This window comes from Lycium barbarum, chromosome 12, assembly GCF_019175385.1.
Source record: "Lycium barbarum isolate Lr01 chromosome 12, ASM1917538v2, whole genome shotgun sequence".
Lineage (NCBI taxonomy): Eukaryota > Viridiplantae > Streptophyta > Magnoliopsida > Solanales > Solanaceae > Lycium > Lycium barbarum.
In genome coordinates, this window is record NC_083348.1 from 45420305 (window position 1) to 45492393 (window position 72089).

General features: G+C 41.1%; 2 protein-coding genes across 4 annotated transcripts; both read left to right on the top strand.

Annotated features, from left to right (window-relative positions):
• Positions 1-29400: 29400 nt before the first annotated feature.
• On the top strand, positions 29401-40552 carry LOC132624241 (uncharacterized). Its single transcript, XM_060339047.1, has 3 exons — positions 29401-29661; positions 29868-30000; positions 40209-40552. The coding sequence occupies exons 1-3, from the start codon at positions 29401-29403 to the stop codon at positions 40550-40552; spliced, it is 738 nt and encodes a 245-aa protein (XP_060195030.1).
• Positions 40553-40951: 399 nt separating this feature from the next.
• On the top strand, positions 40952-51876 carry LOC132621445 (high mobility group B protein 14). 3 transcript variants are annotated; one of them, XM_060335717.1, is made up of 6 exons: positions 40987-41175; positions 41256-41369; positions 44419-44476; positions 44597-44641; positions 51404-51484; positions 51581-51876. In XM_060335717.1, the coding sequence occupies exons 2-6, from the start codon at positions 41260-41262 to the stop codon at positions 51629-51631; spliced, it is 345 nt and encodes a 114-aa protein (XP_060191700.1). In that variant the 5' UTR covers positions 40987-41175; positions 41256-41259; the 3' UTR covers positions 51632-51876. The 3 variants fall into 3 exon arrangements, with proteins under 3 accessions (XP_060191701.1, XP_060191702.1, XP_060191700.1); XM_060335718.1 differs by lacking the exons at positions 51404-51484; positions 51581-51876 and adding an exon at positions 50708-51345 and having other exon boundaries at positions 40952-41175; XM_060335719.1 differs by lacking the exon at positions 51581-51876 and having other exon boundaries at positions 40955-41175; positions 51352-51469.
• The last annotated feature ends 20213 nt before the right edge of the window (positions 51877-72089 follow it).

A 72089-nucleotide genomic window follows, 5' to 3' on the forward strand; every position in this document is an offset into this window, starting at 1 on the left:
TGGAGGTGCACTGGTCATAGAATAGCTCGAATATCTAGGGAAATGTTGCCAATGTCCGCTTCGGGACTCACTCATTGGGCCTGAAGATCTGGCCCTCTTGTTATGTCCCCGATCTTGCTCACGTTCACCTCTTCGCTGCTGTAGGCTTTCTTCTAAGTTCTGAGTATGTGCCTGAATGCGTGCAATGTCCATACCATCCTGAAGGGACGCAGTCAAGCATTTATCCACCAGATGGGGCCCTAGGCCCTTTACAAATCGGTGTACCCTGTCGCCCATATCTGCTACCATGGCCGAAGCATACCTGGCCAAGGAGTTAAAATGGAGGCTATACTCTAGGGCACTCATACTGCCTTGCCTCAAATTAAAGAATTTATCGACCCTAGCTCGCCGAACTTCTGGGGCATATAATGAAGGAGAAAAGCATCAACAAACTCTTGCCATACCGGGGGAGGTGCATTTGCTCCCCGTGAAGCCATCCATACCGTATACCACTGAACTGAGACATCTCTCAACCTATATGACGCTAACTCCACTGACTCAGTGTCCGAAGCATGTATCAATCGGAGCGTCCTTAGCATACCATTAATAAAATCCTGGGGATCCTCTTCCGGTTTTGACCCAAAGAATTCTGGAGGGTTCAAAGTAATGAAATCACGGGCCCTTGCACTAACAACCCTATCACCATACCCTGAACTGTGCCTCTGAGCCTGGGCCGCAACCAATTGAGTCAATAACGTAATGGCCTCTTTTACATCTTGGCCCGAAGCATTTGGTGGAGGAGCTGGGGGTGCTGGAGCTGGGGCTGAGGCTCCCTCACGCTCCTCAGAGACGGGCACTGTCTGGGAGGACAAAGATTGAGCCCCACCCTGGGACTCACTTTCCTCTACTACCGGTGGCAGTGCTTTCTTAGCCCGCTTCTCTGCCACCGTCTTGCCCTTTTGGGCTGCCGTAGTCTTTTCCTTTTTAGGCATCTCTGAAATACATAACACACAATTTAGGAGCAAGAAAATCCCACATCATAGCTCTATCGCACGATTCTTATGAAGAAAGAAGGTCATTTATTCTTAAAATGTCCGCAGCTTCTTATTTATAAGTGTGGCGCGCAACACACCCATAACCAAGACTCTACTAGACACGGCTCGTAGACACACCCTAGGACTGAACTGCTCTGATACCACTTTTGTCACGACCCGACTCGGGGCCGCGACGAGCACCCGGTGCTAGCCCACCCGGGCACCCTCTTAGCTTACTCTTATGCTTACATCTAGGTGAGCCACATAATTATACATGCATTTCCATTCATTCGTCAACTAGTCCCATTTGGACAACAGCACGTTTATATCATCATAGGCATCTATGCCACATCAATGTACATGGGCCAACGTGGCCGACAAAATGATATACAAAACATAGGCCGACAAGGCCAAACATATCTACCCACACACACACATGTCTACGAGCCTCTAAGAGTATAACATATCACATTAGCAGGACAGGACCCCGCTATGCCCATAATTATATACAAAAAAGAATGAGTACCCAAAAGATATGGCTCCGAAGGAAATGGAGCTCTCTATGTAATCTCCGAATAGGCAACTATGGATCAAGTTTGTCTCCCTGTGCACCTGCGGGCATGACGCAGCGTCCACAAACAAAAGGACGTCAGTACGAAGAATGTACTGAGTATGTAAAGCATGAGCAACATCAATAAATAAGCATCAGGAACAACATATGAAATAGCATAGGAGGGGGGAGACAATAATATCATCGTCATAGCACTTACCTGCCTTTCGTAGGACTTTCCATTTTTCATACGTATTTGTACACCTACGTCATCATCCGTATTCCATAATAGTACTCGTACCATACTTGTGCTCATATTCGTATACATGTCCTTATTCGTATTCTTATACATAGTCTTATCACATTCATATTCATATTATATACATAGTCATTTCATATACATAGCATTTACATAGCATACCCAACCTCATAGGATCGGTGTTTCATACATACTTGGCCAACCAAGGCTCAAGGTTACTCATACCTGGCCCTACCAAGGCTTCAGGGTTATCCGTACCATCTGCAGAGGTGTGCGCGCGTTTCGTAATCGTATACATACTTTATACATATTCATATACATATATCCTACCCGGCGTTATAAGCTCGGGGTGTCATTATAGCCCTTCATAGGCACATGTAAGTATAATAGCCCGTAGGCACCTTTAGCATCATTATTATTATCATCGTCATCACTATCATCATCATTTTCGCTACATCTATATCTTATGCTTACTCGTCATATGGGGTACATAGTACAATCGTAGCACATATCGAGGATCGTGAGCTTATGAGCTCGGAGTGTCAATCGTTTGAATACAACATACTCATATAGAGGATTTAAGAGTTTGGCCAAGGAACCATGCCTTATGAAAGAAGGGTTAGCCTTACATACCTTTTCGTCGGACTATTCTACATTTGCATGCTTCCTCCCAATGCTAGCGTCTATACCTTCATTAATATCATAACAATGGCCATTAGTCATTCACATTATCCACATTATCTAGATTCCTCAATTTGCCTCTAATTCACCCATATTCATGGTCATAACACTTCGTCCATTCGTCTAAAGTGTCTAGTTCATTATCTTAGTGCCATTTATAATACATTCATATCACAACACAACAACATTCATGATTCAATTCAAACTATTCCTCAAAATGTCACTATTCATCATTCATGACCTACTTGACCATATTTTCTACAATCCATGTATTTCAACTCTTCAATACCTTAAACATCATGTAAAAATCATGAATCTTACCTTATAAGTTGTAGGAACAAGCTTTGGTTAATAATACTCCACTTTGAGCAAAACCCTAGTTTTTCTCCATTTGGATTTCTTGACCTAGATGATCTTTGATGATGTTCTTACTCTTGATTCACCTTGTTTTATGTTGTTGATCCTCAAATATCCTTGAAAACTTGTATAATAAATGTAGAGAGAGGTTTTAGAGAGAAGTGGTGTAATGTTGTAATGAAATAAAACAAGTGTTGGTCCCTTTATTTAATGACTTGCAAAATCTGTGCTAAGGTGAACAGTGGTCGTCCATCATGGTTTACGGCCCGTATTGCAGTTTATGGACCGTCCCTCGCGATCGTCTTTAACCATTTCCAGAACCAGAAGCTTTGGCTGCTTGCATGGTGATTTACGACCATGGTTTTCGGGCCGTAAATCACTTTACGGTCCGTCCTCCAGGTCGTATTTTACCATTTCTCGGCTGGCAGAAAGTTGAAGCCTTGCATGGCAGTTTACGACCTGCTAGTTTACGGACCGTATACCAGTTTACAGTTCGTCCTAGCACTTTACGACCACTGGGCAGTTGCAATTCTGCACTTCCCATATTTCTTAGATTTCTCATTTTAATCACCCACGTCCATGCACATGCATTGCTTACCTTATATCTCATCTTAATTTAGCCAACTTTCTCATCTCACATCGGATACCTTCGAAATCTCGCCTAAGGTCATCAAACGTCGTTTCTTGCTAATGGACATCATGCACTCATACTTATCACTAGTTCGTTCACTTACGTACCAACGGAAAATAATTTCGAGGTGTAACAAAATGTTTTTGAATCTCGATTAGGATCATCAAATGCTATTTCTTACTTATCAAATCATCGTATACGTCGTGCTCTTCGCTAGCCTATTCACTGTACGTTAACGGGGAATTTTCCAAGGTGTAACAACAAGCCCACATTAAACGTATGTATATTGTATTACATATGTGTATACATGATTTTTCCCTTAATGACAAATGATTGGAATTGAAATATAAATCTTTAATCTTTGAATATGGATTATCCCATAAGGGATGCTTAAACTTGATTTCAAAAACCTTGGATATTTCATGTGGTTTGCCCTATGAACGGGTTTCATTGAATTGAAGTTGAATAATGATTTGAACTTTATTTCTAAATCAGTTAATAATATTGGTATAACCCTATTAACGGTATGATGAACATAATCCATAATGAATAATTTGCCTATCATGATATGATTTGAGATTTGGCTTCTATGCCATGATTTGTAATTTGGCTATTATCCCATGATTCTATTGTTTGTGTTTTGCCTAGCTACTCGGGAGGAAGCTTAGTCACTATGGATCCTATTGGGGTTAGCCTAGTCGTTCAGGAGGAAAAGTGGCCATTAAGGGTTCGTAACCACGGTGTGGTTTTTCCTAGCTATGCGGAAGAAAGGGTATCCATTGTAGGTTATAACCCTGATGTGGTGCTTCTATGTAATTTAGGGAACCTGAAATGGTCATCCCTTCGTTCGATTGATTTGGGACTGTGTTGGCATGTGATTTACTTTGGTTGTTTGTGAGTGGCTTGTGGATATTCTTGAGTTTACGATTTAAAAGAATTAAATGGGATAAACGGCATAATGAGTTAAAGTTGATTTACTTCATCTTCAATGATTTCCATAGATGGTTATTAAGTTTTGTGATTTATCCTATCTCTGAATTTAAAACTGCTTTAATTGACACTGTCTTACCTATTCTTATTATATTATTTTGTTATATTAACTATTGTCCTGGAGACATTCACTGAGTACCCATTACTCAGGCATACCATTATTATTTTTTATGGTGTATCAGGTTACGTAGAAGAGCAGATTCGTGATACAACTATGACTTAGGAAAACTTGTTGATTTCGAGACTATTCGGTGAGCCCACATGATTTTTCATAGGGCACAATTTTATCTTTATTTTATTAATTCAATTTTACGGGCTGTGACAAGATTGGTATCAGAGCCTAGGTTTAGATGTGTCCTAGGATTTGTCTGTGTCTGTGGAGCTGTGTCTAGTGGATCCTTCCTCGTGCAGCCTGAACACCTCCATGATCGAAAAAATACCTGGGAATTTATAGATGTTTCTTATTCTTCTTTATTCAAAAGACTACCAGGCATTTATAGGTGTTTCTTCTTTATTCTACATTGTGATATAGAGCTTGAACTTCCATTAGAATCATTCTGATGTGTTTGTTAATTCGTTGTTATGTCCCGTGTTTTCGTATAATTGGAAATCGTGAAATAATTACGACTTGTGGATTATAAGGACATATTTTGATTTTAGTGAATATGACTATGTTGGTTATGGAATTATTAATGTTAAGACCTCGGGGTAGGCCGAGGATAAATTTGGAATTTCGGAAATTAGTTTCGGGAATTACAAAACGGGGCATTTCAAGAATTGGGCCAAAGAAATTACAACTCAAATGAAGCCCAAAAAGAATAAAGGGGGCCGGCCATGTCTTTAGGCCCAAGCCATTTTAAAAGGGTCATGTGCTATGCACATGACCCCTAAAAGGATATATACTAGTGAACACTTAGAAATATCCAAGAAACAAATCATAAATCAAGAACACCCCAAAGAAGGGCTTCGGCCGAACCTAAAGAGGAAAAAAAAAAAATCCAAGCTTGTGTGTGATCCAAAAATCTTGGTTGCTACATATTTGTGAAGTACTCAAGACGCTCTCCGACGTGGTATAAATAGTTTGGCACGAGGACGACGTTTTCGACAAGTCGGGTTTTCAAGGAAAGGTAAGAATTTTGCCCCTTTTATGTTATAGAATTGATGTGAATGTGTTAAGCATTGGAAGTAGATGGAGATCCCGTAATTTTAACGTAAATAGAAAGTCGTGGGTGTGTGTGTGTAGTGTGTTTGGCCGTGAGTTATGGAAGGAAAGAAATGGTTTGAATTGATCTTGTTTAAGTTGGCATAATGTGTTGTTGTGACCCTTAGATCGTAATTGATTGATTGTTGAATTAAATTGGCGGTGGAAAACGAATTCGGATATTATCGGAAAGTGTATATCCTTGGTATTCTTATGTATATCAATGTATATTTTGGGGTGCTATAGACTTTAGATATGAATCTATATCGATGTTGACGAATTCGGATTGAAACGACGTTAGTTAGAATGTTCGTCGTGAATTTTAATGTCTTGAAGAATTATGGAACTAATGGATTTTGGTGCAATTTCGTGTATGGTTTGAATTGTAATGAGAATGTGGTTGTATAAGTTTGAATGTGGGAATGAATACAAATAGGTAGATATAGAATTGGAATTTTGAAAGTTTGAATGGAAAGTTGCCAACTTAAGAAATCATGTAGGACTTTGAAGCTAGAGTGAATTGATTGTTGTTTACATTGTTTGGTTGATGTGTGGGCTGTTGTGGTTGGTTAATTTGAGCCGAGCTACGCCTCGGGGATGTTAGATTTATAGGGGAAATGCTGCCGAAATTTCGGTAGGCAAATATGGAGTTAAAGGCATTTTTGAGCCTAAGAATCTCAATTGGTAACTTTGACCATTTGCAGATTTTTGACGAAACGGGACTGGACTTTTGGAAGAGCATACGACGTCTGTGAGGTATGTAAAGCTTCCCAATTCTTTATTTGGCATATCTTAGTGTGTTAGTTGAATATGAGACCTTCCGGAGCATTTCTGCTCCTCGAAACCCGATCCACAGGAAAGTTACTATTCATTCAATTCGATTGAAGCCTAAAGGCTCCCTTTTGGCTAGAATGCCATTATTCGTCCGAAACCTATCGAAATGTGGTCGGGTAACCTAGAAATGATTATGTATGACCCTTGGCATATTACTGCTCGTAAAAAAAATATGTTCGCCACCTCACTTCGACTCGAGGTGGGTCCGCTACCCCAAAATGCCCGATTTGCCCTTCGGGCCATCTTTGAGAATAGAGTTGAACGTACCACTTCTGATCTTTGGAACATCCTTCCACGGGGTATGTTTGGACTATTCGATGCACTAATCCAGGTTTTGAACTATATGGACCATTTTGGAATCGTTTTGCAAAATGAAACCTTATGTCGACTAAGTATTCGACTATTTTGTAATAGGATATGATTTATGAGTTTACTTTGTTTTGAAACACTATTTTGAAATACGATTTGCATTTGTTTGCTCACGACTCCGCTCGTGCCTTATTATGACTTCGTTCACCGGTTCCCGGGCCGGTTTTGATTCGTGCGCCTTATGACAATTCGGCCGTATGCTGTGTTACGGTTCCCGAGGCTTCGCCATAGGGCCGGGTTCCGTTTGGAGTTATGCTGTGATATGGCTCGTGATGCGATACGCTCACCGATGATTATGATTATGTTCGGGGATGTACGGAGATTTGAAACCTTCTGGTGTTATGCTGTGTGTGGCGCCAGCGTCGGAGTGGCGACCACGTTCTTAAGCGTTTGCATGATTTTGTTTGCATAAAATACATGTATATGATTTCGATACAGATTCTGACATACCAGTTTGTACCCCACTTTGACATTTGATTTGCTTTCGGTTTTGATCTATAATTCTGTACTCCGTGCTTTACATACTCAGTACATATTTCGTACTGACCCCCTCTCTCCGGGGGCTGCGTTTTATGCCCGCAGGTGCAGACATCGGTGATCCTCCGCAGTAGGCTTCACTTCTTGCTTTTCGGAGTACTCTTACTGGGTCCGGAGTCCACTCTTGGTACAGACTCCTCTACTCTGTATATACTTTGTATATTTGACAGTTTGGGTACGGCGGGGCCCTGTCTCGCCTTATGTTATGTTTTGAATTCGTAGAGGCCTGTAGTCATCTTTGTGGGGCGAGGGTCCTATGTGTTTATTGTCTGATTTTGCTTTCGGGTCTTAAAGCGGTCTGTTTGATATGATGGCCCCAAATGGCCCTTTTGTATATATTTGTATTTTGACCGGCGATGTCTATTCCGCCGCTTTGTTTGAGTTTGATTTGATACGACCGCTTAAGACATATTTTCGATATAAATTATGTTTGATATAACTTCTTGAAAATTCTGAAATAAGTTTGGATTCGGAAATGAATATGCGATTTGGTCTGGGTACCCAGGTAGGGTGCCAGTCGCGGCCCACGGGGCTGGGTCGTGACAAAAGTGGTATCAGAGCGGTTTGTCCTCGGAATGTCTACAGGCCGTGTCTCGTAGAGTCTTGTTTATCGATGTGTTGTGCACCACATCTATAAACGGGAAGCTACAGGGCATTTAGGATGTTACTTTCTTTGTAATCTTAGATCGTGCGATAGAGCTGTGCTATTAGGATGATTTTGATCTGACTCGCCTTCGTGTTTGCAGTGATGCCCTCGAAGAAGGCAACGGCGGCCCAGAAGGGCAAGGCGAGGATTGGAGAGACTAGCCAGGCACAGCGAGCTACCCGGGCTCGTGTCTATGATTTGCCTGAGGATGTGCCTCATTCTGAGGGGTCTGCTACACCCCCACTAGTACAGCCTGGAGCAGGACCTTCAGCAGCTCCAGAGGTCCGTATACCCGCACCTGAGACTCCAGCCCGTCAGCCAGGGGCGGAGGATAGGACCCTGAGGGAGGCTGTACAGCTGTTGACTACACTGGTAGCAGGACAGGCTCGCAGGCGCGGGCGGAGGGACGACGATGATGATGACAGGCGGGACAGCCTGAGAGTTCGGGAGTTTTTGCTATGTGGCCCTCCAGAGTTCTTCGGGTCTAAGCCCGACGAGGACCCCCACGACTTTATTCGGGGGATGCGACGCTCACTGGACTTGGTCAGGGCTTCAGAGACCGAGTCAGTTGAGCTGGCTTCGCACCGGCTTCGAGATGTGGCTACCCACTGGTACGAGACTTGGGAGCTGTCTAGAGGAGAGGGTGCCCCTCCAGCCACTTGGGATCAGTTTGTGACAGCATTCACCCGCCACTTTTTGCCCCCAGAGTTACGGCGGGCACGGGCTGATCGATTCTTACGTCTGCAGCAGAGGGGTCGGAGTGTTCGCGAGTATAACCTTGAGTTTGATTCTCTGGCCCGATATGCACCGGCCGTGGTAGCAGATATATGTCCGATCGGATGCACAGATATGTTATGGGATTGGACCGGTATTTGGTTGATAGTTGTATGGCAGTGTCATTGCAGGCAGACATGGACATTTCCCGGCTTCAGGCCTATGCGATGGGTATGGAGGACCGTCGCAGATCTGATCCTGCTGGCAGAGATCGAGACAGGAGGCTGCCCAAGAGGGCTAGATCCGTGGGTTATTCAGGGGATTCTCGAGGCGGACAGCCTCAGCAGCAGCAGTCTGACAGATATTTTCCTCCTTCCGGCCGGGGTACTCAGTCAGGTAGCCGGAGATTCGATAGTACAGGACCGTCTGGGGCCGGTCAGAGCTCCAGAGTGGCAGGTTCACAGGTACCCAGGGGTCCCAGCCAGGCCAGACCACCCAGGCCCCGTTGTCCTCATTGCGGGAAGTCACATCCCGGGGAGTGTTACCAAGCGACGGGAGCTTGTTTTTCTTGTGGCGGTCAGGGCCACTTTATGAGAGATTGTCCATTGGCTAGCGGTTCTGGTAGTGCTGCTCAGCAGACAGGGTCAGCCGCCGGTTCTTCTTCTGCTCCATCAGTTGCACGCCCTAGAGGGCGAGGTATTTCAGCACCGGCAGGACGCGGTCGAGGCCGCGGTGGCACTTCAGGTTCTAGCGGTCCCTCGAACCGCATATATGCTTTGGCCAGCCGCCAGGATCAGGAGGCTTCGCCAAATGTCGTCACAGGTACATTGCTGGTTTTCTCCAGATCTGTATATGCATTGATTGACCCTGGCTCTACTTTATCATATATTTCCCCGCTCGTTGCTAGTAAGATTGGGATAGTGTCTGAGCCTATAAAACCATTTGAGGTAGCTACGCCAGTTGGGGATTTTATTATAGCGAGGCAGATTTATAAGGATTGTTCTGTGACCATTTATGATCGTAGCACTAAGGCTGATTTGATAGAGTTAGACATGCTTGAGTTTGACGTCATTATGGGCATGGACTGGTTGTCTTCCTGTTATGCTAATGTCGACTGCCAGAAAAAGGTAGTCCGTTTTCAGTTTCCAGGAGAACCAGTCATAGAGTGGTTCGGATCTACAGCATCGCCGAGGGGTAAGTTTATTTCATACCTCAAGGCTAAGAAGATGATCCAGAAGGGGTATATCTATCATTTGGTTCGTGTGCACGATACTGCCGCGGAGGTACCTACCCTTCAGTCTGTTCCGGTCGTCAGCGAGTTTCCAGATGTTTTTCCTGACGAACTTCCTGGCCTTCCGCCTGAGCGGGAGATTGATTTTTCTATTGAGTTGATGCCGGATACGCAGCCTATATCTATTCCTCCGTACAGAATGGCACCAGCTGAGTTGAAGGAGTTGAAGGAGCAGCTGAAAGATTTGCTGGATAAGGGCTTTATTAGACCCAGCACATCACCCTGGGGAGCGCCGGTGCTGTTTGTCAGAAAGAAAGACGGGTCGTTGCGGATGTGTATCGACTACCGGCAGCTGAATAAGGTGACTGTTAAGAATAAATATCCCCTCCCCCGGATTGATGACTTGTTTGACCAGCTGCAGGGTGCTAGACACGTTTCAAAGATAGATCTGCGTTCTGGTTATCATCAGGTGCGAGTACGGGAGTCAGATATCCCGAAGACTGCTTTCAGGACTCGGTACGGGCATTATGAGTTCAGAGTTATGTCTTTCGGGCTGACTAATGCTCCAGCAGTATTTATGGATCTGATGAACCGGGTATTTCGGCCTTTCCTGGATATGTTTGTTATTGTGTTTATTGATGATATCCTGATTTACTCGCGATCAGTCGAGGAGCATTCAGATCATTTGAGGACGGTACTTGGCATCCTCCGTCAGCAGAAGTTATATGCTAAATTCTCTAAGTGTGAGTTCTGGTTGACTTCTGTGGCATTCTTGGGCCATATTGTCGGCGCAGATGGTATTCGGGTTGACACGCAGAAGATTGAGGCTGTGCAGAATTGGCCCAGGCCTACTACACCGACAGAGGTGCGTAGTTTTCTTGGATTGGCTGGGTATTACCGCAGGTTCGTGGAGGATTTCTCTTCTATTTCAGCACCACTGACGAGGCTTACCCAGAAAGCAGCAAAATTCCAGTGGACAGATGCTTGCGAGCGCAGCTTTCAGATGCTGAAGGAGAGATTGATTACAGCACCAGTTTTGGCTCTTCCAGAGGGATCTGACGGGTATGTTGCCTATTGTGACGCCTCTGGTATTGGGATAGGATGTGTATTGATGCAGCACGGTCGAGTCATAGCCTATGCTTCCCGGCAGCTCAGACCGCACGAGAAAAACTATCCCACTCATGATCTTGAGTTGGCCGCGGTGATTCATGCTCTGAAGATTTGGCGGCATTATTTATATGGGGTCCATGTTGATATCTATACGGACCATAAGAGTCTCCAGTATATTTTCAGACAGAAGGAACTAAATTTGCGGCAGCGGAGATGGCTTGAGTTACTAAAGGATTACGACGTTGATATTCTGTACCATCCGGGGAAAGCCAATGTGGTAGCTGATGCGCTTAGCCGCACGTCCGTGGGCAGTCTGGCTGATGTTCCATCTGATAAGAGAGATTTGGTTCGTGATATTCATCAGCTGGCCAGCCTCGGAGTTCGTTTGGTGGATTCTGGAGATTCTGGGATTTCTGTTCGTCCAGTTGCTGAGTCATCTATTATTCAGGAGGTAAAGCAGCGCCAGTTTGAGGATCCTCTTTTGATTCAGTACAGAGATGTGGCCCTTAGTAAATCAAAGACTCAGTTTGAGATCTCGCCTGACGGAGTATTATTATATGACGGCAGATTCTGTGTACCGGACGTTGCGGGCTTACGGCGGCAGATTATGGGCGAGGCCCATAATGCACGGTATTCTGTTCATCCTGGTTCCACTAAAATGTATCGGGACCTCAGGTGTTTGTATTGGTAGGACGGCATGAAGAATGATATTGCTGAGTTTGTTAGTCAGTGCCCGAACTGCCAGCAAGTTAAGATCGAGCATCAGAAGCCCGGTGGATTATTACAGGAGATGGAAATTCCAGCCTGGAAATGGGAGATGATTAATATGGATTTCGTTGTTGGACTACCGCGCACTCCACGCAGGTACGACTCTATCTGGGTTGTTGTTGACAGGCTAACGAAATCAGCCCATTTCCTTCCGGTTCGGACTACTTATTCGGCTGAGGACTATGCCAGATTGTATATCAGAGAGATAGTCAGACTTCACGGAGTCCCGATATCTATTATTACTGACCGAGGTACCCAGTTTACAGCAAATTTCTGGAGGTCATTTCAGGAGGGATTAGGGACTCAGGTGAGTCTCAGTACAGCTTTTCACCCTCAGTCCGACGGGCAGGCCGAGCGCACTATTCAGACGCTCGAAGATATGTTGCGGGCCTGCGTTATTGATTTCAGGGGCAGCTGGGATGATCATTTGCCGCTTATTGAGTTTGCCTATAATAACAGTTATCACTCCAGCATTCAGATGGCTCCGTACGAGGCCCTTTACGGCAGGAGATGCAGGTCTCCTATTGGCTGGTTCAACGTGGGCGAGACTAAGTTGATTGGGCCAGATGTGATCCAGGAGGCTGTAGATAAGGTAAAGCTTATTCGAGAACGATTATTGGCTGCTCAGAGTCGACAGAAAGCTTATGCAGATAGACGACGTCGACCGTTAAAGTTCCGGATTGGCGACTGGGTATTCCTGAAGGTGTCGCCCATGAAGGGTGTCATGAGATTCGGTAAAAAGGGTAAGTTGAGCCCCCGGTACATTGGACCGTATCAGATCGTGCGAAAGGTAGGCGAGGTCGCCTATGAGCTAGACTTACCATCCGACTTGGAGGCCGTACACCCGGTGTTTCATGTGTCTATGTTGCGGAAATGTATTGGTGATCCTGCCAGGATATTCCCAGTAGATGATCTCCAGGTGACGGAGCAGTTATCTTATGACGAGCAGCCTATATCTATTCTGGATCGACAGGTGCGGAGACTACGCACTAAAGAGGTGCCCTCCGTCAAAGTCCTGTGGCGCAACAATAATCGGGAGGAGATGACTTGGGAGGCGGAGGACGAGATGAAGAAGAAATATCCCCACTTGTTTCCGACATCCGCAGGTAATCTAATTTCTTTTTCAGTTTGTTGTGTTGATTGATAAAATGAATTATGTATGTCATCATTAAAAAGGGACACTCCTGCCTTGATCATAAGACCTTATAAGATTAATTTAACATTCGGGGACGAATGTTCTTAAGGGGGGGAGAATGTTATGTCCCGTGTTTTCGTATAATTGGAAATCGTGAAATAATTACGACTTGTGGATTATAAGGACATATTTTGATTTTAGTGAATATGACTATGTTGGTTATGGAATTATTAATGTTAAGACCTCGGGGTAGGCCGAGGATAAATTTGGAATTTCGGAAATTAGTTTCGGGAATTACAAAACGGGGCATTTCAAGAATTGGGCCAAGAAATTACAACTCAAATGAAGCCCAAAAAGAATAAAGGGGGCCGGCCATGTCTTTAGGCCCAAGCCATTTTAAAAGGGTCATGTGCTATGCACATGACCCCTAAAAGGATATATACTAGTGAACACTTAGAAATATCCAAGAAACAAATCATAAATCAAGAACACCCCAAAGAAGGGCTTCGGCCGAACCTAAAGAGGAAAAAAAAAAATCCAAGCTTGTGTGTGATCCAAAAATCTTGGTTGCTACATATTTGTGAAGTACTCAAGACGCTCTCCGACGTGGTATAAATAGTTTGGCACGAGGACGACGTTTTCGACAAGTCGGGTTTTCAAGGAAAGGTAAGAATTTTGCCCCTTTTATGTTATAGAATTGATGTGAATGTGTTAAGCATTGGAAGTAGATGGAGATCCCGTAATTTTAACGTAAATAGAAAGTCGTGGGTGTGTGTGTGTAGTGTGTTTGGCCGTGAGTTATGGAAGGAAAGAAATGGTTTGAATTGATCTTGTTTAAGTTGGCATAATGTGTTGTTGTGACCCTTAGATCGTAATTGATTGATTGTTGAATTAAATTGGCGGTGGAAAACGAATTCGGATATTATCGGAAAGTGTATATCCTTGGTATTCTTATGTATATCAATGTATATTTTGGGGTGCTATAGACTTTAGATATGAATCTATATCGATGTTGACGAATTCGGATTGAAACGACGTTAGTTAGAATGTTCGTCGTGAATTTTAATGTCTTGAAGAATTATGGAACTAATGGATTTTGGTGCAATTTCGTGTATGGTTTGAATTGTAATGAGAATGTGGTTGTATAAGTTTGAATGTGGGAATGAATACAAATAGGTAGATATAGAATTGGAATTTTGAAAGTTTGAATGGAAAGTTGCCAACTTAAGAAATCATGTAGGACTTTGAAGCTAGAGTGAATTGATTGTTGTTTACATTGTTTGGTTGATGTGTGGGCTGTTGTGGTTGGTTAATTTGAGCCGAGCTACGCCTCGGGGATGTTAGATTTATAGGGGAAATGCTGCCGAAATTTCGGTAGGCAAATATGGAGTTAAAGGCATTTTTGAGCCTAAGAATCTCAATTGGTAACTTTGACCATTTGCAGATTTTTGACGAAACGGGACTGGACTTTTGGAAGAGCATACGACGTCTGTGAGGTATGTAAAGCTTCCCAATTCTTTATTTGGCATATCTTAGTGTGTTAGTTGAATATGAGACCTTCCGGAGCATTTCTGCTCCTCGAAACCCGATCCACAGGAAAGTTACTATTCATTCAATTCGATTGAAGCCTAAAGGCTCCCTTTTGGCTAGAATGCCATTATTCGTCCGAAACCTATCGAAATGTGGTCAGGTAACCTAGAAATGATTATGTATGACCCTTGGCATATTACTGCTCGTAAAAAAAATATGTTCGCCACCTCACTTCGACTCGAGGTAGGTCCGCTACCCCAAAATGCCCGATTTGCCCTTCGGGCCATCTTTGAGAATAGAGTTGAACGTACCACTTCTGATCTTTGGAACATCCTTCCACGGGGTATGTTTGGACTATTCGATGCACTAATCCAGGTTTTGAACTATATGGACCATTTTGGAATCGTTTTGCAAAATGAAACCTTATGTCGACTAAGTATTCGACTATTTTGTAATAGGATATGATTTATGAGTTTACTTTGTTTTGAAACACTATTTTGAAATACGATTTGCATTTGTTTGCTCACGACTCCGCTCGTGCCTTATTATGACTTCGTTCACCGGTTCCCGGGCCGGTTTTGATTCGTGCGCCTTATGACAATTCGGCCGTATGCTGTGTTACGGTTCCCGAGGCTTCGCCATAGGGCCGGGTTCCGTTTGGAGTTATGCTGTGATATGGCTCGTGATGCGATACGCTCACCGATGATTATGATTATGTTCGGGGATGTACGGAGATTTGAAACCTTCTGGTGTTATGCTGTGTGTGGCGCCAGCGTCGGAGTGGCGACCACGTTCTTAAGCGTTTGCATGATTTTGTTTGCATAAAATACATGTATATGATTTCGATACAGATTCTGACATACCAGTTTGTACCCCACTTTGACATTTGATTTGCTTTCGGTTTTGATCTATAATTCTGTACTCCGTGCTTTACATACTCAGTACATATTTCGTACTGACCCCCTCTCTCCGGGGGCTGCGTTTTATGCCCGCAGGTGTAGACATCGGTGATCCTCCGCAGTAGGCTTCACTTCTTGCTTTTCGGAGTACTCTTACTGGGTCCGGAGTCCACTCTTGGTACAGACTCCTCTACTCTGTATATACTTTGTATATTTGACAGTTTGGGTACGGCGGGGCCCTGTCTCGCCTTATGTTATGTTTTGAATTCGTAGAGGCCTGTAGTCATCTTTGTGGGGCGAGGGTCCTATGTGTTTATTGTCTGATTTTGCTTTCGGGTCTTAAAGCGGTCTGTTTGATATGATGGCCCCAAATGGCCCTTTTGTATATATTTGTATTTTGACCGGCGATGTCTATTCCGCCGCTTTGTTTGAGTTTGATTTGATACGACCGCTTAAGACATATTTTCGATATAAATTATGTTTGATATAACTTCTTGAAAATTCTGAAATAAGTTTGGATTCGGAAATGAATATGCGATTTGGTCTGGGTACCCAGGTAGGGTGCCAGTCGCGGCCCACGGGGCTGGGTCGTGACATTCGTGCCTCACAGAAATAGCTTTAACTCATATGGGAGCTGCTAACCAAGGGAGTAATGGTGCTTCTGATTCATCATCTGGTGGATGAGACGATAGGATCACTAACCGCACCACTATTGGGACTGCTGCTGGGGCTAAAAGAGGTAATCGAGACCATGCACCACCGCCAGCACTGCCTACCCCCGCTACCCCTGCTGCAGGTGTGGCCAATATTGGGTCAATACAGAATGTGATCCAGATGCTTACCACCCTTGTGGCAGCCCAAAACCAACGTGTGGGGGAAGGCTTAAGAACTTTTTGGGGCTGAATCCACCCAAGTTCTTTGGTTCGCGGGAGGATTATGATCCCCAGTACTTTATGGATGAGACTTTCAAAGCTCTGAGGGCAATAGTTGCTTGTAGTTTTGAAGTTATGGAGTTCACAACATACAAATTGAAAGTTATTGCTCATGCTTGGTTCGAGTTGTGGGAGACTAAGCGGGATAATGATACTTCAGCTCCTACTTGGGCTGAATTCGAGAAGATGTTTATGGAGTGGTTTCTATCTGATGAGGAGCAATTTGTTATGGCTACTAAGTTTGAGAATATTGAGCAGGGCACTATGTTTGTTCGTGAGTATAGCTTAAAGCTTAACTACCTGGAGAAGTATGAAATGTATATGATTTCGACTGAAAAACACAAGTTGACTCAATTTGTGTGTGGTTTTGTGCGCGTATCAAGTCTGCGTGTGTTGTTGCTATTATGTCTCCTACTTGTATATTTTCATCTTTAGTTGGATTCACTAAACAACAAGAGAATTGGAAGGTTGAAAAGAGGTTAGAAAGGGATAAAAATGAGAAGCCCAAATCTATGGGTGGTTTCAATGGCTCACAAAATGGAGGGCAAAGGAAAGGGTATTCTGCACCTGCACAGTGTGGCGCTTATTCTAATGCCAGCATTCAGTCTGGTAGACAAGGTCAGAGAAATAATAATCAGAACAGATATTCACAAGGTAGAAACTGATAATCATCTGGATGGGAGGATCGTATTTGTCATCATTATGGTATAAAGGGTCATATCAAGAGAGAGTGTAGAAAATGGCTACGTGAAATGGCTAACTCTTCTAGCCAGAGAAATAATCCGTCTCCTCCACCTACTGCTAAGAATCCCCCTGTTGGTAATACTAACAACTTTCCTAATGGTCGTGGTAACAGGACAGGTAAAGTAATTACTATCACCGCCTATGGGGGACAAGCTCGACTTTATGGTTTGACTCGTAGAGAAGCAGCTGAAGCCTTAGATTTCGTAGTCACAGGTATTCTGTTACACCTCAAAACTTTGGGTTGCTGAGCGGTGAAGGGACTAACGTAAGTTAAGGTGAACATGATGTCCTTACAAGTAAGAAGGGATACTTAATAATTCTAATTAAGATTCCAAAGAAGTTAGAGGTGTCACACCCTAACCTTAATAGGGTGTGATGGCCACCCGACCCTTACCTAGAGCCGAGCGAACCCTCTGACTCTTATTACGCACATAATATCTTTGAGCTCTTAAATCAAATACAATAAAATACATAGTAAAACTTTTGGAAATATCCTTTTTCTTTGTTCCCAAATCAAACAAAATTTGTAATCATGTAGAACTTATATCATAACACAAAATGACACATCGGCTGATGGAGCCGCTTACAGAACTGACAACCAATACCCACGACGCTGTCTGCAAAGTCTCTAGCATTAATCAGACATCGTAGTACACATACTCTGACTCGGCAGCACTCCAGGAACAAGTGGAGCCTGCCAACTCCACTGGAACATCTTCTATAATAGCTTCAGCTCATCTGGGTATACCTGCGCGGCATGAAACGCAGCCCCCGAAGAAAGGGGGTCAGTATGGAATATGTACTGAGTATGTAAGGCATGAACAGTGAAATAAGGAAATAATGAAAAGAAAGACATCAATATGAAACGTCATAACCAAGCTGTCAAGTATAAGGAGAATAAGCCAAACTGCCTTACTCTTACTCATCTTCGTACCATATATGCAAAGTGTATAAGCTGCCCGTCCAAATAGGAACGGTGTATAAACTGCCCGTCCATATAGGATCGGTGTGTAAGCCCGCGTCCGGGCCTCCCGCGTCTGGGGTATAAGCTGCCCACTATAGTGGTGTATATAACTGCCCGCCCATACCGGTGCTGTGTAATACTATCATCATATGTTTAACATAGAACATGCAGAAAGACCCAAGGATGACAATACTTTATCGGGGTGACGTAAGGTCGGTAACCTCCGAATATATTATGGAAGACTCGATGGACAAGTATACTTATCGACACCTGAAGGCTCAGAAACAAGTTTCGGGTCAATCCGATTTAGTATAAGGAAGTTATGAGCGTTTGAAGTACAGAACCTTCTACGAACGTTTCAGAAGCTATTTTTGGAAAATCAAAGCAATAACCATATCAAGTACCTTTCGAATATCGCTATGAATCAAATCAACATAGAACTTTTGGAACCACATACTTGTATCAAGACATGAAAAAATAGTTCTTCGGAAGTCAAAAACATTAGTCATCCTAGTGGCTCTAAGAATAGGAATTTCTTTAAAATCATACATATACGTCATTTGCTCGTTTCATAAAGGTCATGCCAAAAGAAAGAAAGGGTAAGCCTTACATACCTGCTCCACGTCCTATTAGCTACGTTTATTTATCCAAGCTTGCTAGTCTACATTCAAAAGAGTTCACACAATTATTAGATTCGTCGTCATACACTTGCCTTAGTTTTCAAATAAATTTCACTTATGATCTGCCGAAATTTTGGCAGCATTTCCCCTGTAAATACGCCATCCCCGAGAATCTAACTCGGCCAATTTTTATCAACAACAATCCGAGAATTTAACTCGGCTAAACTATCAACAACAATACCAACAATCATACTAACAACTTCAACATTCAATCCAAAATATATTCTAACATTAGCAACCTTCGTCACACAATCCAAAATATATTCAAAACAACCCAATCAACATACTACTTCGCCCGAGACCTTCCAAATTCAACAAGAACAATAACAACACATTTCCTTCTTTCAAGTTCATAAACCATACCAACAATTTACACACTAACAACATCAATTTCCATGAATATAAGAAATGATTTTTAACATTACATTAGTTTCCAAACAACTCTCCAACACTTACAACTTTAACTAGAATCATTAAACTTTCATTCCCCTCATAGATTCCATTACAACAACAACCAAAATACTAAGAAAATTTGATTCATTTTCTTCCACACCAAACCATATCCACGGCCACATACCACATATACACGGCCACACATAGCATCCCTATTTTCAAGAATTTCATCCACTTTTACATACTACAACATACAAAATCATCCATAACATATAAGAAAAGAATTAAACCTTACCTTTTTCCTTAACTTCTCACTTGGCTAGAATTTGTAACTTGCAAGAATATGTGTTTTTCTTGCTCCAATGACCACTTCACTTTGTTAAGGACCCTTCAATGGATTGTTTAGCTAGCAGAAAATAATTTTTGATGAAAATTCTTCCAAGGTTCTTGTGGGGTATGGTATGGCCGAATGGCCCCCTTCACTTTGGCTTCTCTAAGTTTCTTGAAATTTCTAGGAATGAGATGAATAAGATGACTTATTTGGACTTATTTATTTTGGCCTCATATGGGCTTTGGCCCATTTACTATGGACGGCCAAATGCCCCTTTTAATTCCAAGCCCATTTTGTTTTTGTTTTGTTTTGTTTTGCACTTCATGAAAATTTATTTTTTTCCAAATTCAAAATTTGCCCTTAGCCTTCCTCCATATTTCCATGAGTCATATTGCGAATTTTCCTTTTTACCCCTAGCCTTTCTTAATATTTCCATACTAATAATACTCATAAATAATATTCATAACCAACTTGTACATTAAAATAATTTTGGAGAATGGTCTTGCCCTTAATTTCTCACAACTATCTCGAATTATCCGAACGTATGAAATACGGGCTATAACAAGAGGCAAGGGAGAAAAGTTCGTCAAATGAAACTCCAACGCAGTTCTGCAAAAGGGGGTTCGACGGTCGTTCTTTGTACCGTCGGACGAGTCGACGCTTCGTCGATTGTGCCGTAGAATTGAGCTAGATCGAAGACCATTCGATGATTAGGTCGACGCTCCGTCGATCAGTTCGACGGACCGTTCTTCTCACCGTAGAATGAAGGGAAACGACAGATTGCTCACTGGAAATTTAACAACCTCGACGGCCAGATCCACACTCCGTCGATCCAATCGACGCTCCGTCGATCCAATCGACGCTCCGTCGATCGCACCGTACATCTCGAACGGGACTGATTTCATGATTTAACATAAGGACCCTCCATCATTTTTATTTCATTTCATTTTCGTTCTCCACACACCAAAGAAACCTCCAGAACTTTATCCAGTATTCATCCACAAGAATTCAAGGGAAAACCATGGTTTCATTGATGAGATGTTGAGGACGTTGAGGATTGTCCACGCCTCCGAAACTGAATCCGTAGAGTTGGCATCCTATAGACTCCGGGATGTGGCAGTCTTATGGTATAATAACTGGGTATTATCAAGAGGAGAGAATGCGCCTCCTCCGGTTTGGCAAGAATTCGTAGATGCTTTCATTCGTCATTACTTGCCACCCGAGGTCCGCCGAGCTAGAGCGGATAGATTTCTAAATTTGAAGCTAGGAAGTATGAGTGCCCAGGAGTATAGCCTGCAATTTAATTCCTTGGCTAGATATGCCCTGACTATGGTGGCTGATATAGGAGATAGGGTGCACAGGTTTGTGAGTGGCTTGGGGCCACATTTGTTCAAGGATTGTTGGACGGCTTCGCTACAAGAAGGGATGGATATTTCCCGAATACAAGCCTATGCCCAGAACTTAGAGGGACGACAGCCACAACCAAGAGATGATCGTGGTGTTGATAGAAGGCAAAGCAAGAGGGTCAGATCTCTGAGGGCAGGCAGTGATTATATAGGGGGACCAATGCAGACATATGCTAGATTTTCAGGCCAGTCGGTGACTAGCGCACCTCCTCGATTTACGGGTAGGAGATTTGATCGCTCCTTTCGTTCAGGACAGGGTCAGAGATCGAGGGCCTCAGATTCTCAGTTAAGGGAAGATTATAGTCAGAGGAGACCCTCCATACCGCGATGCAGCCAATGCGGCAGACTACATTCTGAACCGTGTCGCCAAGGTTCGGATGCTTGCTATGCCTATGGCCAGGTTGGGTATATGATGCGAGATTGCCCGTCGACGAGCGGTAGAGTAAGGATTCAGCCCACAGGATCAACAGCGGGTTCATCTTCAGTGCGCCCAGTAGGGCAGACTCCCCAGATCCCAGTAGGTCGAGGTAGAGGCAGAAAGGGAGCATCTATTTCAGGTGCCACTCAGCCCCGTGTGTATGCTTTAGCGGGACGACAGGATCTCGAGTCCTCCCCAGATGTGGTTACAGGTACATTATCTGTATTTTCCCAAGATGTATACGCCTTGATAGATCTGAGTTCTACTTTTTCCTATATTACCCCGTATGTTGTTGGTCGTATTGGGGTGAAACCTGAGCCAATCAAACCTTTTGAGGTATCTACTCTGATTGGTGATCCCGTGATAGCTAGACAAGTGTTTAAAAACTGTATGCTTGTGATATGCAATTGCCAGACCAAAGTAGATCTAATTGAGCTAGAAATGCTAGATTTCGATGTGATTATAGGTATAAATTGGCTGGCTTCATGTTATGCTAACGTGGATTGCCGAAGGAAAATAGTTCGATTCCAATTTCCGGGAGAGCCCGTGCTTGAATGGAAGGGTAATACAGTATCTGCAAGAGGTAGGTTTATTTTCTACCTTAAGGCAAGAAAGATGATAGCTAAGGGCTATATTTATCACTTAGTCCGAGTACATGACATCGAAGCAAAGTCTCCAACATTCCATTCTGTTCCGGTAGCGAATGAATTTCCGGATGTATTTCCAGATGAACTTTCAGGTCTTCCTCCAGAAAGAGAAATTTATTTTGCTATTGATGTGTTGCCGGATACCAAGCCTATTTCTATTCCTCCTTATCGAATGGCTCCGGCCGAATTGAAAGAGCTAAAGGCACAGTTGAAAGATTTGCTTGAAAAAGGGTTTATTAGACCCAGTTCATCACCGTGGGGAGCACCAGTCTTGTTCGTGAGAAAGAAAGATGGTTCCCTACGAATGTGCATCGATTATAGGCAGTTGAACAAGGTGACGATAAAGAACAAATATCCTCTCCCAAGAATTGACGATTTATTTGATCAGCTGCAGGGTGCCAAGTGGTTTTATAAAGTAGACCTGAGGTCGGGTTATCATCAAGTGAGGGTTAGAGAAGAAGATATTCCTAAAACAGCCTTCAGAACGAGATATGGCCATTATGAGTTTCGGGTGATGTCGTTTGGGTTGACTAATGCTCTGGCTGTGTTTATGAATTTGATGAATAACATATTTAGACCACTCTTGGATTTATTTGTGATAGTATTCATTGATGATATTCTGGTGTATTCTCGCACAGAATCAGAGCATGCAGATCACTTGCGTACTGTTCTTGGGATTCTTCGAGCTCGCGAATTATATGCAAAATTTTCAAAGTGCTGAGTTTTGGCTGAATTCGGTAACATTTTTGGGCCATGTTATTTCAGATGATGGTATTCGAGTTGATACTCAGAAAATTGAAGCTGTGAAGACTTGGCTAAGGCCTACGACACCTACAGAAGTTCGTAGTATTCTGGGATTGGCAGGTTATTATAGAAGATTCGTAGAGGGCTTCTCATCTATTTCCGCCCCATTGACGAACTAACCCAGAAGTCAGCCAAATTTCAATGGAATGATGCTTGTGAACGCAGCTTCCAAGAGTTGAAGGACAGATTAACCTCAGCTCCAGTCTTAACACTTCCAGAAGGGTTCGATGGTTATGTAGTATACTGTGATGCTTCCGGTGTTGGATTAGGATGCGTGTTAATGCAGCACGGTAGAGTCATTGCTTATGCTTCGAGGCAGCTGCAGAAACATGAAAAGAACTATCCAACTCAAGACCTCGAATTAGCTGCAATCGTTCATGCATCAAAAATGTGGAGACATTACTTGTATGGGGTGCACGTCGATATTTATACAGACCACAAGAGCCTTCAATGCATTTTCAAGCAGAAGGAGTTAAACCTGCGGCAGAGGCGGTGGTTAGAATTGTTGAAAGATTATGATGTGAATATTTTATACCATCCTGGAAAAGAAAATGTAGTAGCCGATGTGCTTAGCCGCAGATCAATGGGCAGTTTATGTGAAGTTCCTCTGGAAAGGAAAGAAATGATTCACGAGCTCCATCAGCTAGCTAATCTTGGAGTGTGTGTAATTGATTCAGGTAGTGCAGGGATTGGTATTAATGATCCCACGATTTCGTCTCTGAATGTGGAAGTTAAAAAGCGATAGTATGAAGATCCTCAGTTGAGCCAGTATAGAGACGCACTTTCTGAAAAAGAGAGATCTCCATTTAAAACTTCGATGGATGAGATACTCAGATACCAAGGCAGGCTATGTGTTCCGAATGTTGTAGAATTGGACCGACGAATTCTAGAAGAAGCCCATTATTCTCGGTATTCTATTCACCCAGATGCAACAAAAATGTACCACGATCTCAAATTGATATATTGGTGGGATGGCATGAAGACACACATAGCATAATTTGTAGCCCAATGTCTAAATTGCCAACAAGTAAAGATCGAACATCAGAAGCCATGAGGGTTATTGCAAGCGATGGAAATTCCTACGTGGAAATGGGAAATTATCAATATGGATTTTATTATAGGATTACCCCGTTCCCGAGGCAAGTGTGATTCTATATAGGTAATCGTTGACAGATTAACAAAGGTATCTCATTTTCTTCCAGTCAGGACCACATACTCAGCAGGAGATTATGCGAGATTGTATCTCAAGGAAATTGTGTGACTTCATGGTGTTCCACTCTCCATTATTACAGATAGAGGAGCACAGTTTATAGCCAAGTTCTGGAAGTCCTTTCAAGAAGGTCTAGGTACCCAGGTGAAGCTTAGTACAGCATTCCATCCGCAAACTGATGGGCAAGCCGAAGTACTATTCAAACCTTGGAGGATATGCTCCGAGCATGTGTGTTGGATTTCGGTGGTAGCTGGGATGATCACTTACCCCTTATTGAGTTTGCTTACAACAATAGCTACCATTCCAGTATCCAAATGGCTCTGTATGAAGCCCTATATGGAAGGAAATGTAGGTCCCCAATTGGATGGTTTGAAATAGGAAAAGTATAGCTAATAGGCCCTGAATTGATTCAGCAAGCGATAGAAAAAGTCAAAGTGATCCGGGATCGATTGTTGACAGCCCAAAGCCGCCAAAAATCATATGCGGATAACCGCCGGCGAGACTTGAAATTTCAGGTCGATGATTGGGTATTTTTGAAGGTATCGCCAACGAAAGGGGTGATGAGATTTGGCAAGAAAGGGAAGTTAAGTCCTCGATACATCGGACCTTACAAAATCATCCGCAAGGTGGGTCATGTAGCCTATGAATTGGACTTACCTTCAGAGCTTGAATCAGGTCATCCAGTCTTTCACGTCTCAATGCTCCGTAAGTGCGTTGGAAATCCTAAGAGGATTGTTCCGATTGATGATGTCCAGGTGACAGAAAGGTTAGCATATGAAGAAGTACCCATTGCCATCTTAGATAGGCAAGTACGAAGACTTCGAAACAAGGAAGTGGCCGCAGTTAAGGTCTTATGGCGGAATAACAATAAAGAAGAGATGACTTGGGAAGCGGAAGAGAGAATGAAATCCAAGTATCCACACTTATTCCAACCCCCAAGAGAGGTTCAAGATGAAACACCAGCAATATAAGGTATGTATGCAGTAAATGAAGTGTAATAATTAGAGTATCTGAACACCCCTATTTCCATCATTACTCAGATATTATATATCCTATCTTCGGGAGCTTTCGTAAGTCTTTCTTAGAGTTTTACTGTGTTGTAGCCCTGTGAGGCAGATTATTATGGGTTGTTGTGACAGGATGGTAGCGCCATATTACAGGGGAAACTCTGGCGAAATTTTTGTAGAATTCCCGAGTACTTAACATTCGAGGACAAATGTTCCAAAAGGGGGGGACAATGTTACACCTCGGAACTTTGGGTTGCTGAGCGGTGAAGGGACTAACGTAAGTTAAGGTAAACATGATGTCCCTACAAGTAAGAAGGGATACTTAATAATTCTAATTAAGATTCCAAAGAAGTTAGAGGCAAAAGTTCGTCAAATGAAACTCCAACGCAGTTCTGCAAAAGGGGGTTCGACGGTCGTTCTTTGTACCGTCGGACGAGTCGACGCTTCGTCGATTGTGCCGTAGAATTGAGCTAGATCAAAGACCATTCGACGAATAGGTCGACGCTCCGTCGATCAGTTCGACGGACCGTTCTTCTCACCGTAGAATGAAGGGAAACGACAGATTGCTCACTGGAAATTTAACAACCTCGACGGCCAGATCGACGCTCCGTCGATCGCACCGTACATCTCGGACAGGACTGATTTCATGATTTAACATAAGGACCCTCCATCATTTTTATTTCATTTCATTTTCGTTCTCCACACACCAAAGCAACCTCTAGAACTTTATCCAGTATTCATCCACAAAAATTCAAGGGAAAACCATGGTCAACTACACCAAATCCATGAAATCAAATGTATGAATCTCATTAAAACGTCATCTAAGCCAAGAAAACTCAGAAGTGAGTTAGGGTTTTGGTGCAAGAAGAGGAGCTCCACTTAAGTGTTGTTCATCCATCATCTAAGGTGAGTCTTATGACTATTTTATATGGTTTGAGTGGTTAAAAGTTGAAACACTTGGATTGTGGAAATACATAGAAATTGGGTCATGAATGTGTGAATAGAGTCATTGTTGAATAGTGATTGGGATGAATCATGAATGTTGGTATGCTGTGATTGTGAATGTTGTTATTAACGTTTGGGAGTTGATATAGAATGTGGGAAATGTAGTATAAACAAAGGAAGTGCTGCCCAACTTTCCCTAGAAATGATAAAATGTTTTTATAGCCGAGTAACTAATGTTAATGCGATTCCTCTTGAAGGTAGAAACGTGGGCACCAAAGGAAACAAAACGAATGATAGATTAGTTAAGCGCAAAAGGTATGTGAGGGTAGTCCTTTCTTTCTATGGCATGAATCTTATAGTATGATTTTCCTTCTTCTTCATGAATCTCTTAAATTCCGGAAAACTATGAGCCTGTGTTCATGAATAGCTACACAAGGTAATGGGTTAAAGTATAGAAGTTCTAGATGTTCAGGATATGATGTTCCTAAAACGTTAAGGAGGTCATTTATTGCTTACACTCACCTCATATTCTATTCCCTTCAAGGTGAGGCAGAATGTTAATGAGTGCTCCATAAGGAAATCGGGAGATCACGACCTTACGTCACCCCAATAAAGTATAGTTGTCCTTGAATATTTATGCATGCACTATGATGAGCATATTATGATGATGATGATAAACACCGCGCCTATATGGCAGGGCAGTCACCGCTAAGGCGGGCAGCGTATACACCATGGCCAGATGGCATGGGCAGACACCACTAGTGGGCGGCATGAGACGATACCCCGGACACGGGAGGCCTGGACGCAGGCTAATGATCATTACACCGATCTGATATGGACGGGCAGTTTATATATTTATGCATATATGAGATGATGATGATTATGAGTAAGCCAACATGCATCATTTCCTTTATATTTGACAGTCAGATACAGATGCTCCTTATCGATGCTTCCTTTATTTCATTGACGTAATATCAATGTTTATGCCTCTCATACTCAGTACAATGTTCATACTGACGTCCGTTTTCTTTGGACGCTGTGTTCATGCCCACAGGTAGACAGGGAGGTGAGCTTGATCCAGACTCGTAGTAGCTGTCAGCTGGTTTGAGAGCACTCCATTGTTTCAGAGGTGCTTATGATTATTCTTTTGTGTACATACGTATATTTCGGGCATGACGGGGTCTTGTCCCATCCATATATTTAGCACTCCAGTAGAGGCTCGTAGATACGCAGTGTGGGTAGAATGGTCTCAAGAGGTTGCTACCATGTATATATGTATCTATATATTATCTCAATGACCAAAAGGCTTGTGCATATAAAAGTATTTATGTTTCCGAATGAAAGATGATTTTCTTATAATTTGAGTATGATTTTGATAAAAGAGCGTTTAATGAGCATGATAAGTAGTAGGACGAGTGGTGCTCGGTGGTTAGCCCCGGGTACCCGTCACGGCCCCTAGCCGGGTCGTCACATATTCACACTATTTGCTCTTTTGATGAATAATCATTGATTGATCCGGGTTCAAACCATTCTTATGTGACACCATATTTTTCTCTTAATTTTGAGGTGGAGCCCGAACTATTGTTAGAACCTCTCTCTGTGGATACACCTGCTGGTGTTCCTGTTATTGCTTCTTACAGTTTATAGAAAGTATGTAGTGGTAATTTAAGCTCGTGAGACTATAGCTGACTTTTTTGAACTAGAAATGGTAGATTTTGATGTGATTATGGGGATGGATTAGCAGTCTTAGTGTTATGAAAATGTGGATTTCCGGCATAAATTAGTTCGTTTGGAATTCCCTAATGAACCAATTATTGTGTGGAAAGTTTAAATTGCTAAGCCTCAAGGTAGGTTTATTTCTTATCTTAAGGCTCATAAAATGATCTCGAAAGGGTATATTTATCATCTCGTTGTTGTCAACGACACCCTAGCTGTAGTACCCGAATTCGCGTCTGTCCCTATAGTTAATGAATTTCCCGAAGTGTTTACAAAATATCTTCCGGGTATTCCACCTGATAGAGTTATTGATTTTGGGATTGATGTTATTCCCAATACCCAACCGATCTCTATTCCGCCGTATCGTATGGCTCCAGCAGAGCTACGTGAATTGAAAGACCAATTAAAGGACTTGTTGGATAAAGGTTTTATTCGACCAAGTACCTCTCCTTTGGGTGCTTCGATCCTATTCATTAGAAACAAGGATGGTTCTCTTAGAATGTGTGTTGATTATCGTCAGCTTAATAAGGTAACCATTAAGAATAAGTATCCTTGACCTAGGATAGGTGACTTGTTCGACCAACTTCAGGGTGTTAATTTCTTTTCAGAGATTAACTTAAGGTCTAGGTATCATCAGCTGGGATATTCAAAAATCAGCTTTTCGCACTTGTTATGGACATTTTGAACTTCTAGTGATTTCCTTTGATTAGACTAATGCCCTCGCTGCATATATGGATCTGACTTGATTGTTTCATTATTTTATTTACTGATGATATTCTGGTGTATTCGAAAAGTTATGAGGAGCATGCAGATCACTTGAGAATAACCTTGAAAACACTTGAGGAGAATAAGCTTTATGCAAAATTTTCTAAGTGTGAGTTCTGGCTTAACACTGTGGCTTTCTTAGGCCATGTGGTGTCTAGCGAAGGTATTAAGGTTGACTCTCAGAAAATTTCAGCAGTCAATGACTGGCCGAGGCCCACGAGTTCGATGGATATTCGTAGCTTCTAGGGTTTGGAAAGTTACTACCAAAATTTTGTGGAAGGTTTCTCATCTATAGCCGCACCACTGACGAAATTGACTCAGAAGACTGCTAAGTTCCAATGGTCTGAAGCCTGTGAAAAGAGCTTTCAAGAGCTTAAGGTGAGATTGACTTTGGCTCTTATTTTGACTCTACCTTCAGCGTCTGGTGGTTATGTAGTTTATTATGATGCTTCTATAATTGGGTTTGGATGTGTGTTGATGCATAATGATAAGGTGATCGCCTATGTTTCACGACAATTGAAGAAGCATGAAAAGAATTATCCGACTCATGATTTGGAAGTGGCTGTTGTGGTTTTCGCTCTAAATATTTGGTGTCACTACTTGTATGGTGAGCACTGTGATGTCTTCACAGATCACAAGAACTTGCAATATATTTTCAAGCAGCGAGAGTTGAATCTCAGATAGAGAAGATGGTTAGAGTTGTTGAAAGATTACGACTTGAACATCTTGTATCATCCTGGTAAGGCAAATGTTGCTGCTGCTGCTGATGCTTTCAGCTGAAAATCTATAGGCACGTTATCATATTTGAGTGCTCAGGAAATGCCGATGGGCAGGAACATTCGAAGACTTGCTAGTCTTGGAATCCAACTTGATGAAACTAAACATGGGGCGTTAGTGGGAATTACGCAAATGCGATCCGATATTGTGGAGAGAATTCAGTCCAAGAATAAGAAGATGGACTCCTGGTGAAGCTGCGAGATAGAATGGAAAAGGGTGAGTACACTTCATTCACCGTTGGTGCTTATGACGATGTCCTAAGGTTGCAAGGACGTTTATGTGTCCCTGATGTTGATGGTCTCCGACAAGAGTTAATGGTGGAAGCGCATAGTTCCAAATATTCTGTGCATCGGGGATCCACCAAGATGTATAAATATTTGAAGGCTAAACACAAAAGACCTTGTGGTTTGGCTCAGAATATTGAGATTCCCCTATGGAAGTGGGAGATGATTAACATGGACTTTGTCGTGGGTTTACCTCGCACAAAGGCCAAGTTCGATTCTATTTGGGGGATCATGATAGACTCACCAAGTCTGATTATTTTCTTCCTGTGAAAACATTGAAAACTGCGGCGCATTACACCAAGTTATATTTGAATCATATAGTCCTATTACATGGGATTCCGATATCCAACATATCTGACAGAAGTATGCAATTCATTGCTCATTTATAGAAATCGTTCCAAGAAGGTTTAGGAACCCGAGTGAACTTGTGTACTGCCTTCCATGCTCAGACAGATGCGCAGGCAGAGAGAACTATACAAATTCTGGAAGAGACGTTACAAGCGTATGCAGTTGATTTCGGAGGTAATTGGGATGAACATCTACCGCTTGTAGAGTTTGCATACAATAATAGTTATCAAGCAAGTATACAAATGGCTCCGTATGAAGCACTGTATAGGAGACGCTGTAGATCTCCAATTGGGTGGTTTGAACCTACTAAAGTAGAACTATTGGGTCCCGACGTAGTTCACGGAGCAATCTAAAAGGTGAACCTCATTGTGCAATAACTCAAGATAGCTTAGAGTCGACAGAAGACTTATACAGACATAAGGCGTCATGAGCTAGAGTTTTCTATTAGTGACAAGGTATTCTTGAAAATGCCTCCAATGAAGGGAGTAATGCGGTTTGAAAGAAAGGGAAAACTTAGTCCTCGTTTTATCGGCCCTTATGAGATTGTGAGAAGAATTGGGAAGGTGGCTTATGAGTTGACACTACCATCTGAGATGGCTATGGTACATCCTGTGCTACACATTTCAATGTTGGGGTTGTATAAACCTAATTCTTCTCATGTCTTAACTCATGAAGAGATTGAAATCAACGAATGGTTGTCTTATGAAGAGGAACACCGGTTCAGATCTTAGACTGACAAGTTAGAAGGTTGAGGACGAAAAATGTGGCTTCGGGAAAAGTCCTGTGGCGAAATCATAATACTGAAGAAGCAACTTGGGAAGCAGAGGAGGATATGAAGAAGAGATATCCTCACTTATTCCCTATTCCGGGTAAGTAGTGAACCTTCGGGTTATAGAATTCTAGCGAAAGTGTAGCCTAAAGGTGTGAATTTCTTATTTCATGTTCCGGTTTGTTGTGGTAGTTATGGGAGTCCCTACGAGGACCATATGGTTATTGTTAGGGTGTTAACAGAGTCGTATGATAGGATAGATTGCAATACCAAAGAACCCTAGAAATTCTGAAAAATTGAGGTCTAGTGAAAATCTTAGGCCCTCACTTTCATTCGGGGACGAATGATCCTGAGAGGCGAATAATACAACACTTTGTAAATCCGGGTTAGATGTGAATGTGTATAATGAGTATTTATGTGATATTTTAGCTATAATAATACATTCGGGATGAATTTGGGTGAAATATAGCCGTTTTGGAGTCAAACCAAATAGTGAAGTTCGTAAGAGTTCCTAAATTCGTCTAAGTCTGCGGTAGTTTTGAATTATTCCCATTTTTCGGGTAGTTACACTAGGAATCTGAGAAAACTCAAAGCATAAAAGTTTTAGATCTTTGAAATACCTTTCCTACCATATATTGTGGATCTCAAACGGATCTTGTGCTAGCAGTTATGCCCATTTTACTGTACGTTATAAGTTGTCGAAACACCTGCGCGACGCATGAAAAACCTGTCTCTGAATCTTAGATACAAGCGCGCTGAGTGGGCGACATGTGGCCATCGCCCAACCCAATCATGTACGATGGGAATTTTGACGAATGGCCAGCGCACGGGCTCGGTTTTTCTAGTTTTGAATTTTATAAGCTTATAACTTCATTATAACTTTCCCCACATTGTTTTGGCCAACTTTTGAAAGACAACAACCCTAGGGATTCCCCAAAACATCTAAGCTAAGTTCTTAAACAATTTCTATGATTATTACCTCAATCTAGTGAAGATTAACACTAGAAACCTCATATATTCCATAGATTGTGAGAATTAGATTCAAGACCCGTTGAAAAGGAGAATTGTTGGGAATTCGTCGTGAGATAAGTTCTTAAATTTCATAATAGTTATGGGGATTGTTTTGGGTTTATATATCATTTAGATATCATTAGAATTCATGAGTGAATTGCATAAATACGAAATTGGCTTAAAAAGCCTAGTATTAAAAAAGGGTGGGAATTCCAAAAAAAAGTGTAAAGTTCAAATCTTTCTCATCTAAATCGATTGTAGAGTGATTATTGAACCTCGAAATAACCTGTTTGCTAGCTTTTAGCATAAATTGAGGTATGTCTACTTTTTTTAAAACGTATTTGGATGTATGACCATTTTTGAAATCTTCTTGAAGTACGTTTATGTTGTGAAAGCATGATTGATGTTTGAGAATCCTACTTTGATTGCTGGTACAAGTTAAAACCCTAGTTTGGTAGTTGTTTCTTGTTGAACTTGTTTTCGAACTAAAAGATGACAACTGAACAAGGTCATGCGTTTAGGGTGAAGCCCGCATCGAACCTTATACGAATTATACTATTGTGATGAACATGTTCTCCTCTATTAAGGATGATTAAACTTATTTTTCAAAAGGTTGAAACTTTCAACATGTTTTTCCTTGAATGGGTTTCTCGAACTTGAATGTATGATTTGAACCTCAATTTCTAAATTGATTGTGACTTGAAATACCTCTATTGTGAGAAGATGACTTAAGAAGTGAATTCGGCTATAAGCCATGTTTGATGATTCGGTTGATATTCAATGAGATGTATTTGTTTGTGTTTGGGATTGTATGGGCATGCTGTGCTAGTCCAAATGACGATTAGCTTCTTAAAGTATCGCTTTTAAGCATTGTTGTGTTAGTCCAGAGGACGATTGACCTTCGAGGCGTGCAGCCCGGTGTATCTATTGTTGTACTAGTCCAGAGGACGATTAGCCCCTGTGGGTTAGCCCCGGTATATCTAATGATTACTCTCCCATGAGTTGGCACGTATTGATTCTTGGGTTATCCATAAGTCGGCTTGTTGATGTTTTCGGATTCGTAAGTGAACAAGTTGATATGGTAAATGGTAAATGAAATAAACGTGATATATTTTTGTTATTGGTTTCTCTGATGACTTTTATTAAGTTTAATGTCGTGCGCTGTCTCTGAACCTTTAAATTGTTTCATGGATACTACTTTACTCATTTTAACTATCTTATTTTGCTATATTAACTATTTACCCTTAGACACTCACTGAGTACCCAGTACTCAGGCATACCATTGTTGTTTTTTTATAGTGTGTCTGGTAATGTTGAGGAGCAAGTTGCTGATACTCGTTCGACTAGGAGAGCTTGCTACTTTCTGGACTATTTGGTGAGCCCACATGCTTGTTTGTGGGACACCACCCTATCTTTACCTACTTATTTCAGTTTTTAGGCTGCGTCCCGAAGTTAGATAGTCATTTGTTTATCTTATATTAAAAGCTCCATAGATAGTTGTCAAATTTTCGGTAGATGTTGAAAGTCTCGTATGACTTATTGAGGCTTTTTTCCACAATTTATGATTTAGTATCTATATTAGACTTCCGCAGATTTTAATGAGTTGAGCATGTTTACGTTTATCCATTTATGACATGTTTTAAATGAATGAGGAAAGAATGTTGAAAGAGAATAGAAATTACTGATTTTATAAGGTGCTTCTAGTGTTGTTCATAGTATTAGATACCTGTTACATCCAGGGTTGGTTTTGGTTCGTGCATGAATGAACCGAGTGAATGAGCCACACCAACTCTTACATGTTCCATCCTAGAGTTCAGATGTGCAAGGCTCTTGAAATAAGGAGATCTAGAGATACGGTGTTACACCTCGCACTTTCAGAGCAGGAGCACGCCACGTATTTCACCATTTTAATGGAGTATCGAAGACGTCCCGTGAAGTTTTTAAAGGGACAAGCCATGGGAAGTACGTAGCAATGAAGTAAAGGATGAATTATGATCTCGTAAGTCGTAACCGGTAAGGACAATCTTGGAACCAAAGGACATGATCATTATCAAGTATAATTAATGATAAATATCATGTATAGAGAGTTTCAGAAGATTTCGGGACCAAGCAAATCGAAGAAAATAAGTTTGTCGAAAATTTGAAAAATTTGGCAGAATTTTGGACAGAAATTCTGGGTCAACTTTAGAGGGGTATATCTCCTAGTATATCAAGAGTTTTGAAGTGAAACAAAATCCTAAATTGAAGTTCAGGAAGTCTAGTTTCCAATGCAACAAACCGTTCATCAAAACGACATCGGAGTAGGGAGTTATGGGCATTTTAAGATAAGCCTCCAAGCTGCCAAATGGCTCCCCGCGGGCCCCACTTGGAAAGTCGGTGGAACCGACTCTCAAGGGGTATAGATACCATATTATTCCACTTTTTTCAACATTTACACTTCTTGGTAGTTCTAGAAACATCCATACACTTCTCTCAAACACTTATAACCCCTTAAATCAAGAATTCAACAAGATTACACCAAACTAGTCCATGAAAAGTGATTGTTCTTGTTTCTAGTTGATGTTGTGGTGAGTTTGGTCTTGAAGAAAGTTGGTGTGGCTAAATTTCTTCAAATATAAGGCATGTTCTTCATCTTATATCTTATGTTGAGTTGATTTGAACGTTTAGCAAGTCTTAAAAGTGAAAATAGTTATAGAGGAAAGGTCATAAAGTGTTGTGTTGTAGTTGTTGAGTTTATGGACTGTTTTGAGCATGTTGTGGCTGTGTTGTTGGGATAATTTCCATGAATATGGATGGTATCTAATGTTGTTGGTGTGTTGATGAGATTATGCTCCTTGATTGTGTCACGACCCAACCGGAGGGCCATGACGGGCACCTGGAGCTAACCCACCGGGCACCTCTCATCGTACATTCACATTCATACCTAGGTGAGCCACATGGCCTATTAACAATTCTATGCCTCAATAATGCCATTTTCAACGGCTAAAAACACCTTTATATCAATGTCAACAACTATGCCCATACACATATGCACAAGCCGACAAGGCTAACAAAATAACATACCAAAACATGAGCCGACAAGGCAAAAGACATCTACTATACATGACTGTCTACGAGCCTCTAAGAAGAGTATGAATATCATCATAAGGACGGGATAGGGCCCCGCCATGCCCATACATATACACAAATGAATAGTACCAACAACTGCAACTCCAAATCAAATGGAGCTCCTCTATGCAGTCTCTGAAAAAGCAATCTATGGGTCAAGTCTATCTCTCTGTCCACCTGCGGGCATGACACAACGTCCACAAACAAAAGGACATCAGTACGAATAATGTACTGAGTATGTAAGGCATAATCAATAACATAATGGAAACATGAGAGATAACATAAGGTAGAAAATTCATGGGATGAAAGAGCCATTTATACCCTTTTCGACGTTCACCATATTTACTTACCCTCTTTCTAATAGGAAGCTTCCATTTCATACATTTATACATATAGTAGTATCATACCCGACCATAGAGGTTCGGTGACTCACATACCCGGCCATGAAAAGACTCGGTGTTATACATACCTGGCCCTACCAAGGGTCAGTGTTATCCGTACCCAACTGCAGTGGTGTGCACGCGATAGATATCATACCCGGCCATATAAGCTCGGTGTTCTTAGTAGTCATACTTTAATATATAAATATATATACATGGGAGTACATACATGTCCTCAACATCATCATCATCACCATAATTTTCACACGTCCTTCCTTAGAGGATCAACTATCATAGGATGGGGACCAATGGAATCATGAGAATATCAAGATCATGAGCTTTAGTGATTCTAGGAATGAAATCATCATGGAAGATACTATGGATTTCACATGATGTATACATCAATGGGATCATGCCTTAAGAAAGAATGGTTGGCCTTATATACCTCTTTGTCTTCTTAACTACTTAGCATTCACCGCCCAAGCTTGAGAAATCTACATTTAAAAGGATTCATACCATAGTTAAGTCTTAAAGACACTCTTGACTTCAAACTAGAGCAATTCATAAGCTAACGAAAATTGGGCAGAATTTCCCCTATTTCATCGGCTTCTACCATATTGTGAAACAACTCCCAAACAACTATAACAACATCCACAATATCATAATCAAGTAGTCATATTCCATTAAGTCTCAAAATTCATACTTGTGTTCAACTTATAATAACAACTTCACACCAACCCTTTGCACATTTTCATACAACACTTCCTCATTACCATTATTACCTCCTATAACAAGATTATATCCATATCATACTAAGAATCATGACTCAAGTTAGCTTACTACTCAAAACATCATGAAAACTACATTTAAACCTCATCTTCTACTTTCTCCTTTTACCCAAGTTGTTCAACAACTAAACATTCTTGATAACATGTAATAAGCATGAAAACTTACCTTTTATCTCATAAGAGTGAGCTTTGGAGCAAGTTATCAACTTATATGAGAACCCTAGCTTCAATACCTAAAGAATTCTTGAAGTTTACTAACCCTAGCAAGACGTCTAACACATGGATAACTTGATTTTTGCCTCTTGATCTTTAATTTCTCTTGGATTTTGGCTTGGATTAGTTTATGGAGTTAAAGAGAGGGTTTCTCGAGAGGTCTTGGATCTGATTTGGGAAAATAAAATGTCCAAATGAAGTAAAACGAAATATATAAAGCGTAACTTAAAATCCCGACGGGCAATCCTGCGCCCACTTTGACGGGCCGTCAAAATTCCTACCGGCCGTCAAAATGCTCTGTCAAACTGCCCAGCCAAACATGGATCATTGTGAATGTTTTACGCTGGGAAGATACAATTTGACGGGCCACAGAAATTTCTGCGGTCCGTCAAACAGGTCCATCAAAATGTTCTGCTCGAGCAGTCTGTCTTAAAACACCCATAACTTTTTACTTCGATGTCACATTGACGAACGGTTTGTTGCATTGGAAACTAGACTCAATGAACTTCAATTTGGATAAAAGAAACACACAAAAACTCCTCATATTCTAGGAGATATACCTCTTCCAAGTTGGGCTAAAATCCTATCCAAAATTTTGCCAAGTTTTCCCAAAGTTCCGACAAACTCAACTCCTTAATTTGCTTGTTCTCAAATCCTTCCATTGCTCATTTCATGAGCTTAAACCCCCATAACCATAATATAGGAACATATAATCTCATATATCCTAGAAGATAACTCCAGTTTCCACGATTAGGACAACTAACACCTAATGAATCTCAATGGACAAAACTACGAGGTGTAACAGATTGGGAAGAAAGGAAGTGTATATTGTTATTTTATGTTGAAAAACATCGTGTGGGATGTTTTATTGAGAATATTGATGTTGATGATGTTGTTGTTGATATTGGTGTTGCTATTGTTGTTGTTTTGTTGGTATTGTGATTTCGGGCTAGGGATATAAACAGGGGAGATGCTGCCTGAATTTCGACAGATTTTAAGGGGATTTAATTTGAAGACTTAAGATAAGTATATGACGATAAGCCTAACAGTAGTATGAATTATCTTGAATGTAGATTTACGAGCTTGGAAGGATAAGCGTTAAGTAGAAGGAGACCAAAAAAGTATGTTAAGGCTAATCCCTTTCTTTCTAAAGACATGATTCCTTCCGTATGAACCTATATATGTTTTCCATAACATTCTTATTCCCAAAAGTTAGAAGTTCATGATTCTTATAGTTTCTTTTCATGCTAAAGATCAGTATGTCCCATGATGATAATGATGATGATGATGATCCCATTCCTAGAAATTCCAAAGCTTATGGATTTGATGCTATTATGAGATTATTGATCTTATATCATGATTTTCTTGATTTTATTCATTGTTGTTGATCTCACCTTATGTTACTTGTTCCTTCAAGGTGAGATATAGCGATGATGATTGTTCCATAATATAAATCGGAGGTTTACCGATCTTACGTCACTTCGTTGAGTTTAGGAATGTGTACTTAAGCAATGTTTTGTAGGACATGAATAGAGAGGCTTATGGTGTCTCTCAGGATTTGATTAATGTTTAGTTAAGAGAGAAGAAGTTCTAACTGCCCAGAACTATGCTTATAAGTCTTATGTGATCATGAGAAGTACATAGAGATTACTCATGGAGGCCAGGTCATGATGTTGATTATTACCACCGAGCTACGGCCGGTTGGGCAGATATGTATTTACCACCATACTACGACTGGTTCCACCGAGCTACGGCCGGTTGGGCAGATATGTATTTACCACCATGCTACGGCTGGTTGGGCAGTTATTACCGCCGAGCTACGGCTGGTTGGGCAGATATATATATTTACCACCATGCTACAGCTGGTTGGGCAGTTAGCACCAGGACAATAAGTAAGTTATAGACACAGTATTGTACATAGATGTAGTTAAATAGATGAGAGTATAGAGAGATATGCATACTAGATTCTCATTGGTAAGTCAGAAGTGCTAGGTTGATTCTTATCCTTCTTCTTGCAGTATATGTTTATTACGTTACATTTGCTCCTAACATACTTGGTACACTATTCGTACTAACGTCCTTTTGCTTGTGGACGCTACGTTCATGCCCGCAGGTATAGACAAACGAGACGAGGACCTTCCACAGTAGGCTACCTCCAGGTACTAATCTTGATTGGTGGGCTCCACTTCTTCCTGGAGCATTGTCGAGTTTGGGTCCGTGTATGTATTCTTGTGTGTTACGGGTATGTCGGGGGCCCTGTCCCGACTTGTATACTTCAGTATGTTCATAGAAGCTTTGCAGACAGTTTCTTGTGTAAAACTTAGTTATGTCTTGTCAGTGGTTACGTCGGCATCGTGGGCCCATTATACATATACATATTCATGATCCTCTTTGGCCTTATTATGCCATTCGAGACATTAAAGACGCAAGTTACAATTTGGTTCGCTCGGCCCTAGTAAGGTGCCGGGTGCCAATCACGCCTTACTAAGGGTGGGGCGTGACATACAGACATAGCGGATAGGATCTAAGAGTACTTGGTAGAATTATCTGGGATAAACTTCAGACTCCCATCAAGCATATCAAGCCGTGTGATAGTAAAGAGGTTGCCTCCATCTCAAACACTCATGTCCTCAAAGTCCTATCCAAGAAAGTGTTTGTGGCCTATCGGTTTGCTGCTCACAAGTTGCTATATAGGCAAGTTTTATACTGAAGAAGGTTACACCCTTACATAAAGAATAAAAGCAGAAATCAAGCAAATCATCGAGAGCATATTTGAGAGACTTTTGATTGGCTTTTGAAGTGCTGCCTAATACGAAGGGCCAGATTGAAGAACCTGTTTCATAGTCTTATGCCTTACAGTGTTCAAGTCTAGTTATTTTGTATTCAGAGTGTTTATCGAGTTGTACCTGTTTACAACTTTCTTAGAAGCATTGTGTTAGGTAAAAACAATTGTTAGATTTAACTCCAAGTTGAGGACAACTCGGAGAGGACTCAAAAGTCTATGTAGATTGTTGTGTAAGGGATTAGAGTTAGTTCCTAAGTTGCAATTCTTGTAATATGAATTTGTTGAGGCTCACAGTGTTTAGTGAATTTTGGGACAAATCCTTCAGAGGTGTAGTTGTAGGGGTGGCAAATGGGCCATTTGGGCTAAAGTTGTGCGGGTCAAGATGGCCTGAACCTATAGATGGGCCAAAGCCTAACCTGCCCAAAGCTTGTTTGCGCTAAGATGGATTGGGTCAAGATGGGTTAAATGAAGGGTCATAACCCAACCTGCCCAACTTAACCCACCTTTTCAACATTTTGAGAAACTAAAAATATCGATATTCTTTGACCGTAAACATATTCTCTCGCTTATGCTTTTCTAAATAAACGGTGTTTTGAAAATCAAATTTAAATACTTTTTGGATATAAAAAGAAAAAACAAACTCAAAGATATGTTTTTACTCAAAATAATAAAGATATTCACTAGAAATATTTCCTCATAAGTTATCCTAATACATAAATTATATTCGAAATTATTCCGAAAAGTAAATCAAAAGAAAATTAAATGTTAATTGACGTAATGAATAGTGATTTTGTCAGATTCCTCTCTTTTACCCCTTTGTCTTATTTATATATTTTTATGGTTGTTTTGTACATAACTAAGAGTGACAAACGTATGTCGGATATCGGTGGGTCGAAGATAGGTTAAATAAAAACGGATAAGCATAGACCCTCAGGAAAAAAAATTAAAAACTTAAAATAAAAATTACTAGTAAAAACTTTTAATAAGGAAATAAAAAAAAATTCTAAAAAAAATTACAAAAAAAAAATTAAATAATAACTAAAAAAGAAGTTAATCATGTTTTGCAACTTTTATTCTTATGGCAATTGATAGGTCAGTTTGGGCTCATTTGATGAGCCAGTTTGGGATGATTTATGATGAGTCAACTTGGGCTAGCCCAAATCATCCCATCTTCAAAATCACTCTAGCCCAAACCCATTAAAGCTTGGGCGGGTTGGGCAGGTCAAATGGGCATACCATTGAAGTCTTGAGGCATGCCAAACCTTCTATATCTATCAACCCTGTTAAGTGGCAACCTCCTGATCATGAATACCTGAAGTTTAACACAGATGGTAGCTCGAGAGGTAATCCTGGACCTAGTGGTGGTGGAGGTATTCTTAGAAACTCACAGGGCCATATGATCTCTGCTTTTGCTGCTCCTTTTGGTCTTGTTTTTAATAACAATGGTGAGGCCTTAGCTATACTAATTGGCATTGAATGGTGTTTGAGTCATAATTACATGAACATTGTGGTTGAAAGTGACTCCCTTCTAGCTGTCTACTGGATAGTGGACATTGCTAAGCCTCCATGGGACCTGGCAGATACCATCAACAACATCAAGGCCATATCAAACTCTTTCGATTCTTTCAAGATCCAACATTGCTTCAGGGAAGGTAATAAAATAGTCGATTGACTAGCATGTTTTTATGTATTGTGCACCAACACCACGTGGTTTGATTTACCTGCTCAACTGCCTAGAGAAGCCAGGAGTGAACTCAACATGGATAGAGCTCAACTTCCCTCTTATAGAAGAAGAATCATCCACAATTCTTTAGCTCTAGATAGGAACATGGATTTGATGTATAATTTTGACGTTCCTTGATACCCTCTTCTTTAGTTTAGGGGTTGTTGTTTACCCCACTCTTGATTTAAAAAAAAAATGGTGTAGGTCATGATTTTTCATCCTTGTGAGGCTGGTGTTTTTCACGTAAAAATACTGTGCTGTTATTTATTATTCCGCAAGCTGTTCTTATGAACAAATAAAGTAACCTAATCTATCACTTAAGCGAAAATCAAGCATAACCCAGTTAAGCCCTCTTACGTTAATTGGGGGTGCAAAAGATCATTATTGGCTTGTAGAGAACGCATAGGGCAAACTGAAATTAGGCATTCTTTTTGTTTTCAATTTTATTTGACATAATATAATACTCTACTACATAATGGCTTTCCAAGTTCAAAACAAAGAGAGGGGGTTTGCCCTTAGGTTGGAAACTCTGCTTCTGCTTCAACTTCAGGTTTTAGCAAAAGCTCCAAAAGGTAAGAAGAACAAAAATCCTTCTTTTTAGGTTATATTTGGTCTTTGTTTTGTGGTGGTTACTCCCCATTATAAATTGCAGTGAAATGGTGCTGAGGGTAAAATCATCGGAGAAAGTGAAGAAGAAGAAGAAGAAGATTGCAAAAATAGATGCCATGAAGCCTAAGAAGCCCCCAACTGCTTTCTTTTATTTCTTGTATGTACCCAAATTCCTCTTTTACTCAAATTTCTTTTCTATTTACGCTTCTTTCTTTTATTTCATGTATTAGTATAGCCGCCTGCTTACTGCTAGCAGGTAAATTTGTTACTTTATTGATATATTGCCATAGGCTGTCTCCCAAACCCTGTTCTTTTTTCCTTTTGAAGTTCATCTAATTGTACTCAACTTTGGGGGCAGCGGTCTGTATAGGCATCTTTTTTAATATATTCTGAGATTTATAAAAGTTCTCCGAAGAACCATGTAGAATTTCAGCTATCATACATATAGACGTGACCACGCAATATAGCTTCAAAGATATGATGACCCTGCAAAGATAATTTCCCACATTGAAAACACCTTCAAATTGACGAAGTCTCATAATGGGGTGGGCCTCCTGTTTAGAAGAGAGGATATGGATATTTTAAGATGTCTTGCTACGGAAGGGTGAGATTGATTGGTTCACTGATTCTGGAGAATGACCAATATTGGGGACGGAAGATGCTACAGGAAGTTTTATTAGGAGTTTCTTGGGTGAGTGGTGCTGCTGAGAATACCATTAAAAGGGTGATGAATGTAATAGATAAAGGGTTGACGGGGAAGTTGAGATAGCCATCGGTATGATATTCTTCCTTGGAATGCTTTGCTATGGAGAAATAGTTACCAATTTTAAATAAAAATATTACTTATGAAATTTTTGTTGGACAAATTGACAAGCAATCAACACTGATGTACTCTAATCTTGCTATAAGTAATAGACTGACAGGTAACCTAAGTTATTGGTCACAATTGGGCAGTTTGGATTGGATGGATTTGCAAAGGTCGAAAATAGGTTGAGCAAACAAGGGAATGACTGATAAACCAATATAGGGAACAATTTTTTGATTCAATCAGCCAGCCAAAAATTTACCCCCTTTTAATACTCGATTTGAAGACAAAATTGAGCTGCGTACACTGATTTTTCTTGCTAAATGAAAAAGACGGAAGTACCAGTCTCAGTAGTATTTCATTTAAGAATTTCCCTTTTCCTTCTCAAAAAGAAAGTATTTCATTGAGGAATGTTGCTCATGTCAGGATGTCTGCAATCTTAGTTGCTTTTTTTTTTGGAGCAACGAACTACCACAGCCTGGCCCTTTGTACCCATTACGGGTCCTTATTGCATTGTAAAATTTCCCTTCTCCAATGTTCCTTTAGGACAAGTTGCTCCTCCACAGAATTAGAAAATTCTGTACTTTCTAGCTGCAGTGTCCAAAAAATTCTTACTGGATTTAAGCACACTAGCTTGGATATCTAGCTCTTCAATAAACCTCTCTACACTAATTAATTAACTCTGCACTGCTTTCTGTCGACCCAAATGCTTCCTCCTTTCTGTGAGTTTTTGCCAAGTGGCATCTTCACTGTTAGCTTTTGTCTCCAGCATATATCTCGATCAATCATACAGTTTTGTGTTTACTATGTGGCTGAAGAGTAACAATTTCCTGCTGAGTTTCCAGGCTTTCTTAGGAATAGGTTTTAGTCCTATGGCCAACTTCTGAACGGTAATTTTGGATACACTTCATACTCTGTGCCAATGGGATGAACAGTGGCTTACAACAGCCAGCTATAACTAGAACTGATGAAACTCCCTTCTATCTGTGGACACCTTTTTTTGACCCTTTTTTTTTAACATTTTTCGGCTTCGGCTTCCGTATTGGAAGGAATTGCTCTAGGTATATGGAGAGGGCTGGGGAGAAAAGTAGCTGAAACTAAGTGATTTCCTTTGGTCAAGCTTTTACTTAGCACTACTGTTGGCATATGGCTATATGCTAAAGCGAATGTTCTGGATTCACTAACTGACCATTTATCCAACTTAGGTTTGGGTCAGTTGTTTGCTCTGAATTGAGTGCATTAGAAGACGCATCTGTTGAGTCTAAGCTTTTTTATCTTTCGGTGCTAAAGTTCTTGGGAAAAAGGAGTTGGATGCATGCAGTTAGCTGGCTAAATAACACCTTGGTTTGGCAATTTTGATGAAATAGCTTAGAATTGCTATTCTAGGAGCATTACTTCGAATTCCCCAAGCCCTTAAGGGAAGATTACACGAAGTACAGAAGAAGTAGCAAGGCTTCTTTGAATACATACATGTCAATTCATAATTCTTAACTCATTGAATTGCATAGTGCTTAAACCTCAAGAAATTGCTGATGTTCCTCCTCCTTCAAGTAATATGATTAAGCAAGAAGTAACTGCTTTTGGTCCTCAGACAAGTAAGAGTTTTTAAGAAATGGAAGATACGAAAGCCAATTAAGATATACGAAACTTCAAATTAATCCAAGTAAATCTGAATCTTTTAGATTATTCCAAGTAAATGTGAATCTAGAAATGCAAATAGCGAAATTTATATTCCGGTGGCTTATGAAAATAGATCTAAGACATGAGTTTAAAAGCTAAAGACAATAAAGGTGCTTCAAATTACCAGTGAAAAAAAGGTGCTTCAGAGTGTTGCCTGTAAATTCAAGTTCAGGGAAAAATATCTAGGTTTTAAGCATTAAGCGATTGTTGTGTTATTCGATATGCTCCTACCAAAGTAATTTCAGGCCTTACAACGACCATGCACCCTTCTAAAAGATTTATTGAAATGTGTGACTGTCTCATCTAAAAGCTTAAGCTCTTAGAGAGGGCATGCCTTTTATTTACTTAATTATGTCTTCAACACGCCCCTTCACTGCGAGCCTGATTCTTTTTTTCCCCCATAACAAGGCATGTGGAAATTCTTTTTGATAATGGGGGACAGTGAAACACGAACCAAGGACCTCTATTTGCTCTGATAACATGTAAAGTATGTGACTGTGATCATCTCATCTAAAAGTTTAAGTTGTTAGAGGGAGCACCTCTTTTATTTACTGAATTAAGTCATCAATGAGATTGTCACAAGATTCTTTTGTTTTGTATCTAGTGTTTCTGGATGTCCCCGAGTAGACTCTTGTTGCATATAAATAGATTCGTTGAAGCTCAAAAAAAGGCCCATATCTTTAATGCATTCTGCTAACTAACTATTGCCTTCTATTTTCAGGGAGGACTTCCGTAAGGAATTCCAGGAGCAAAATCCAGATGTTAGATCAATGCGAGATGTGTGTCTCTTGAACCTAGATTCAGTCTAGTATATTTCCTTGGTTTTAACTATTTTGGATTTTTTATGGCATTTTTCTGTTATTTTTTCAGTGATGTTTTGCAATTCTATCATGCTGCAGATTGGGAAAGCTTGTGGAGAGAAATGGAAAACAATGACATATGAGGTTTGTGCTTTTGAGCTAGCCTTTTCAGGCTTTGTCTCTTCTAGTTTGCTCTCATTTGTCTATCAACAACAACATACCCAGTGTAATCCCACAAGTGGGTATGGGGAGGGTAGGATGTACGCAGACTTTACCTCTACCTTTGCGGGGTAGAGAGGCTGTTTCCGAATAAACCCTCGGCTCATTTGTCTATCAATGCATTAATTTTCAAGGTGAATCTTTCTGATACAGTATGCATTAAGCAAGCATTCTGAGGATGGTCTGTAAATGGTTGTCTATCTTTTATTACATGCATGAACATGCCTTCTTTTGTGTTCACGTATGTATGTCAAAGGGTTGTTATATGGGTACGGGTACTTCATATGAATTCTTCAAAATGAACTAAATATTAGTAAGAAACCGCACATTACCATACTGCATACTTGGACACAATTCATGTCGGGGAGGTACCCTTAAACGAGTCCATGTAACATTGGCTGTTACTAGTTTAGGCCCATTCGTTAAAGTTGGCCTCCATTTGCTGTTTTGTTGTCCAATATTCTGTGCATGCAGAGAAGTTAATTCAATCTTTGTCTCTTAGCTTTTCTGATCAAACAATTGACTTGTCATTTTAGTTATATACATAAGAAATGAATAAAGCATTTGCTGGTTGTACACTTGTTTCCTCCAATATGAACTTGACCTGGCATTGAGGAAATAATTTCTTGTCACTTCTATAATTGAGGTTCTTTGTTCTAAGTCTAGAATAGTTATTAGTTAGTGTTTATAAAAGGAAGGGCATTTCTTTGTTTACCTGAATTTGGAGCGTAGTTGCTCAGTATATGGGTCGCTCTCATCTTGTGAGTAATATGTTGGGGTGGGAGAAGATCAGAGCAATTAAATTGTTTCAGCATCACGTCCGAAGCAGCCTTAGATTATGTTATACTGACCAGATTCGTTCATTTAGGTCAAGCTTTCTACTTTGGATGATAAGTCAAGTTCATTTCACTAATAATACCCCAAGATGGTGTCAAAAGTATTTATGAAGTGAATGACTGGCTTCTTAACATTTACCAATCAAGCTTTTACAATCTAGGGATGAAGGTACTCATTCTTTACCTAAAAAAAGAAGGGGAACAACAAGGATTTTTAATACATGTGGAATAATTTCCTACTATTCTCATTACAAATCGTCAAATGATACGAGCAAGAGGAGCACCATCAATTCTCTTATTCAGAAGTGGAAGCCCGACATTCTATGTTTGCAGGAAACTAAGATCCAAGGCTGTTCTTTGGCGATAGCTAGACAGTTATGGGGTTCAAGATGGGTTGAATGGGTGGAACTGAAAGCCAGTGGCAATAGAGGGGGTATAATTATATTATGGGATAAAAGACAATGGAGTTGTATTGATGCACACCAGGGACAACACACTATGTCAACTATGATGGAAGGTGTTCAAACTAATTTCAGATTCTGCTTTACTGGTGTCTATGGGCCACATACTAACTGGGAAAGGGATGACTTCTGGAATGAATTAGCCGATGTAAGGGGCCTTTGGAATGAAAGTTGGGTTATCGGAGGAGATTTTAATGTGTGTCGTTTTGAAAGTTAAAGATTCAACTGTATAAGAAGATCTAGAGCCATGAAATGCTTCTCTGAATTTATTCAAGACATGGACTTAGTTTATTTACCATTGCAAGGGGCATTCTATACTTGGACCGGGGGGGAAATTCACTACAAGCTTCTAGAATTGATGGATTCTTGATTTCTTCAGAGTGGAATGACGCTTTTGGCTCTGTGAAACAATTGGCTCTACCCAAGGCTATCTCGGATCATAAACCCATCTCCTTAGAGAGCGGTGACTGGTCTAATGAACCTTCTTATTTTAAATTTGAAAATATGTGGCTCCAGCAGGAAGGTTTTACTGACTTGGTAAAGCAGTGGTAGCAAGGCTACGTGGTTAATGGTTCTCCGGACTTCATCCTCTCTCAAAATTTGAAATCTTTGAAAAAGGATTTGGTTACATGGAACAGGGAGGTTTTTGGCAAAGTTTCTACCAGAACTAACAAAGCTTTAGAAGAAATTTTATTTCTTGAACAAGCAACTGAAGGGAGGTTACAAACTCAAGCCGAAAAGAACAAATTATTGCATTTGAAAATGGAGATCCAACAGTTAGCTAAGGCTGAAGAAACATCTTGGAGACAGAAATCAAGATGCCTGTGGTTGAAAGAAAGGGATAGAAATACTAAATACTTCCAAAGAGCTGCCAACTCTCATAGAAGTTACAACTGTATTGATAGGTTGAAGGTGGGGGACAACATCATTGATGACAAAGTGCAAGTAAAAGATGCTATTCTTGACTTCTATCAGCAGTTGTATGCTGAGGATGAAGCTTGGAGGCCTTCAGCAACCTTTGAAGGCTTGGGTTGTCTGAACCAAGACGACAGGGATGCTCTTGAACAACCTTTTGAAGAAGAGGAAGTGTTGAGTGCTTTAAACTCTTGTGCCCCTGACAAGAGCCCAGGACCAGATGGCTTCACAATGGCCTTCTATCAGAACTGCTGGGACACTATTAAACAGGACCTTATGGGAACTTTTCATCATTTTCACAGCAATTGCCACATGGTAAAATCCTTCAATGCTTCTTTTATTGCCCTTATCCCTAAAAAGAAAGGTGCTATAGAACTTAAAGACTTTAGGCCTTCAGTCTTATTGGTAGTGTCTACAAGTTGGTGGCAAAGGTGCTGACTGAAAGATTGAAAAAAGTGATTGGGAGATTGGTCTCAGGTTATCAAAATGCTTTTATAAGAGGCAGACAGATCACTGATGCAGCTCTTATAGCAAATGAAGTCTTGGATCAGAGACAAAAAAGTGATGCCCCTGGTCTCTTATTCAAGTTGGATATAGAGAAGGCTTTTGACAAACTCAACTGGCAGTATCTCACTTCTATTCTAAGGCAAATGGGGTTTGGTGAGAAATGGATCAAATGGATTAAATACAACTTTTCTACAGTTAAATTTTCTGTTCTGGTCAACAGAAGTCCTGTAGGGTTCTTCTCCCCTAAGAGAGGGATAAGGCAAGGTGACCCCTATCTCCCTTTCTCTTCATTTTGGCCATGGAGGGTCTCAGTAACATGCTGGAAAAGGCAAAGCAATTGCAGTGGATTGGTGGTTTTGAAGTGGGTAACACGCCTGGTCTTACCGTTCCTGTTTCTCATCTTCTCTTTGCTGATGACACCCTTATTTTTTGTGGTGCTGAGGAGTCTCAAGTGAGGTATCTCAACCTCACCCTTATGATCTTTGAAGCCTTATGAGGGCTCCACATTAACATGACTAAAAGCATTATTTACCCTGTTAATATTGTTCCAGATTTAGAGTTTCTGGCCAACATCATGTATTGTAGCACTGGCACTTTCCCCACCACATATCTAGGACTCCCATTGGGAGCTAGTCACAGATCATTGGAGATTTGGAATGTGGTCATTGAAAAGTTTGAGAAAAGATTGGCCTCTTGGCAACAACAGTACCTTTCTCTTGGTGGCAGAGTAACACTCATCAATAGTGTCTTGGATAATATTCCTACTTATTTCATGTCTCTGTTCCCAATACCATCAGAGGTTCAATATCAACTTGACAAACTAAGGAGGACTTTTTTATGGGAAGGTAATAGCGAAAATCACAAGTATCATCTAGTCGAGTGGGACAAAGTAACTCTTCCAAAACATCTAGGTGGTCTTGGTATAAAGGATTTTAGCATTACACAACAAATGTATGTTAATGAAGTGGCACTGGAGGTTTAACCAAGATGATGCTGGTCTTTGGAAGGAGATTATCCAAGCTAAATATGGTAGCACTAGCCGTTGGTGCTCCAACCCAATCTTAACTCCTTATGGAACTAGTTTATGGAAAGATATCAGGAGATTGTGGGATGAGTTCTTTCTCAACACTTCCTTCCAGGTGGGCAATGGGGCTCATCTTCTATTCTGGAAAGACAAATGGCTTGGCTCTACTACTCTGAAGGATGCTTTTCCCAGGCTGTTCCCTATAACAACTAACCCAGATTCAACAATTGCTCAGAACTGGGAGGACAACTCATGGAATTTGCACCTAAGGAGACACCTAAATGACTGGGAAATAGAGGACATGATAGCATTGATTGGGTGTCTACAGAACAGTCCAGTTCTCACTCAGAAAAATATGACAGACTTAAGCGGGGAGTAACAAGGACGGTTCTTATTCTGTCAAAGAAGGCTACCTGCTTCTGACCTCCAACAAGGACCTGATTGATCAATGGCCTTGGAAGCTGATTTGGAAAATCAATTTACCGCCTAAAGTCTCCTGTTTCTGCTGGGTCGCTCTAAAAAGGGCTTGTTTAACTCTGGACAACCTCATGAAAAGGAAATTTCATCTCGCTAATAGATGTTACATGTGCCATTGTTCCTCTGAAATCATTAACCACCTATTCTTACACTGTCTAGTTGCTACAGATGTGTGGAATATGTTCCTCACTTTGTTTGGTTTGCAATGGGTTATACCTCACACTGTCAGGGAAGTTTTTGTCTATTGGAGTTCTTGGAAAGTTGGGAAGGCCATCAGAAGAATCTGGTCTATGGTCCCTGCTTGCATTTTGTGGTGCTTATGGTTGGAACGGAACCAAAGATGTTTTCATGGTATTGTAATTGCCAGCTCAAATCTCAAGGCCAGATGCCTGACTACTCTTTTTAGCTGGATTATTACCCCTGCATATAACCCAGACTCTTTTTTGGATTTTATTAGCTCCTTAGTCTTATGATAGATCCTTGGATTTGTCAGCTCTCTAGACTTATGATAGGTTTTTTGTTATCTTTGTATGAGCTGAAATTTCCTCCTTTTTGTAACTATGCATCCCCTTGATGCCTTTGTGATTATAAAACACTTACATCATCAAAAAAAAAAAAATCGTCAAATGCACACATTGTTATGGTCTTCCAAATTGCTCTGTTCTCCTTGCAAAATCTCTGCCATCTCCATCTGGTTGTTGTCTCTTTCACCGTTCTTGTACACCCAAACCATCACAAACAAAGAGAGTTTTGAGATTCCAATTAGTTCAAGTTCTTAACCTATAGGAACTGGAAATTTTCTTCTGATCAGAGATCTCAAGTGATAATCTATGTTAAAACCAGAGGGACCATTAGTTATGTTGGATGTATAAGCTGCCGGATAAATGTAGCTTTTGAGTGGTTGTCCATGATGCCATTTTACCACAACAAATTGTTCAAATGGAACTTATTCCTCATTTATGAGTTACTACATAGGAAAGAGACCACAGTTCTACTCTTGTAATATGGCTATCAATCTGTTATTCCCAGAAGGAAAAAAATGAAGGAAACAGAAGAAGGCTGTGGGGGCGTATCAATTATTTTTCCCAATATATGTTTCCGTATATTAGGTGTCTAGTCTTAAAATATCTAAAAAAAAATTTGGGGGAAAATCAATATTTGAAACAACTTATGGGTGATGTGTCCAAGGTAAAAGTTGTTTTCCACTATGACTACCCACTTCCTATACTTAGAACGTATCACATAATCCCCTAATACCACCCTCCCTTATGATGGGTAATTATCCATATTTACTGGCACCTGAATTGCAAACAAACATGTGGACATAATCAAGAATTATATCTCTTTGTAAACTCTGTGCCCTTGCTTCTATTAAGTCCAAGAGTAATGGAGCACTAGGATCTATATTTATCCATATTTACCAGTACCTGAATTGTGAGCAAACATGGGTAAACTAAAGAAGTTTGTGTCTGGTGTAAGTTCGCGAGTCCTTGCTTCTTTTACGTCCGAAAGTAATGGTACTTTTGATGTGGTACTAGTAGACCTGCTACACAATTGAAGGGCACTGATAAAAAAGGATATCTGTTCTGTTTGCTACTTATTTTTGCTTGTTTTTCTATTGAAGGACATTTTACCTGTGTTCCTGTACTTTTTTTCTCTTCCAAAGGAAATTCTTTTTTTTAAAAAGAAAAAAATATTAACCTGAAAGTGTAGTGACTCCCCACTAGCAACTTCCAAGCTTTTCTGCTTTCATCTTTTTGTCTTTTATCAGGTCATAGAATCCTTAAATTGTTTAATCAGTAATAGAAAGGTCCTGCTGATTTGTGGTAAGTCTGGAGAGGCAGCGCAAAATTACTAAGGAGAAGCTCACTTAGGTGTCACGCCCCAGGGAAAGTAGCCTTCTAGCTTGTTGAGTTTGCACTATCAGAGAGGATGTATTTTAATCTGTGCCGCCATTTTATTTCCCTAAGTCATGGGGGCTAGTCCTTTCTTTTTGGCCAGAAGCGGTCTTCTAAGAATTCAGATTCACATTAAGCACTACCAGATCCAATACTATCGGACAAGGTTTTTGAAATTCCAAATCCAGCAAGTAAATTCAGTGTGATAGGTAGCTTAAATTTGGATCACCTGTTGAAGATTGAAATGCTGTTGGCTTTTTTAAGCAAGGTCTGAATTGATGAGACGCTGTATCGCTTCTTGGCTTCAGCAGATGGTCACTTTCCTAGAGATTAGTTTTTTTCCCATCTTATTACAAAAAGAAAAAACAGGTAATCAAGTATATCAGTACTGAACAACTGCTTCTGAATAAGTCCTCAAATTCTTGCCTGATGAAGGGACACTTACATTTTGGGACAATGTTATATGTTTTCATTCAACACCTGTATATGTTAAAGCACTTGTTTCCTCTGGAAATAGAGCTATGAAGATCCGAGAAGAAACCTTTATATTGGACTTTACTGGTTGTTAGGAAAAAGTTCAGTACTATGATGTAGCAACAGAGAAACGAAGAGAGTTTGATAGAGCAACGGTGGACTTCAACAAGAGAAAGGTAAGTTTCCTCTTCCTAGCTTCATCAATTCCTCAACTGGTGTTATTGCAGATATTGAGGCAGTGTTTCTTGCCATGTGATGGAAACTATGTGCAGGAAAGTGGAGAGTTTCAAGAGTATGAAGAAGACTCCGATTTTGATGAATAGTATCAGTCATTGTTTGTGATCTTCAGTTTTAGATGTTTGGTTGGAATAGTGTGTATTCTGGCATTGTTTCTGTACATATATAGTCTCTCGATTTCATGTCTTAGCACCTTTGATGACTGAACAAGCCTCCTTTCCCCAACCAAAGCAGATCCACGTGGTCCTCAACATGGGTTGGTTCTGTATGTACATTAGCCTTCCGAAGTGTGTTTTATGTAACAGCACTTGAAAAATAGATCTTCCACGCAGTTTTTTGCCATTTCATTCTAGTGAAGCAATCCTTCTCTTTGGGTGTATAGTAAACTTTTAGATCGCTGCACTATGCACCGATAACCATTGTTTTTATGGGCGAGGTGACCTTATAGGGTTATAGTCTAATGCCCCTATGCACGCTTTATGTCTTGGGAGGACGTTCTAAATATGCTTTGCCGCTTGCATCATTCACCTTGTACGTTCAAACGTTTTACTTTAAAGTTTTCTCAAGTACCTGATTATAATTTGTCCTATTATTATGAATTTATGATGTACAAAAATTATTACAAGGTTTTTATGTACATTTTTTCTTTGGACTACATGCCAAATTTTGGTACTACCCCTGTTTCAATTTATGTGGTATCTTTTGGATTTCGAGAGTCGAATGAATTTTTCTTTGAGTGCAATGTTTTCATATGCATTTTAAATATCTTGAATTGTTAATTATTGTGATTTATAGTACTTTTTGCATAGTTTTAAAATATGTAAATTTTATTTTAAAAAACTTAGTGATTCTATGTTCAAATTCACGCCCAAAATTAAGAAATTTGACTCTCGAAATTCAAAACAATGTCATATAAATTGGGATAGAGGCGGTATATGTTTTTATAATTTTCATATTTTAATCGTTTTTGGATAGATACATATTATTCACAATTTTGAAAGCATTTTTTGAAATAGAAACATATTTCCTTGTAATCAATACCTTCTTTTTGAGTATAACTTTTAGCAACTAAACTTGCCTTGTAGTATTACCCTTGAAATTAAGGGCCTGTTTGGAAAGTCACCCATGTAATTGGAATTGAGTGTAATTGAGTGTAATTACACAGTTTGACATGTTTGTTTGATCAAGTAATTATTTGGTTAGGTGGGAATTAGGTGTAATTTGAGAGGGTGTAATTACACTCTCTAATTCTCAAAAGGGGGCTGAGAATTGAGTGTAATTATACCCTGTAATTATAGAGTTACTTTTTAGTTTATTTCTTTTTATTTTTATTTTTATTATTTTTATTTCTTTTTTATTTTTATTTTTGTATTTTCTTTTTATATTATTTATCTTTCATTTCCTTTTTTCTCATTCCCAACCTTTGCTTCTTATGTTTCCATGCAATTGCTCGTATTTTTTTATTTTTTATTTTGTTATTCATTTAGCATAATTGTTCATTTAGCATAATTCATTTGGAGTGGCTGACTAGGTTGTTTAATGTCATCTTTAAGACAGTAATGATGCCCGAAGAATGGATGTCGAGCGTAATGATCCCTCTATACAAAAACAAGGGGGATGTCCAGAGTTGCGAAAACTATAGAGGTATCAAGCTACTAAGCCATACTATGAAAGTGTGGGAAAGAGTGGTGGAGATGAGGGTGAGGAGAGGCGTGTCTATTTCAGAGAACCAGTTCGGATTTATGCCGGGACGCTCAACTACAGAAGCCATTCATCTTGTGAGGAGACTGGTGGAGCAGTATAGGGAGAGGAAGAGGGACTTGCATATGATATTCATCGACCTAGAAAAGGCTTACGATAAAGTTCCAAGAGAAATCCTATGGAGATGTTTGGAGGCTAAAGGTGTACCTGTAGCATACATTAGGGTGATCAAGGACATGTATGAGGAAGCCAAAACTAGAGTAAGAACAGTAGGAGGGGACTCAGAGCACTTTCCAGTTGTGATGGGGTTGCATCAAGGATCAGCTCTTAGTCCGTTTTTATTTGCCTTGGTGATGGATAGATTGACGCGACAAATTCAAGGTGAGGTGCCATGGTGTATGCTTTTCGCGGACGACATAGTCCTGATCGATGAGACTCGTAGCGGAGTTAGCGCTAAGCTGGAGGATTGGAGACATACCTTGGAGTCTAAAGGATTTAAGCTGAGTAGGACCAAGACAGAGTACTTAGAGTGTAAGTTCAGTGAGACACCCCAGGAGGTTGGCGTGGAAGTTAGGCTTGGTGCTCAGGCCATCCAAAAGAAAAGTAGTTTCAAGTACCTTGGGTCTATCATGCAAGGCAGCGGGGAGATTGACGATGATGTCACACATCGTATTGGGGTAGGGTGGATGAAATGGAGGCTAGCTTCAGGAGTGCTATGTGACAAGAAGATGCCACCACAACTGAAGGGCAAGTTCTACAGAGTGGTGGTTAGACCGGCTATGTTGTATGGGGCGGAGTGTTGGCCAGTTAAGATCTCTCACATTCAAAAGATGAAAGTTGCCGAGATGAGAATGTTGAGATGGATGTGTGGGCACACTAGGAGCGACAGGATTAGAAATGAGGCTATTCGGGATAAGGTGGGAGTGGCCTCGGTGGAAGACAAGATGCGGGAAATGCGACTGAGATGGTTTGGGCATGTGAAGAGGAGAGACATAGATGCCCCAGTGCGGAGGTGTGAGAGGTTAGCCATGGATGATTTCAGAAGAGGTAGGGGTAGGCCAAAGAAATATTGGGGAGAGGTGATTAGACAGGACATGACGCAGTTACAGCTTACCGAGGACATGACCTTAGATAGGAAGGTGTGGAGGACCCACATTAGGGTAGAAGGCTAGTATATAAGTCTCGTTATCTTTCCTTATTAGTAGGCGCATTAGCGCATTATAATTTCTTGTGCTTTGATTTATGTTATTTTTTGCTACTTTCTGTACTTTGATTACTCTATTTTATCTGTGCCGCTTTCGTGATTTGCATTTCCATATCGCTTTGAATTCCTTGATTATCCTGTTTTACTGTGTCGCTTGCATTATTTCATTGCAATATCGTTTTAAATCTTTTAACCTTATCTGACCCCCTTTTTATGCTTCTATTGAGCCGATGGTCTCTCGGAAACAGCCATCCTACCTTGGTAGGAGTAAGGTCTGCGTACATTATACCCTCCCCAGACCCCAAGATGTGAGATTTCACTGGGTTGTTGTTGTTGTTATTTAGCATAATTGTGTTATTATTCTAATTTTTTAAATTACACCTCGTAATATTAGTAAGAATGAGTCATTAACAAACTTGACATATAACGAGTGATGTTATTAAAGTAAAATTTCGTTGTGAATGATGTTATAGACTTTATTTTTCCTTTCTTTTAAATTATATTTACTTAAGTTACGTTAGAACTTACTTATGTGCTGCTGGAATTTGACATAAGAGCATTATGTTAAACTTTTTTTTTTTTTTGGATTTTGAATTTAGGTTATATTTTCGATTTTAATTTATTTATTTTAGTACTATTGACTTGTTATTTCACATTCCATGCTGTTTATTTTTTTCTACTTATAGTGGATATTTTTTTTTTTTTGTCAAACATTTGAATAATGTTATGGCATTATATTTATAAATATTAATTTTTTTGGTCAAACATCCAATTCATGATGTTGTCACCAAAAAGATCTGCTTTTAATTTTATAAATAATTGAAATTAAAATATTATTAATTCTAAATATATATACAATAATTTTTTTACAATATTAGTCACTAATATATATTAATTAATATATTTTCAAGAAATTGTGTTGTTAATTACATAATTTAATATCATGATAAAGACACATTTTCAAATATAGATTTTTAATTTTTGAGCATTAAATTTTATTTTTAAATTAAACTAACTGTGTAATTAGTATTGTGCAACCAAACAGTATACTTGTAATTACTCTGTAATTACGTGATGACAAACAAACAGGTCATTGTAATTACAATACTGTATAATTATTAGGTTGTGTAATTACTACCTTAGCAATTACACCAATTCCAATTACCAGGTGGCTTTCCAAACAGACCCTAATAGGTTATGATAATTTGACACAATTCCTCATATAATTTTGTAAGATGATTTTGTTTTACCTTGGTAGCTTTGGCCGCCAGTTGCTTGAGCTCCTAAGGATTCAGTATCTTCTTGCCTTGAGGATGTATTTTGTCGACTATTATACTAGCATATTGAGACATTGGGGATTGCTCATAAGCATGCATTGTCACTCATCTTTTGGAACCTCGAGAGGTAATCTGCGGTAAGTTCGTCCATGTTGCGTCTGAGGTCGACAATAATGACTTTTACGTGAGGCCTATAGAATCGATTATGGAACAACCTCTCCAGTTTTGAACTGAATTGGCTGGCAAAGCAAAAGCATTCCCACTATGGCAGAGGAATCATCTGCAATCTGTGTCAATCATTTCCCCACATAGGGTAGTAATCACCCAATATGCTCCTGTGTTAATTTACCATCAACTTCATAGAAAAAAACAAAGTTTGAAGTTCACTATTATGTGAATATATTAAATGGTCATTCAACTATAGCATATTCATCACTAAAGTCACTTATGTTTCTTTTTGTATCAACAAAGTCACTCAAGTTATGCTAATTTATCAACAAATTCATTACAGCAAAAAACTAAACGAATGATTACATAAGCGCCCCCCCCCCCACCCCGCCCGCCCCTCCGCCCCACCCCAAGCCCCAAGTTTGGTTTCATACACTTACTTTCTTTGTGGTTATGCTTGCCTCTCTAATTAAATAAAAAAAGGTTATAATAATTTTTAAACCTAATTATATTATTAATATAAAAAAATTATAATTTAACAAAAAGATTAATACTAGTAGGAGCGTTGGTGAGATATTTTTCATTTCCTTCTTTCACAGCCCGAACACTTCCACTTAAGTTCACATCCAAATTTAAGTTTTTGCATATATATAGAATTTATAAATTAAACGAGATTTCAGATAAATAAAAGCAACAACAACAACATACCCAGTGAATCCCACAACGTGGGATCTGGGGAGGGTAGAGTGTACGCAGACCTTATCCCTACCTTAGGTAGGGAGACTGTTTCCGGAAGACACTCGGCTCAAGAAAAGGCATATGAAAGGTCAGATACAGGCAAACAAATCAAAGCAATTATGAAAATGAAAACAATGAAAGTAAATAAGCCATTATAAACCAACAGATACTCGCAGAAATCAAGAGACAAGAAGCTATAGAGCAATAAAACTACTCGTAAGAAAGGATAAACGCGACTACCTACTAGCCTTCTACCCTAATATGAGTCCTTCATACCCTCCTATCTAAGGTCATGTCTTCGGTAAGCAGGAAATGCGACATGTCCTGTCTAATCACCTCTCCCCAATACTTCTTCGGCCTACCTCTACCTCTTCTGAAACCGTCGCTAGCCAGCCTCTCGCAACTCCGCACTAGGGCATTTGCATCTCTCCGCACCACATGCCCAAACCATCTCAGCCTCGCTTCTCGCATCTTGTCTTCCACTGAGGCTACTCTAACCTTGTCTCGGATGACTTCATTCCTAATCCTATCGCTCCTAGTGTGCCCACACATCCATCGCAACATTCTCATTTTCGCCACTTTCATCTTCTGAACATGAGATTTCTTGACTGGCCAACACTCCGCCCCATACAACATAGTTGGTCTAACCACCACTTTGTGAACTTGCCTTTAAGTTTTGGTGGCACCTTCTTGTCACACAACACTCCGGAGGCAAGCCTCCATTTCATCCACCCTGCACCAATACGGTGTGTGACGTCATCATCAATGTCCCCATTTCCTTGTATAATAGACCCAAGATACTTGAAACTATCTTTCTTCTGTATGACCTGGGTGCTAAGCTTCACTTCAACGTCCGCCTCATGCACTATATCACTAAACTTGCACTCCAAGTACTCTGTCTTGGTCCAAACCTCCAGCTTAGCGTTAACTCTGCTGCGAGACTCGTCAATCAGGACTATGTCATCCACAAATAACATACACCATGGCACCTCACCTTGAATTTGCCGCGTCAATCCATCCATCACCAGGGAAAATAAAAATGGGCTAAGAGCTGATCCCTGGTGCAACCCCATCACCACTGGAAAGTGCTCTGAGTCTCCTCCCATAGTCCTTACCCTGATCTTGGCCCCATCTTACATGTCCTTGATCGCCCTAATATAAGCCACAGGTACACCTCTAGCCTCCAAGCATCTCCATAGAATCTCTTTCGGCACTTTGTCGTATGCCTTTTCTAGGTCGATGAATACCATGTGTAGGTCCCTCTTCCTCTCCCTATACTGCTCCACCATTCTCCGTACAATATGAATAGCTTCTGTAGTTGAGCGCCCCGGCATGAATCCGAACTGGTTCTCTGAGATAGACACGCCTCTCCTCACCCTTATCTCCACTACCCTTTCCCACACTTTCATAGTGTGGCTTAGCAACTTGATCCCTCTGTAGTTGTTGCAACTTTGAATGTCGCCCTTGTTCTTGTACAATGGAATCATTGTACTGCATCACCATTCTTCGGGCATCTTAGCCGTCTTAAAGATGACATTAAATAACTGAGTCAACCACTCCAAACCTGCCCTGCCTGCAGTCTTCCAAAACTCCCCAGGAATCTCATCAGGCCCGGTCGCTCTTCTCCTACTCATCCTACGAATAGCACCCTTAACTTCCTCAACCTTTATACTCCTACAATATCCAAAATCACGACACCTCACGGAGTACTCCAAATCTCCCAACATAATATCTTTGTCCCCTTCGTTGTTCAAGAGTTTGTGGAAGTATGGCTGCCATCTTCGTTTAATAAGAGCATCCTCCACCAGTACCCTGTCATCCTCGTCCTTGATGCACTTCACCTGATCCAAGTCACGCGCCCTCATCTCCCTCGCCTTGGCTAGTCGGTACAACTTCTTATCCCTGCTTTTATCCTCTAGTTCTGCATACAGGCGTTCAAAAGTTGTTGTCTTTGCCGCTGTAACTGCTAACTTTGCCTCCTTCCTCGCCATCTTATACAGTTCCCTATTCGTTCGCTTCTCTTCATCATCCTTGCTGTCTACCAACTTCGCATACGCCACCTTCTTAGCTTCCACCTTCTCTTGAACTTCTCCATTCCACCACCAGTCCCTTCGGTGCCCACCACGGCTACCCTTCGAGACCCCCAGCACCTCTCTAGCTACTTCCCTAATTTTGTCCTATCCCACATGTTGGTCGCCTCCCCACTACTCTCCCAAGCTCCCATAGTCCTCAACTTCTCCCCCATCTCCAGGGCACCCGTCATGGTCACCCCCCCCCCCCCATTTGGTCCTAGGACTGTCCTCCATGACCCTCTTTCTCTTCCTCATCTTGATTTCTAAATCCATCACCAAGAGCTTATGCTGTGTCATTAGATTCTCACTCGGAATCACCTTGAAGTCTTTACAAAGACCTTTATCGTCCCTCCTAAGGAGTAAAACGTCTATCTGCGTCTTAGCCACTGAACTACGAAAGGTTACCAAGTGCTCCTCCTTCTTCGGGAAACTCGAATTGGCTACCACCAGCCCAAAGGCTTTTGCGAAATCCAACAGTGCTACTCATCTTCCGTTCCTGTCCCCGAAACCACAACCTCCATGCACATCATCATATCCCCTCGAAATTGACCCAATGTGCCCATTGAAATCTCCTATGATGAATAGCTTCTTAGTGGGCGGTATACCTCCCATCATATCGTCCAAATCCTCCTAAAAATGTCTTTTCTCCTCCTCGCCCAAGCCCGCTTGCAGGGCGCGTAAGCACTAATAATGTGCAAAATAAATCCTCCAACGACCAGCTTAATCGTCATCAACCTATCACTGACCCTCTTAACCCCTACCACCTGGTCTCTTAAGTCATTATCTACTAAAATGCCTACCCCATTCCTATCCCTCGACCTACCTGAGAGCCATAACTTATACTCGTCCACATCTTTAGCCCTGGATCCTACCCATTTAGTCTCCTGGACACAAGCTATATTAATCCTCCTATTCTTAAGAATCCTAACTAGTTCGATGGACTTCCCCGTTAGAGTCCCAATATTTCAAGACCCTACTCGCAGACTAGAGACTCCCTTAACCCACCCACCCCCTCCAACCCTCACCCCCGTCCGAGAACATAACCCTAGTCCACCATCATCTACCAAAGCCAGTAAAGAAAATATAAACTACTCAAACAGGCAAAAATCAATACTAAAACACAAGTTAGAAATAATCTAGATGAAAGTGCAACTACTACGACAAGAGCGATATAAGTAATGCAAGAATGTAAATTAGCTGCAAGGATAAAAGACAGAGAATTAAAAATTAAAAAAAATTTAAAAAGGCAGCCGGAGGTACCAACTCCAGTTAGACAGAACCTGCTAACGCCGGAAGCACTGTTCACGCCGGAAAACTCGAATCTGTCGGAAAGGGGCGGAGAACACCAGAGAGAAGGAAGGAGAGAATAGAAAGGAGATAGGAGAAGAAGAGGGGTGGGGGTGGGTATAGGGCTGTCACAAACCCTAGGAGAGAGACAACTTACCTGGAGGTTGCTGATCGGAGTTGGGGGTGGGGGTGGGGGTGAGTGAGGGGGGTGGGAGATGGGAAGAAGACCGTTGGTTTTCTTAGAGAGAGAGAGGGAATCTGTCAAATATACGTAGCGTTTTTTGCAGATAAATAAAAGCAAATATATTTTTCAAATTAAAAGAAAAACAAATTTGTGTTTATCCAATATATATTTAGCATAACTACAGTTCCTTTCTCCAATCTCTAGTTGAATAGCGTGATGAAATTGCATAAAATTTTCGTGACTTGGATATACTGGAAGTTAGAAGATTTGAAGGTTTTTCACATAAAGTTTCATATACATACGCATGCAATAAAAAAAGGACAAATTAATACTTATTGTTTAATTGCTTATTCTTTTTTGTGTACTACAGTCTGCATGTACAACATGAATTGACGAAGCTCTGGCTTTTCCCTGTTTCCATTTACGAACATGGAGTCAATGACAATTCCTAAACTAAAAATTATCATTAACAAGGAATCAATGAATTTAATAATAGAAAAAATTATGATTTAACAATGGAGATCGAAATGGTAGTTTGTTGAAAAAAAGGAATGTTCACAAAATTAATAAAACAAAAGTATATATCATAAAGAACAAATTAGTTAAACACAGTTGTTATATTAATAATTATTAGGTTTAAAAAATTTGTTACAAAGATTTTTATTAAAATAAGAGAAGTAAGCATAATCACAAAGAAAGTAAGTGTTACAAAACCAAACTTGAGTGGGGGAGAGGGGGGGGGGGGGGGGGGGGGGGGCGCTGCTTATGTAATTATTCATTTAGTTTTTTTTTTGTTTGCTATAATGACTTTGTTGATAAATAATGTTGGCATTGGCAAGTCTAAATGCACGTTTGAGTTTTAATGATAGACAAAGTGAACATACAAGGTGAATAAATCAGGTCTAGAAACTTGGTCCGGACAAAGTAATTGAACGAAGCTAGACAGATGATTGAGGTTCAAAAGATGTTCCGAGCATAGTGATATGTCTGAAAGAGCAGGAACGCACAGGGTAAATGGAACTGGTCCAAAGACATTTTCCATCACAGACAAGTACAGTTCAATGAGAAAAATATGACTTAGTATGAGCAGTTCATTGAAGAATAGAACAAGCTTGAAAACATGTTCTATCACAAAGAGTCATCAAGTGCAGTTGATGAATGAATCAGGAAGGAAGAAAATATGAAGAGAAAAGGTGAAGATGATTCAGAAGTATTTTTCTCAAATAAAGAGAGTTGCAGACAAAACATATGAACCAGGTCTACAAACATGTTTCATCACAGAGCAAGAACATGACCAGAGTCACAGAGTGAGACAAGGCTGAAGACATGAATTATTCCAGCAATGAATATATCTAAGTGAAGAAATACAAACACAGGGCAAAGAGCATGATGCTATGAACCAAGTCTGTCAACATGTTCCATCATCCATCACAAAAGCAGTCTCAAGATAGAGCCGGATGAATGAACAAGAAGGGGATGATGAAACAGGTTCATGAACATGTTCCATCTCAGACAGTGTAGAGATTCAGAGGCGGACTGTCACGACCCAACCCCGTAGGCCGTGACTAGTGCCCGATCTGGACACCCAACACGTCTATCAAATGCTATCCCAAATTCTATCAAACGCATTCAAGTATATAGCAGAAGCCGACAAGGCTTTATTTCAAATTTAGATAATTTCCAGAAAAATTTCGGCAGAGTTTCCTTTGTTTTACGGACTATCCCATATACCCTGCACGCAGAAAATACCAACAAAGGACCACACAGGGCCAACGAAGCAACATTTAAACATATGCGGACCGGACGCCGCGGCGAATGGGATCGCCCAAACACAACATATACACGCATCTGTACAGAAAGATCCCAACCCACAAACATGTCTACAGACCTCTAAACAGACCGACAGAATCATATGACGGGACAGGGTCCCGCCGTACCCATGAACGAGAATATACATATATAGAAGTGACAGACTATACCAAAAGATGGCTCTGAATAAAAGAGCGCTCCAAATGGCAGAATAGATATCCTAGACGGACGGATCAGCAAACCTGTCGTCGTTACCTACGCGGCATGAAAACGCAGCCCCTGAAGAAAGGGGGTCAGTACGAAATATGTACTGAATATGTAAAGCCTGAATTACAGAAACAAAATCATAACTGGTACAGAACGTACGGAAAGTAAACAGAAAATCCAAAGTTTCAGATACATATTTTCAAAACATGCAGAGTGTATACAGAAACATATGTCATATCAAATCCAGCCCCTGCCAAGGGACTCGACAGACCGCACGTGGCCACCCTCCCGACGCTGGTGCCACAACACAGAAGAATCAGAATAGGGGCATAACCCCGTAACATAATATGTCATATCAGATGGCCATAGTAAATCATATCAGAATAAGCGTACATGGCACAGCATACTCCACAAACCCATGTACGCGTATACCTGCCCCCTCACATCGAGGCACGACGAACAATGCAAAGGATCACGCTTGACAACATATCCTGGCCCGGGCTCAGTGTGGGAAACATTGGGGCATCCACGAATGGAGTAGTGAGAGACTAATGCAATTAAAATATCATAAATGTTTCCATAGACTCGATGAGGCATATCAAAGACAAACCGATCCAATGAAGTCGGAAGGGATCATAGTAAACGAGTTTCGGATATCATAATGAATTACAGAGTATAACCTTTCTGAAGTCGTTTCGAGTGTCAAAACAATTTATCAGACTTAATGGAATATTTAAACCAATGTTTGTTAGGTAATTAGAATGGTAGTCAAAACATTTCTTTCAAAAACCGCTCGAAAATAGGACTTAAGTACAATAAGGGCAAAACCGGGAATAGCGGGCCCACCTCGGGACAAGCAAGGCGGTGGGCTCAAATTACATATTTTAAGCTTATGGGGTCACCTATAAAGGTTCTACGGACATTCTATAGCTTTCCAAGGTGTTTAGAGAAAGTTTGCATAATTTCCAAGAAACATACCAAAAGAGTTCAATCTTACTGAAAGAAAAAGTGATATTTTCACTTGCGGATTCCGAGGGGCAGAAAGTCTTTCGAGGCCCGAATCCGATCCTAATACACTTAGGGCATGCCAAGAGAAGAATCGGGGTAGCTTTACATACCTTTTGAGCTTTTTAAGCCTATCCAAGCTCACTCCCCGTTTCGTCGAAAATCTGCAAATGGTCACATTTACCAATTGTAAGTTATAGATGCTACGAATTCAATTCAACTCATATTTGTCTACCGAAATTTCGGCAGCACTTCCCCTATACATATAGCACCCCCGAGAATTCAACTCGGCTCAAAATCATCAACAACAACCCAAACAACAACATCAACATCAACAACAAACATTAGAAACACAATATGGCACAACTAGTTCTACTTGCCGACATAATGCCATAACCTTCATTTCAACTTCAATTCCCAAACCAATTTCAATGATTTCGCATTCATCATCAAACTAGATCATCACAACATAGTTTAGAAGCGTTTCATATCGTTTCCTCAAATTATACACACGATATACATAATATACAAACTTAATCCATTTCATTCCATACAACTCCATACCACACGGCCAAATACTCTTTTTGCCAATTCATCCAATTTTATTCAACTTTCATTCTCAATATGAATTCCATCACATTCACAATTAGAATACAACATAATTTCAATTCTTCATTGGTATACAATGCATGCATACACACGGCTACACATATATACCACACACCCACTTTGCAAACTTCTATTTCCTCATACAATCAACACATTTCCACATACTACAACACAAACAAAACTTCATAACACAAGAATAAGGGGTGAATTCTTACCTTTTTACTCCCTCTTCTTCACTTGAATGAATGGTCACCTTGAAGAATTGAGTGCTTCTCTCTCCAAACCAACTACACCAAGTTGTAAAGGGACTTTGAATTAGTGAAAATCCAACAAGAGAATAATTTTTAAGGCAAGATTTTTGGTAGTGAAATTTCCAAGCAAAACCCGAACCCTGCTTCTTCTTGCTCTCTCTTGTTTTGTTTTCTTGTCTTCTAATTTTCTTGAACTTTCTAAGGGATAAGATGATATATATAACATGGTCCCTTAAGTTAATTAATCACATGGAAAAATTAAATAAAACATGGGTTTGGGCCATTGGCTTGGCCGGCCACCCCTAGAAACTTTGGGCCTCATTTTTTTTTTCCCATTATTCTTGGCCCAATGACTTATAGTCCACGTTTTGTAATTCCCGAAATTAATTTCCAAAATTTCAAATTTTCCCTTGGCCTTATTCGACACTTCCACATTAATATTCTTTCATACACAACTCCTATGTCAAATAAAAATTAATTATGACCTTATTTCTTACAAGTCAAGAATATTTCCAAATTTTTCCAACGTGTGAAAACACGGGATATAACATCCTCCCCCCCTTTAGAACATTCTTCCTCGAATGTTAAATTAATCTTATAGGGTCTGAAAAGGCTTCGGGGGAGTTCTGTTTATGGTCAGCATATATGGCATACATCCATTATCGAATATAATTAGGTAAAGATTTGAGATTACCTGTGGGCATAGGGAATAAACGAGGATATTTCTTCTTCATTTCCTCTTCGGCCTCCCAGGTCATTTCCTCCCTATTATCGTTCCGCCACAGCACCTTAACATAGGCTACATCTTTGTTCCGAAGCTTTCTTACCTGGCGGTCTAGAATGGCTACAGGCTGCTCCTCGTAAGATAACTGCTCCGTCACCTGAATATCATCTGCAGGAAATATTCGGGAGGGATCACCAATGCATTTGCGGAGCATAGATACATGGAATACCGGATGTACCGCTTCCAAATCAGATGGCAGATCTAACTCATAGGCGACATTTCCAATCTTTCGCACAATCAGATAAGGCCCAATATAACGCTGACTAAGCTTACCCTTTCTGCCGAACGGCATTACGCCTTTCATAGGCGATACCTTCAGAAATACCCAATCACCAACCTGGAATTCCAAAGGACGATGCCGTTTATCAGCGTATGATTTCTGTCGACTCTGGGCTGCCAATAGTCGCTCTCGGATAAGTTTCACCTTATCAACGGCCTGCTGGATCATATCTGGGCCAATTAACTCTGTCTCGCCAATATCAAACCAACCAATAGGTGACCTGCATTTCCTGCCATACAAAGCCTCGTACGGAGCCATCTGGATGCTGGAATGGTAACTGTTATTATAAGCAAATTCAATCAATGGCAAGTGATCATCCCAGCTACCTCTGAAATCAATAACGCAGGCCCGCAACATATCTTCAAGTGTCTGTATAGTGCGCTCGGCCTGTCCGTCGCTCTGAGGATGGAATGCTGTGCTCAGACTCACCTAAGTCCCTAATCCCTCCTGAAAAGATCTCCAGAAGTTCGCCGTGAACTGGGCACCTCTGTCAGTGATAATAGATATAGGAACTCCATGAAGTCGCACAATTTCTTTAATATAAAGCCTGGCATAATCCTCAGCGGAGTAAGTAGTTCTGACGGGGAGAAAATGGGCTGATTTTGTCAGCCTATCAACAATAACCCAGATGGAATCATACTTCCGTGGAGTGCGAGGCAACCCCGTAATGAAGTCCATGTTAATGATCTCCCACTTCCACGTCGGAATTTCCATTTCTTGCAACAGTCCACCCGGTTTCTGGTGTTCAATTTTGACCTGCTGACAATTTGGACACTGGGCGACAAATTCTGCGATATCCCGCTTCATACCATCCCACCAGTATAGGCATCTGAGATCATGGTACATCTTCGTAGACCCAGGATGAACAGAATAGCGAGCATAGTGTGCCTCGCCCATAACCTGCTGCCGTAGCCCTGCAATATCAGGTACACACAACCTGCCTCTGTATAGTAAGGTCCCGTCTGGTGTAAACTCGAACGGAGTCTTCTCCTTCTCATGGGCTGTGTCTCTGTATCGAGCTAAAACAGGATCTTCATATTGATGCCGCTTGATATCTTCCTTAATAGATGATCCAGAAGCCCCTCGGACAGAAATCCGTGTACCGCCAGAATCGGCCAGACGAACCCCAAGATTAGCCAACTGGTGAATATCACGTACTAGCTCTCTCCTGTTTGGCTGTAAATCTGCCAAGCTGGCCATAGATTTTCGGCTGAGTGCATCTGCAACAACATTAGCCTTCCCCGGATGATACAAAATATCCACATCGTAGTCTTTCAGGAGCTCCAGCCACCTCCGCTGCCGCAAATTTAGCTCTTTCTGCTTAAAAATATACTGGAGACTCTTATGATCTATATAGATATCAACATGAACGCCATATAAATAGTGTCTCCATATCTTCAGAGCATGAATCACCGCTGCAAGCTCCAGATCGTGGGTAGGATAATTCCTTTCATGCTTTTTCAGCTGCCGCAAAGCATAAGCTATAACTCTGCCGTGCTGCATCAATACACAGCCCAATCCCACGCCAGAAGCGTCACAATAAATGACATATCCATCGGGTCCCTCTGGAAGAGTCAGAACTGGGGCCGTAGTCAGCTTCTCCTTCAGCAACTGGAAGCTTCGTTCACATGGATCGGTCCACTGGAACTTAGCTCCCTTCTGAGTTAGTCTTGTCAAGGGCGCTGAAATCGAAGCAAACTTTTCCACAAATCTTCTGTAATAGCCTGCTAATCCCAGGAAACTACGTACCTCTGTGGGCGTCGTGGGTCTGGGCCAATTCTTCACGGCCTCAATCTTCTGTGTATCCACCCGGACACCATCAGCTGCAATAATATGCCCCAGGAATGCCACTGAAGCCAGCCAGAATTCACATTTAGAAAATTTTGCATATAATTTTTGATGCCGAAGTACCCCAAGTACCGCTCTCAGATGATCTGCGTGCTCTGCCTTGGACCGAGAATAAACCAGAATATCATCGATAAATACAATTACGAACATATCCAAGAATGGCCTGAATACCCGGTTCATTAAATCCATAAATACCGCAGGAGCATTAGTCAGCCCAAAAGACATAACTCTGAATTCATAATGCCCATATCTGGTCCGAAATGCTGTCTTAGGAATATCGGCCTCTCGTACCCGTACCTGGTGATAGCCTGATCGAAGGTCTATCTTCGAAAAATATTTGGCGCCCTGTAACTGATCAAACAGATCGTCAATTCTGGGGAGGGGGTATTTATTCTTTATGGTTACCTTATTCAGTTGCCGATAATCAATACACATACGCAGCGACCCGTCTTTCTTACGCACAAATAATACCGGGGCTCCCCAAGGCGAAGTACTGGGTCTAATGAAGCCTTTTTCTAACAGATCCCTCAACTGCTCTTTCAATTCTTTCAATTCTGCCGGTGCCATTCTGTACGGGGGGATAGATATAGGCTGAGTATCTGGAAGCAAATCAATAGTAAAATCTATCTCCCGCTCTGGAGGAAGGCCTGGAAGCTCATCTGGGAACACATCTGGAAATTCATTAACCACGGGAACTGACTGAAGAGTCGGCGTTTCTGCTGTCAAGTCTTGTACCCGAACCAGATGATAAATATAACCCTTTCTGATCATTTTCTTCGCCTTAAGGTATGAAATAAACTTACCTTTCGGCGATGCTGTATTACCGGCCCAATCTATAACTGGCTCCCCAGGAAACTGGAAACGAACTACCTTATTTTGGCAGTCAACATTAGCATAACAGGAGGCTAGCCAGTCCATACCCATGATAACATCGAACTCGATCATATCTAACTCCACCAGATCTGCCTTAGTATCTCGGCCGCATATAATTACAGAACAGTCTTTATATACCTGTTTCGCTACAATAAAGTCGCCGATCGGAGTAGCTACCTCAAATGGCTCTATAGGTTCGGACGTTATACCAATTTTACTAGCAATAAGAGGCGAAATATACGACAAAGTCGAACCTGGATCAATCAATGCATACACAGATCGAGAGAAGACCAATAATGTACCTGTAACGACATTAGGCGATGCCTCCTGGTCCTGGCGACTGGACAAAGCATAAATGCGGTTCGAAGGACCGCTAGTACCAGAAGTTCCACCACGGCCTCTGCCGCGACCCGCCGGTGCTGATGTACCCGGCCCTGTAGGGCGCATAGCCACTGACGAAGATGATGACCCGGCGGCTGATCCGGTAGGCTGCGCTGCACCACCCGAACTACCCTTATACGGGCAATCTCTCACAGAATGGCCCTGACGGCCACAAGAAAAACATGCACCGGTGGCTCTGTAGCACTCCCCAGGATGGTATCTTCCACAATAAGAACACTGAGGCCTAGGTGGCCTTGTCTGACCAGAGCCCCTATCTGTCCGCGAACCTGAAGCCCTGGAGCTCTGACCTGCTCTTGCATACCCTGGGCTATCAAATCTGCGACCTGTAGGCTGTGGAGGTGCGCTCTGTGCCGGCTGGGATAGATGTCTGCTAGGCTGCTGCGGCTGTCTGCCCCGAAAATCTCCAGAATACCCAGATGATCTGGCCCTCTTGGGCTGTCTTCGATCCTGACTCCTATCAGGCTGACGCTCCCTATGCCGATCCTCCATGCCCTGGGCGTGCGCCTGAATCCGGGCAATATCCATGCCGGGCTGAGCAGCCAATACCAAACAGCTGTCGACAAAATAACGGTCCAGCCCCATAATATACCTGTGCATCCTGTCAGCCATAGTAGCTACCACAGCAGGCGCATATCGGGCCAATGAGTCGAACTCCATACTGTACTCTCGGACGCTGCGGCCCCTCTGTCTCAGCAATAAGAATCTGTCAGCTCTGGCCCGCCGTAACTCCGGAGGCAGAAAATGGCTAAGAAAAGCCTCAGAAAACTCATCCCAGACTGCTGGGGGAGCGCCGTCGCCTCTGGCCAACTCCCAAGACTCGTACCAGTTAGCTGCTACATCATACAACCGGTACGAAGCCAACTCGATTGACTCTGTCGCAGAAGCCTTAATCAAATGTAAGGTGCGCCGCATCTTCCTGATAAACTCCTCAGGATCCTTCTCGGGCTTTGTCCCGAAGAACTCTGGAGGGCCACAAGTCAAGAACTCACGAGCTCTCGAACTGTCACGCCTATATGCTCGGTCACCTCCCAATCCGTGCCCCTGAACCTGTCCCGCCACAAGTCTGGTCAATAGCTGGACTGCCTCTCTCATAGTTTGATCCTCAGTCCCTGGCCGTGGAGCTGGAGGCTCAGGTACTGGAATCTCGGGACCTGGCGGTGGAGCCGCCCCTCGACCTGCAGCTGCTGCTGCTCCAATCTCCTCTACATGTGGCGGTGTGGAAGAGCCCTCTGCCGGGGGCAAAATATCAGGAGCAATATATGCATGGGCCCTCGTAACCCTCTGGGCCCGGCTAGTCTCTCCCACAGCTGCTGCCTTGGCCTTTTGGGCCGCTGACGCCTTTTTTGGAGGCATAACTGCAAATGTAACAATTCGTTAGGGAGGAATCATCCTGATAACACAGCTCTATCGCACGATCTAAGACGGAAAGAAGGGTAGTATCCTAAATGCCCTGTAGCCTCCTGTTTATAGGTGTGGTGCACAACACACCGATAAACAAGACTCTACTAGACACGGTCTGTAGACATTCCGAGGACGAACCGCTCTGATACCACTTTTGTCACGACCCAACCCCGTAGGCCGTGACTAGTGCTCGATCTGGACACCCAACACGTCTATCAAATGCTATCCCAAATTCTATCAAACGCATTCAAGTATATAGCAGAAGCCGACAAGGCTTTATTTCAAATTTAGATAATTTCCAGAAAAATTTCGGCAGAGTTTCCTTTGTTTTACGGACTATCCCATATACCCTGCACGCAGAAAATACCAACAAAGGACCACACAGGGCCAACGAAGCAACATTTAAACATATGCGGACCGGTCGCGGTGGCGAATGGGATCGCCCAAACACAACATATACACGCATCTGTACAGAAAGATCCCAACCCACAAACATGTCTACAGACCTCTAAACAGACCGACAGAATCATATGACGGGACAGGGTCTCGCCGTACCCATGAACGAGAATATACATATATAGAAGTGACAAACTATACCAAAAGATGGCTCTGAATAAAAGAGCGCTCCAAATGGCAGAATAGATATCCTAGACGGACGGATCAGCAAACCTGTCGTCGGTACCTGCGCGGCATGAAAACGCAGCCCCCGAAGAAAGGGGGTCAGTACGAAATATGTACTGAATATGTAAAGCCTGAATTACAGAAACAGAATCATAACTGGTACAGAACGTACGGAAAGTAAACAGAAAATCCAAAGTATCAGATACATATTTTCAAAACATGCAGAGTGTATACAGAAACATACGTCATATCAAATCCGGCTCCTGCCAAGGCACTCGGCAGACCTCATGTGGCCACCCTCCCGACGCTGGTGCCACAACACAGAATAATCAGAATAGGGGCATAACCCCGTAACATAATATGTCATCTCAGATGGCCATAGTAAATCATATCAGAATAAGCGTACATGGCACAACATATTCCACAAACCCATGTACGCGTATACCTGCCCCCTCACATCGAGGCACGACGAACAATGCAAAGGATCACGCTTGACAACATATCCTGGCCCGGGCTCAGTGTGGGAAACATTGGGGCATCCACGAATGGAGTAGTGAGAGACTAATGCAATTAAAATATCATAAATGTTTCCATAGACTCGATGAGGCATATCAAAGACAAACCGATCCAATGAAGTCGGAAGGGATCATAGTAAACGAGTTTCGGATATCATAATGAATTACAGAGTATAACCTTTCTGAAGTCGTTTCGAGTGTCAAAACAATTTATCAGACTTAATGGAATATTTAAACCAATGTTTGTTAGGTAATTAGAATGGTAGTCAAAACATTTCTTTCAAAAACCGCTCGAAAATAGGACTTAAGTACAATAAGGGCAAAACCGGGAATAGCGGGCCCACCTCGGGACAAGCAAGGCGGTGGGCTCAAATTACATATTTTAAGCTTATGGGGTCACCTATAAAGGTTCTACGGACATTCTATAGCTTTCCAAGGAGTTTAGAGAAAGTTTGCATAATTTCCAAGAAACATACCAAAAGAGTTCAATCTTACTGAAAGAAAAAGTGATATTTTCACTTGCGGATTCCGAGGGGCAGAAAGTCTTTCGAGGCCCGAATCCGATCCTAATACACTTAGGGCATGCCAAGAGAAGAATCGGGGTAGCTTTACATACCTTTTGAGCTTTTTAAGCCTATCCAAGCTCACTCCCCGTTTCGTCGAAAATCTGCAAATGGTCACATTTACCAATTGTAAGTTATAGATGCTACGAATTCAATTCAACTCATATTTGTCTACCGAAATTTCGGCAGCACTTCCCCTATACATATAGCACCCCCGAGAATTCAACTCGGCTCAAAATCATCAACAACAACCCAAACAACAACATCAACATCAACAACAAACATTAGAAACACAATATGGCACAACTAGTTCTACTTGCCGACATAATGCCATAACCTTCATTTCAACTTCAATTCCCAAACCAATTTCAATGATTTCGCATTCATCATCAAACTAGATCATCACAACATAGTTTAGAAGCGTTTCATATCGTTTCCTCAAATTATACACACGATATACATAATATACAAACTTAATCCATTTCATTCCATACAACTCCATACCACACGGCCAAATACTCTTTTTGCCAATTCATCCAATTTTATTCAACTTTCATTCTCAATATGAATTCCATCACATTCACAATTAGAATACAACATAATTTCAATTCTTCATTGGTATACAATGCATGCATACACACAACTACACATATATACCACACACCCACTTTGCAAACTTCTATTTCCTCATACAATCAACACATTTCCACATACTACAACACAAACAAAACTTCATAACACAAGA

Bases quoted from the DNA above. Each gene is read 5' to 3' on its own strand.
- LOC132624241 (XM_060339047.1), top strand. From the start codon at position 29,401: ATGGAAAAGGGTGAGTACACTTCATTCACCGTTGGTGCTTATGACGAT. The intron at 29,662-29,867 runs GTGGGTTTACCT...GCTCATTTATAG, and splicing joins TGATTAACATGGACTTTGTC to AAATCGTTCCAAGAAGGTTT. The intron at 30,001-40,208 runs GTAATTGGGATG...AGTTTAACACAG, and splicing joins GTATGCAGTTGATTTCGGAG to ATGGTAGCTCGAGAGGTAAT.
- LOC132621445 (XM_060335717.1), top strand. From the start codon at position 41,260: ATGGTGCTGAGGGTAAAATCATCGGAGAAAGTGAAGAAGAAGAAGAAG. The intron at 44,477-44,596 runs GTGTGTCTCTTG...ATCATGCTGCAG, and splicing joins ATGTTAGATCAATGCGAGAT to ATTGGGAAAGCTTGTGGAGA. The intron at 44,642-51,403 runs GTTTGTGCTTTT...ACTGGTTGTTAG, and splicing joins GGAAAACAATGACATATGAG to GAAAAAGTTCAGTACTATGA.